This window comes from Zingiber officinale, chromosome 4B (assembly GCF_018446385.1).
Source record: "Zingiber officinale cultivar Zhangliang chromosome 4B, Zo_v1.1, whole genome shotgun sequence".
NCBI lineage: Eukaryota > Viridiplantae > Streptophyta > Magnoliopsida > Zingiberales > Zingiberaceae > Zingiber > Zingiber officinale.
Window position 1 is genome coordinate 84,085,898 of NC_055993.1, and position 72,089 is coordinate 84,157,986.

A 72,089-nucleotide genomic window follows, 5' to 3' on the forward strand; every position below is an offset into this window, starting at 1 on the left:
TCGCACCCAGGTTTAAGGTCGTCGCTCGACCGTTGGTGGAGATGATGTTTTAACGTCGCCACTCGACAATTCAATGAGGACTTGAATTTAAGGTGGCCACTCAACCGTTGAGGGAGATGCGCTTAAGAGGCTTTTGCCTTTTTATTCAAACTTTGCCCCGTGTTCGGCAAACATACAATAGTTATAAAATACAGAATTTACTCGCGCACCTCTCATCCATCCCTATAGGATTGAAAGTGGTTCACGCTCTAGGGCCTCTCGAGCTGCCTCCTTTCTTCGTCCTCCAAATAGTAAGCGCCTGAACGGAGCTTCCGCACGACCTTGAACGGTCCCGCCCATGGTGTCTCGAGCTTGGCGACATTGCCGACTGACTTCACTTTCTTACAAACGAGGTCACCGACCTGGAAGGACCTTGGGATCACTCGCCGATTGTAATTCTGCTTTATGCGCTGCCGGTAGGCTGTTATCCGAACGACAGCTTTTGTCCTTGCTTCATCTACCAAGTCAAGCTCTATCTGTCACGCCCCAGAGGAGTCTCTGTCCGAAGAAATTTCGGCAGCATCTCCCCTGTACGGCGGACAATATGAAACTTTCTACATATCACATATACATCAGCCACAGGCGGCTGGAATGATAAAAAAAACAAACACCACGCAGTTAATAAATATATTCAGCCTCTGGCTGTCACAACCACGCAGTTATAATAGTAATCAATAACAATAGGACTCTGACTCGAAATCCACCCTACTCCACTACACTCGTAAAGCTCAAATCCAACGAACTCACCTCTTCTGCCGTCCAGGCAGGCACGTAGTAGAATGAAATCCAATATCATATCAAAAATCCATCAAAAGGTATCACTCCATACAATATCCATAGTAAAAATCCAAAGACAATGCTAAAACAAAGTCTGATATAGAAAAAGGCCAAAATAAAACAAATAACGAACTAGTAGAGAACTGGCTCTACGTGCAGATGGGGGGCCAGCGACTGGAACTGCTCCGGACAGCCTCAACCTGAAAATATCAACAATGGAGGCGGGGTGAGTCCAACACTCAGCAGGTACAACTGATATACATAATAAAACAAATAACAGATAACACTAATCATGCGTACAGTCTCCTGAATACGAGAAGGAATAAATGCAACTGAAATGAAATCAGGAGATAACTGTACTAACCGGAATCAAGGTATAAAGGTAACAAGTCGTCAGACCGGAGAAAATCATAATCCTGTATGCATGTCAATCAAATGCATCCATACAAATGCAGCATATAAGTGCAACAATCACAAACAATAAAATGCAATAAATGCATATGGTGACCGTGCACTCGGACATCACTGCTCCTGACAGTGACTGAGTGGATGGACGGAATCTTGTCGGAGTACTCCTCCTCCGCCCCAAATCATAAATGGGGAGCTCAATGCTCTCATCTCCCGGTACACAATGACGGGAGGAAAATCTCTGCCGGCTACCAAGTCTCGACCAACGGAGCCAAACAGAGTCCACCATCTGCCGGCTGCTACCCTAAATGCCAACGGAGCCAAACAGAAGGAATCGGGCGGCTACCACCGAGTCACACGACCAAGCGGAGCAAGAACCGCCACACACCGGATATACAACTAATCCATGGGTGGTGTGTGCAATACATAGTGGCGATGGGCTCAACCATAGTGGAGCCGACAATCGCACAGCATGCAAACATGATGCATGATACTAAGCATGGCAATCTCATGAATAGCATAGCAAGATCCATACATAAATAAAAGGTGTACCACAAGTCAATGTATCAGATGGAAGGTACACAAACAGATAGGGTATCAAATAAACCCTAGGTCCTGAACATGATGTATCACATGGTTGGGTCACTACCGAAAGCATGTATGGTCAGATAAATAATAACATGCAGTGCATAATAAATAAACAAACAACATGTAACAGATCATGTAGTGACCAACCGAATCAAATGGAAACACAATTCTTGCTATATGTTAAACACTTTATCATGCATATCAAAAGACATAAGTCAAAGTACCCGCCTCCGAAAATAGAAAGGTCCGATCTGACTCCGAGATACTCGTCTCGCGTCAAAGTCCTGTGTTAAATCGCACAGTTTAGCTAATTTAATTATAAACAAATAGCTAAACTAATTTCTAATCCACTGACTAGTTAGGGTTAGTTTCATAAACCCCAATTACACCGTTATAGAACTTCTAGACTTACGTCAATAATTATTGCTAATACATCTAGCAATAATCTACCACAAAGATCAAAACCATAAACCTTACCTCTAACTCTCCTTCAGTCGTCTGTGATGGCAACGGACCCGATTCACAACGGAAAGACCGAAATCCAGCAACTTCAGACCGTTCACTGCCAATTGGAAAACAAATTCCAAATCCAACTTAATAGAAAACCTTATAATAGCATACCTCCATCCATAACACTATTGACGTTAACAAAAATCCTTACCTAACCCATAATTGTGTTTGTTGATCCACCACAAGGAAGGATTGATCAATAACAGAGAAGAATATCCAAGCTCTGCACTGCTCGGAAGGATAGAGGTGCCGGAAAGGATTTGCAGCAGTGCTGCTCGATCAACAGTCGGTGGTGGTCGGAGTGGCTCGGGAGCAAGTGTCGGCTAGGGCACAGTGGAACCAACAGTGGTACGCGGGTGCCGGAATCGGGGTGGCCGGCGCTTCTCGAGTGGCTGGCGTCGGGTTAGGGCACAAAAAGTAACAGCCGGCGCTAGGAACTCCACGGCAAGGACTAGGGCTCCGGGTGGTCGACGGTGGCTCTCAACTGGCATCGGCCGGCTAGGGCACGGCGACGGCGCTGTTTTCCATTGACCGACAGTGTCTCGTGAGCACAAGGAGGAGTCGGCCACTCGGCGCAAGAGGGAAAAGAGCACCGTCGGCTGTAGCTAAGGCAGTGACGAGAGGAGGAAGAGAAGAGGTCGGGAGAGGAGGGAACCGCTCGTGCGGTTAATGCACGAGAGGTTTCGGCGAGGATGAAGAGTCGGCACACAGTGTCAAAAAAAGAAGGGAAAACGCACGGCACAGTAACAGGATAAAACAAATAAGAAAAAGGAAATAGAAAATAAATAATTAAAACTTTTCCTCGTTAAAACGGGGTAGCCTAAACAGGCTTTTCCGGACCCCGTTTCTATCCCCGTCAACTCGTCCGTACGAGCTCCGAAAAATTCCCGAAAAATCTCCAAAAATTCCGGAAAAATCCCTTATTAATATTCGCCTATTTTCCGGTATTTTACACTATCAACCTCCGTTCAATGTTCCCTTTGTCATAGAGATGCACTCGATCGGATTCTACCCTGACCTCCATGGGGACAATTGCTTCGTCGCCATATACCAACTGAAATGAGGTTATGTCGGTCGCCTCTTTCAGAGTCGTGCGGAGAGCCCATAGCACACTAGGGAGCTTGTCGACCCAACTGCCTCCCCTGTGGTCGAGCCGAGCGTGCAAGACTCTAAGGATCTCTTAATTGGCGAATTATGCTTGTCCATTGCCTTGAGGGTAGGTCACTGAGGTGAAGGATTGTTGGATGTCATAGCCTTCACACCATTCTTTGAGCTCCTAATCGACAAGCTGCCTCCCATTGTCAGACACGAGTCAGTGCGGGATTCCGAACCGGCAAATAATGCTCTGACAAATAAATTTGGTAACCATCTGCTCGGTGATTCTTGCAAGCGGCTCGACCTCTACCCATTTTGAGAAGTAGTCCACTGCCACTAGTAGAAACTTTCGCTAACCGGTTGCCATGGGGAATGCCCCACGATGTCCATGCCCCATTGATCGAATGAGCACGATACCGTGGATGCTTTCATCTCCTCGGTCGGTCGGTGCAGCATGTTGTGGTACTTCTGGCAAGATAAGCAAGTCGCCACCGTCCGAGCGGCATCCTCCTGTAGGGTCAGCCCAAAGTACTCAGCCAGCAGTATTTTTTGGGCCAATGCGCGGCCGCCCGAATGACCTCCGCAGGAGCCTTGGTGCAACTCATTCAGGATGTAATCGATGTCTTCTGGTCCAACGCATATGAGTAGGGGTTGAGAGAAGGCTTTCTTATAGAGTTGGTCGCTGATCAACGTGAACCTACCTCTTCTTTATCAAGCGAGCATCCTCCGGATCGGCAGGTGCAGTTCCTGAATGCAAGATCTATGTTAGGGTCATCCTCTAGTCGTTCGGGAAGGTGATTCCCTCCATACGGTCGATGTGGGCTACCAGTAAGACTTGCTCGATCGGCTGACCTATGACGATCGACGTTAATGAACTGGCCAGTTTCACTAGCTCATCCATCGCTTGGTTCTCCGATCGGGGGATCTTCTGTATAACCACTTCTTGGAAGTTGACCTTCAACTTTTCAAAAGCCTCTGCATAAAGCATTAGCCGTGTGCTGCTTATTTCAAAGGCTCTGGATAGTTGATGGGCGGTAAGCTGGGAGTCTGAGTGAATGAGGACTTTATCCGCTCCCACGTGCCGAGATACTTGCAGTCCAGCTATCAATGCCTCATACTTTGCTTCGTTGTTAGTAGCTTGGTAGTCCAGTCAGACGGACAGCTACATCCGGTCTTCCCGATGTGAGATGAGGATTAAGCCGATCCCGCTGCCCTATCGAGTGGGCGAGTCGTCCACATATATCTTCCATGTCGACGCTGGCTCGTCACTTTGGACTTCTATGACAAAATCCGCTAGGGCTTGAGCCTTGATCACCACTCGGGGTTGATATTGGATGTCGAACTCGCTAAGTTCGGTTGTCCACTTAATTAGCCGTCCGGACGCCTCTGGATTGAGAAGGACTCTTCCAAGAGCGCTGTTAGTCATCACTATTTGAGAGCTCTAGGAAGTACGGGTGGAGCCTCCTTGCGGCGAGTACCAGTGCATAGGCTAACTTTTCGAGACCGGTGTAGTGAGATTCAACATCTTTCAATATATGGCTCAGAAAATATACAGGTTGCTGATCTTGACCATTCTGCCCGACTAAAGCCGATCCAACGGCATGTTCATTAGATAACAAATATATTCAGAGCGGCTCACCCACAACTGGCTTGGCTAACAAAGGTAGTGAGTTCAGATACTCCTTCAGCTCCTCCAGCGCTCAGTCACACTCGGTGTCCCATTGGAATTTTATGGCTCGGCGCAGTATCTTGAAAAATGGCAGGCTTCGATCGGATGACTTGGATATGAACCAGGCTAATGTCGTGATCCGACCGGTCAACCTCTGAGCTTTCTTCAAATTTCGAGGCGGAGGCATATTCTGCAAAGCGTGAAGCATTCTTTAGTCCGAACGACATGACGTTATAGTAGTATGTTCCATCGGCCGTGATGAAACTGACATTTTCTTGATCCTGTTGGGGTTGCAAGGTTGCAAATATAGTCCCATATTGAAAACACATGGAAAAGATCATGGGTTTATAAGATTAAAGATATCTCCATTGGCATGAGGCCTTTTGGGTAGAACGCAAGAGCAAAACCATGAGAGCTTAGACCCAAAGTGGACAATATCATGCAATTGTGGAGATATCTAAATTCTTTTCGATCCTATAATTGGTATCAGAGCCTGAACTGCCAGAAGGTTTAATCGCCGACTGTGCACAAGAGCTATGGTCTGATTAAGCCATGTGGGTACAATATTGACCTTAAATAAAGAAAGTGGGGGCTCCTATGTTCGGATCAAGAGAACTCAAGAGCAAAATCATGAGGGCTTAGGCCCAAAGTGGACAATATCATGTAATTATCACTACAAAAAAACAGGGCTTCAAAAACGGATTTTTAAAACGAAAATAAAATCTGTTTCAAATTTATATAAATCAGAGATAGATTTAATACAGAATTATTAATCCATTTCATTTTAGTAAATAATATATATTTTTAAAAAATTTAAGACAGAATTTAAAACAAATTTGAAATAAAATTACATATAAATTTTTATGAACAAAAATAAATATGAATTATAAACAGAATTTGAGACTGTATAATTTCTATGACAAATTTCGTTTATAAATTAATTAAAAGTTAAACGGAAATAAAATCTATTTCAGATTTATATAAATTAGAGACAGATTTAATACAGAATTATTAATTCGTTTCATTTTAGTAAATTATATTTTTTTTAAAAAAATAAGACAGAATCTAAAACAAATTTAAAACCAAATTACATATAAATTTTTATAAACAAAAATAAATATGAATTATAAAATTTGAGACGGTATAATTTCTGTGACAAATTTGGTTTATAAATTAATTAAAAGTTAAAACGAAAATAAAATATATTTCGAATTTATATAAATCAGATACCGATTTATTACATAATAATTAATTTGTTTAACTTTAATGAATTATAATATTTGAAAAGAAATTTAAAACAAATTTTGATACAAAGCTATGTATAAATTTTATTTAAAAAATAAATATGGATTATAAATGGAATTTGTGACCGTTTAAACATTTAATGAAAATTTTAAACGAAAATAAAATCTGTTTTATATTTATATAAATTAGAGACATGAAATTATAAATATGTTCACTTTGACAAAATATAATATATGAAAAAACTTTAAGAAAGAATTTAAACCAAATTTAATATGAAATTACATATAACTTTTTCTAAACAAAAATAGATATGAATTAGATTTTCTAACCCTTTCTCCTTGTCCTAATTTGGCTTTGGCTTTGTCTTTGGCTTTATCAGAGCATGTACGAATTCATTTTCCCCCTCCTTTGATTTTTTTTCTTGTGCTTGGTGGCCATCTCATACGGCTGCAAGGTCGTTCGCAGCTGCGAGGTCGGCCGTAGTTATGAGGTCGGTCGCAACCACTTGAGGTTGTCTGCAGTTGCTTCTCAAAGTCGCAAGATTCACGACCTTTTCAATTAGCCCCCTCATGCGATCGTGAGGTCGTCCATCCTACAGTCCCTGAATTCTTGTTATTTTTATTGATTTTTATTAATAATTGTGCACTTTTATTGTAAATTATGGTAATAAAATAATAATAATAATAATTAAATAATAAAATTTAATTGGGGAATAATCTTAATAGAATTTTTAGAAATTTTTAAGATTTTTTTTTCGGAACTTGTAAGGTGTAATTAGAGGGGATGTATTTGCGGGCTTGAGAAATGTATATTTGGAATATCCAATTTAGTAGGAGTTGATAAAAGAAATTACTTACGCTTTAATTAAAATAAACTTAATTTTCTAATTTAATTAATCAATTTTGGTTATAATTCCTCACCGTGCCCTACTCCTCCCTAATCGTCGAACCCTTCCTCACCTTATCTCGTCGCCGCCCCGATTATTCCTCCTCTCTCGCGCCGTTTACTCTCTGCTCTTCTTCTTCTCCTCATCTTCTCCAATCCACACCCCTTTCTCTTCTTCTGCGTCATCTTCCCTCCTCTGCCATCGTCTCCTCGTCGCGGAGGTCCTCATCGCGCCGATTGTCACGAGAGCACCACCGGCAGCAGTCCTTCTCTCTGCGAGCCTCACCAACACCAAGCTCTCTGGGCTATCAGGCGGCCCGATCCTCTTCTACATTTTCCCCTTGCATCTCTGCCCTAGATGCAGCCGGCGTCATCACATCCGACCATAATACCTGCAATTCGAGTGGCTAGCGTCGCCACCATCTCTTTCACCGACTGCCACTTCTTCCTCTTCCATCTGCCACCGTCGGAGAGCTGAGTACACAGGAGAGTAGGGTTGTTCTTCCGCGTATCAACAGTTGCAAGGGGTTACCACGCGTTGCCCCCTTCAATTGTGTCGTGGCCATCTGGTCAGCCACAAGGAGGTATGAGATGTTGTCATCTCTATTCCTATTCCCTGTTTGACAGCCATCACAGCTTATCAACAGATTGACATCTTCTGGATTGCAGATCCATTGCTGCGGTGACCCCATTTGTGCTTGGATTTGTGCCAATGTTGTGTATCAATGAATTCTGAGGCAGTGAGGGTTGTTGGACAGATTTACCATCGTCTGAAGAGCCACAAACTGCTGATAAGGGTAATAATCTGAACCTGATCAGATTTATTGGGTTGTTTCTTTTATCATGTTGGATGTGTGTTATGTTTCTTATTGAATGCTTATATCAAACTTGATCTCCCTTAATTAGATTGCACGCACTTGACTTTAATTGTTTCATGCACCCAACTTGTTTGATAAAATGTTCCGTAGTTAGGTTCTAATTCCTGCATGTCGTGTGTTCGGTAAAATGTCTCTTTCAATAGTTAGGTTCAATCTGATACATCTTAGTTTACTTAACTCTTGCTTTGTATTGCTCTTTCAATTGTTAAGTTTTATGTCTTCATTTAAATTCAATTAGGTTAAGTTAGATTAGGTTTCTTTAATGCTCTAGGTTTTATTCCATGCTTAGTTTCGTTAATTACTTCATGTTGACTTTTATTTTCTGCAATTGTAGTTAGGTTAGACTTAGCTCTCAATTCTTACATTGTATTTTATTCATTAGGTTTGATTTTATACTTGCTTTGCTATTTCAAATCTTAGTCTTAGAATCCAAAATCCAAACTCCCTTGTTAATTCTTTAGCATGGACAACTATGGACTAATTAGTGGGTGATCATTGATACTGATTATGACTTTTGTACAATTTTAATTTATTTTGTATTAAAAATTCTGATATTGTAAGACTTACTCGTTTCATATTTTGATTTGTTAGATTTTCTCAACAAAATTGGTTGGTTCATTAATCTGTATAAGAGAAGCAATTTATCTCATGAAATTCGAAGACAGGGAGAGCAAAAAGAAGAAATTGAAGGCATGGATGCTATTAGCTCGAGGATGGAGGAACAAAATATTGAAAAGGAAAAAAAACTTGTTATTACATAAAGTAGGCAGAGGGAAGAAAATCTCAAATTCAGAAATGATTCAAGAAATGGAATGTACAAATCATTTATATCTAGGAAAATTTAGTCTTTATAGCTTGATTATTGGTCAAATTTGTTTGGATAATGTAAATATTTATTTATTTTAATGTTAATTGTATAATACATTTGGAATTAGAAGTTATTTCTTTTTAATAATTTTTAATTTATTTGAAATGAAGAATTATTAAATATATTGATGAAAAATATAAAAATATAATATAATAATATTTAATGATAAATTTAAAAATAAAATTATATACGGATTTATAAATAGAATTGTAAACTGATTTATAAACAAGATTAATAGCAGATTTAAAACAAAATTAGAGACAGAATTTACATTTGAAATTAATTTTATTTTGTTAATTTGAAAACAGATTTATAAACAATTTTTTCATCTGTTTCTAAAATTAGAGACGAAATATTTTGATTTCAAAATTAGCTACGGGGCTTTCACTAACGGATTTTTGAGACGGAATATTCCGTCTCAAACTTTCTTTAGAGACGGAAAAATGATTTTCAGAGACAGATTTTTTCGTCTCTAAAGCCCTGTTTTCTTGTAGTGTATGGAGATATCTAAATTCTTTTCGATCCTACAAATCCTCGTGGGTGAGTGACACTTGATGGTATCCTTGATACGCGTCGTGTATACAGATCAGCTCACAGCCCACAATCAAGTCCACCAGTTGATCTATCCTCCTTCGGGCATGCCTTGTTTAAGTCACAGAAGTAAATGCAAACCCGTCATTTATTGCCCGGCTTGGAGACTAATACCACATTAGCTAGTCAGCTCGGGAATTGGACCTCTCTGATGTGGCCGGCCTCCAATATCTTTTCTATCTCTGCCCGGATGATCATGTTCTGCTCCACGCTGAAATCCCTTTTTCTTTGTTTGACCGGCCGAGCATCCGGTCGGACGTGAAGCTCGTGTTGGACCAAGCTTGGGGAGATGCTGGGCAGCTCATTTATCGACCAAGCGAACACATCGTGATTCTGTTTGAGGCAGGGGATTAGCTCTGCCTTCTTCTCTTCTTCTAGGTCGGCGACAACGAAGGTCGTGGCTTCTGACCAGCTCGGGTGGATCTGAACCTCCTCCTTTTCTTCATATACCACAATGGGAGGTTTTTTGATGATAGCGTTTACTTCCAGCCGTGGAGTCTTCCAAGCGACCTTGGCGTCGGTCTTGACCATTTCCACTTAGCAGCGTTGAGCGGCCAGTTGGTCGCCCGTGACCTCGCCCACCTGGTCATCCACTGGGAACTTTATTTTTTGGCAGTAAGTGGATACTGCCACTCGGAATTCATTGAGGGCCGGTCGACTCAAAATAACATTATAGGCCGATGGTGCATCCACAGCTATGAAGTTGGTGGTCCAGGTCATCCTCAATGGCTCTTCTCTCAGAGAGATGACCAATCTTGCCTGGCCGATCGACAATACTTCATTGCCTGTGAACCCGTAGAGCAGGGTCTCCATGAGCAGCAACTCACTGCGATCGATCTGCAGCTGATCGAACACCTTCTTAAAAATGATGTCCACCAAACTCCCTGTGTCGACGAAGGTCCGGTGAATGGTGTAGTTGGCGATCACCGTTCGGATGATTAAAGCATCATCATGAGGGATTTCGACCCCTTCTAGATTGTTGAGGCCGAAGCTGATCTGAGGCCCTTTGGCCTTCTTCTTGCTGCATCCAACGGCATGGATCTCCAACCACCGAGCGTATAATTTCTTGGCCCGGTTGGAGTCTCCGCCGGTCGGCCCTCTGGCGATCATGCCTATCTCTCCTCGGGAAACGTTGTTCCTTTTTTCCTTTTCCCGAGCGGATGACCTATTTCGTTCTACCGGGATCCTGGAGGGATCGATTTCCTCCCTTTGCTGATGGTGATGGTGTTTGGGCTCCCTTCTCTCTTCTTGTCGCTCGGTCGAGCGATGATGATCCCGCCGATCAGAAGATGGGGAGTGATGGCAATATCCCCTAGGGGTTGGTCGGCTGACGATTAGCATCAGTGCTCGGTAGTCCCGTGTGTTGTGCGTCGCTAACTGGTGGAATGAACAAAACATGGTCGTCCATACCTTTTCCTTTGACGCCTTGGGCCGACCGGATGCCACATGTTGTACGGCATGCGCCCTGGTCTCTTGGTGTAGCCATGCTCTTTCAGCCCTCGGCCCCTTGGGTGGCAAATGGCTGCTAGTCGGTCGACATTCGGTCGGCGCCGAATGCTCTATCGGTGCCTCCTTTCTTCTAGACGCCTGAGCCTCTTCCACGTTGATGTATTCGTTGGCCTTTTTAAGTATGTGGTCGAAGTCCCGGGGCGGCTTCCTGATGAGTGACCGAAAAAGTCCCCTTCGGCGAGCCCCTGGGTGAAGGCATTCATCATGGTCTCGGACGAGACCGAGGGGATATCCATGGCCACTTGGTTGAAGCGCTGGATGTACGCTTGGAGCGCTTCCTTGGGCCCTTGTTTCAGGGCGAAGAGGCTGACGCTAGTTTTTTGGTAGCGTCGACTGCTGGCGAAGTGGTGCTGGAAGGTGGGTCGGAAGTCTTTGAAACTTTATATCGAGTCGTCCGGTAGTCTTCTGAATTAGCACTGCACCGATCCGGAGAGATCGTGAGAAAGACTATGTACTTTACTCTGTTCGTGTACTGGTGTAGCGTAGCTTCATTATTGAACCGATCCAGATGATCGTCTGGGTCGGTCATCCCGTTGTACATCCCGATCACCAACGGGGTGTAGTGTCGAGGCAAAGGGTCTTGTAAGATCTCCTCTGAGAACTGCCTGTTGATCCATTCGGGGGACGTGGTGTTTCGGGGCGCTTTTCCTTTCCGGGCATCCCGAACGGGGGCCTCGTCGGAAGATGATCCCCGCTCCTAATACGCTTGAGCTATCTCCGAAGGGGTTTGGAACAGAGCCCGATGGAAGGGGATCGGGGTGGGCGGCGCTTCCCCTTGAGTGTCGGTCGGCTTTCGGTTCTGCCCCCATACGGAGAGTTGCTCCACCCTCAATGCGGTTGAGAGCGCCCTCAACGTTGTTTTTCCCAACGAACAGAGACGACTCTGTTCGTGTTCTTCACGACTCGAGCACGGAATATCCCACACCGAGGCACCCTCCAACACCAGATTTTCTCCCTTTCGACCCCAACATGCCTCCTAGGTATACCCTACTTTGTTTATCACATCGATATGTATTTCCTTTGTACTTTTTGTTATATGTTTGCTTGTGTAAAAATAGGAAGAGAAGGAATGTATACGCTGCTTCTAGTAGCACACCATCCAGGGATCCTAGGTTTCCCTTTGAGCGGCATAGGATAGAGTTCCTTAGGCATAATTTTACTATTTTAAAATGTCGTTATTTAAGCAGATCTTTTTTTACTAGATATTGTCCATCTATCATCCAAATGTTTGAGCACTACCAGCTAGATAAGCTGGCTTACTGCAACAATGCAGTTAATCATGACCTATGTGCACAATTTTATAATAATCTAGATAGAGTAGATGATTTGACTTACTCCACCAGAGTTGGTGGAAGGGATATTCAGTTTTCTCCCACCCTTTTATGCACTAGTCTAGGACTTAGGTCATCCACATGTTCCTTTTTGTGCTACCCTAGTAGGGACTTGTCATTTGATGAGCCCTACTCCCATATCACCCTAGATACTATTTATATGTATCTTTTTGGGGAGGAGAGACCACCTGTAGTGACTGATTTCAGGTCACTCTCTTTTAGGGTCCATGACTATATTATGTACCGAGTCCTGACTTCTTGCATTTTGTCGGTCGCATCTCGGAACATTCCGAAGATGCGCTCTTCTCATTCTTTCTTTTTATATGCCCTTTGTCAGTGATTGGACATAGATATAGCATTACATATGTTCCATAACATTATACGTGTCGCCAGTCTCGTCACTAGGCTCGAGATCCATATTTTCTATTGTCATGTCTAGACATATATGTTTTCGACTCTAGAGATAAACATGACCCAGGGGAGGGTTACTTCTCTTGGCCCTTACGATGAGCTCGGACAACGTCAGTTAGCCCTAGTGCATGTAGATATTATCGCTTAGGGGATCCTAGCCTGGAGAGGTGGGTCAGAGCCAGCTGCTCCAGCAGGAGATGAATTTTATGCCCCTGCCAAGGGAGAGGAGTGGTTATAGTTTACAGAGGCAGATCTCTTTGAGGATCCTCCTCCGGCACAACCCTTGACTTCGACCCGACCCTCGACCTCGACTCGACCCTAGACTTCGACCCGACCCTCGACTTCACTGTTCGTCGAGGATCATCTCACTCGTCTCGAGGAGTCTTCTGCACATTTACAACAGTCAATCTTGGATGGCTTCAGCACACTCCGGGGAGAGATGACTACTCTCCGGGATGACGTGACATCCAGACTTGACTAAATTCTTCAGACTCTCCTGGGCCCTGAGCGACCATTACCATCACCTACTGACGATGTTCCTTCTTGATCAGTTCTTATATTTCTCTATGCTGTGTATATATTTGACATCCTATTTATAGACAGTTTGTTCTAGTTTGTTTGATAAACATCCTTTGTAGACTTGGATTTGTTTTACTGCTACTTCAGTTTGTTACTTAGTTTTCAAATCCTAGGAAAAATATTTTCAAAATCTCAATTTTATTAGTTTTTCAAAATTTTGGACTTACCTTAGGAATTTACCCCCTAGAAAATATGTACCCCTAGTTCTTAGCCAGAGCATCTTACAAGCACACTATGATTACCTTGCTTGTGTATAAAAAACACTTAGAATGGTGTGAGATGCATAGGGTACTGCCTGGACTTCAAAATACTTATGTCTGTGCATCGATATAAGTCTGGGCAATAAATACCAAAATCATATTAATCAAGTTAAGTGATCCATGTTTAGTCAAAACTAACTGGAACATTTACTTAATTTGACTAACCAAATGAAAGCTACTACCTCTTGGTAAACAACTAGTAACTAAATGTTAGACAATTAGTTGTTAGTAAATAATTTAGTTACTCATGCTTGGACTCTAGGACTTTAAATTTTTGATAAATTGGCTAGCATGAATCAAGGAGGAGTGGAAAAAGTTCTTTTAACCAAGTTGTTTTATTTTTTTGACTTGGATTTAAAATAAAAATTATTTTTGACTTAGATGAAAATTTTATTTTTGATTTGAATTTAAAATAAATATTATTTTTTGACTTAAATGAAAAATTATTTTGGGTGTAAAATAAAATTATTTTTTTTAACTTGGCTTTGAAATGAAAAAAAAAATTGACTTAAGGTTGGATTAAATTGGAGTTTAAATTAAAATTAAAAGTTTGAGCCTAGTATTTTTCAAAGTTTTTAACTGTGTTCAATTCTCAAAACTTCAATTAAAATCAAAAGTTTGTAAGTACTCACTTCAATTAGCTTGATTTTAAAACCTGAATTTAATTTATTAATTTAACTTGTAAACCTATTATTTTGCCTAGATAATATTTGCTAAGTTGTTACTTTAAGTCTTAAATTTTCTATACTTTAAACTTAGCTTGGTTACAACTACTAGTTTCAAGTAACAAAGCTTCCTTTCAAGAGGAGCAAACTATCATTTCTTTCCATTTTATACTTTATATATTTTTGATATATGACAAAGGGGGAGAGGAAAGTGAAAATTAAAAAGAATGAAGTTAAAGTAAAAATGAATAAAAAAAATGAATAAAACTAGAACATTTTGCTCAATTTCATTTTGTTCAATTTGCTATAATCACTTAAAGTGTTCTAGTTTACTTGATTCTTAATATTTTTTTGCGTACTGTTGTTTTACTTAACTTTGAATTTTGTTGTCATAATCAAAAAGAGAGAGATTGTTGGTGCGGGAAGCATCCGACGATCGAACCTAAGTTTGATAATAGCAAAAGGTTCAAAGTTAAGGTTATTTGTGATCTAATGGGTTTGAATGAGCTTGTAGGAAAGTCCTAACTGTACTTAGACAAAAGTCCTAACTGCGGTTAGGCAGGTGGAAAACTCTAGGGGGAGATAACCCTAGGTCCTAGAGAGTGGTAACCCTAGACGGAAAGTCTTGGCAGGTCGAAGGCTTTGGGCAAAAGTCCTAGAGTCGAGGACTTTAGGTGGAAAGTCCTAGTGTCGCGAACTGGGTGAAAGACTGGGCGGGTCGTGGAGCGAACACCCAGTGGAAAGTCCTGGAGCCTCGGGCGCTGAGCAAAAGTCCAGTTGGTCTGGAGGATCAACTGGCAATAGGTAAACTCTCCTGAGTGGAGTAGGTGAGGACGCGTTCCCCGGTGCAGGAACAGTAGGCGTCGGTTTGACCTAGGGTTTCCAATCGAAAATCCGAAGTCAGAACCGGACAATCTAGTGACTGTCAAATTCTTATGTTTAATTTATTTTGTTATGCTAAACTCTGCCTTGCAGGATGTGTTTTGTATTTTGGACTAACCTATCTTGCAAGGGGTGCAAAAGAAGCAAAAGCCTCAGATGAACAATCATAAGGCACCCTCCATGGAGCTTGGAGGCACCTCAGGTCACTGATAGAAGACCTCCGCGTAGTAGGACAGAGGGCGCCCTCATGGGGCTAGAGGGCGCCCTGGACGCTGAGCAGAGGACACCATCATGGAGTGAGGGCGCCCTCCATGCAGTTGGAGGCGTCCTCAAGAGGATAAGCCGTGAAGAAGTCAAGGCTTATTGACGTTGTGTTTTTGGCAGGGTTGAGGGAGCCCTCCATGGTGTTGGAGGCGCCCTCCACAAACTATAAAAGGCAGTCTCAAGCAGCAACAAGGAACAACAAAAAAAATGCGATCCATCTTTCATGCACTGCTCAAAGAACCACCCGATAAAACTATAGCAAGACACTGACAACCTGAAGCCTCGAATTTCCTATTCTTAAAGTTGTTGGTATATTTTCTTACTGAACTTAATTGTTGTACTCTAAAATTGTACTCTTGCGAACTTATAGTGATTTCCCAAAGTAAACGCTCAACGAGAGTGGGCCTTGGAGTAGGAGTCGCCCCAGACTCCGAACCAAGTAGAAAATTCTTGGTGTTTACGTTTGTATTGTTTACTTTTCTCCTGCGTTTACTCGAAAGTCTTACGAAACATAAGTGAAAGCCACGAGCGCTATTCACCCCCTCCCCTCTAGCGCTTTCGATCCAACAGGGTTGACTAAACATAGTCAAGATGTTCGATTTCTGATTGGTTGAAGACCAGATGTGTGATTTCGGTAAGTTGGGATATTCGATTCCTGATAGGTTAAAGTCCATATGTGGGATTCTAGCAAGGATTGGGATGTACGATTCCTGATTCGAGAAGTTCAGATGTGGGATTCTGGCAAGGGTCAGGATGTGTGATTCTTGATTGGAGAAGACTGGATGTGCAATTCTGGTAGGTCAGGATGTTTGATTCTCGAAGTCTGGATGTTTGATTCTGGAAGGTATCTCTACACCTGGTAAGTAGAGGTACGTCATTGGAGAAGAGCGACCAAGTGAGAATGTGTCCCCGTTCGAAGGGACAGTAGGCGTCGGTCCAATTTAGGTTCATTTCGGAAATCTAATGTAAGACCTTAACTAGATCCTGATCTCGGGGAGACAACATCTAATTACTACTTATTATTATTACTGTGCTAACACTTGTCTTATATGTTATTGGACTAACATTTCTTACAGGATAAAAGAAGCACAAAAAGCTTTGGTTGAATAGTGCTTGAGGCGCCTTCAAGCATTGAAGGCACCTTCACACTGTTCATGGAAGGCACCTTCGGTGCTATGGAAAGCGCCTTCACAGGATAAATTTCAGACTTCATTGCAGATAAAAATTAGGTTGTTTGGGATCAGATTTCTCATATGGTAGGCGCCTTAGGGCTAGCAAGCAGATCGACTGAGCGGGCAGAGCAGCCAAGTGGCAAAGTTGGCAGATTGGCCGAGCGAGCCCAACATCTAGGCGGCTGAGAGGTCGAGGAGTGGAGACTACCGAACGCCGAGTCTTAGTGGACGAGTGGAGCAGAGTCGCCAATCGATTGTAGCTTCCGAGCGGATAGTACAATAGAGTGACTGATCAAACTGAGTGGCGCAGAGCAACTGAGTGAGCAGGATGACCGAGTCGCAGATCAAACCGAGTCACAGATCAGACCGAGTGACCGATATGGCAAATCGACTGGCTGGGTAGTGCGGTTGAGTGGGCAGAGCAACAGATCACACCGACCAGGCCGAGTGGTTGACCAGGCAAAGTAGCTTAACAATAGAAGGCAGAACGACCTACAGACAGAGCTGCTCGAGTGGCAGAGAGGCCCGAGCGGGTAGAGAGACCGAGCGAGCTAAGCTACTGAGTGGGTGACTAGATCAAGGCCTGCTATGGTTACAGTTTCCTTGAAACAGATTTGCCTGACCTCCAACTGTTCTTCAAGGTTTTCTCGGATCATATGTTTCTCAAGATATAACGATAAACTGTGATTTCCACCAAGCACTGGTGGTAACAGTGAACTAAGAAGTACCCAACTGCGTTGCGAGTACTCCACCGAGGAAGAGATGTATAACAGAGGAGGAGGGGAATGAAGGTGGAGAGCTTTTGCTTTCTTCTTATATGTATTTTGTCTATGATCATAGTCTCTTTATATATGAGTTCAAGCCAATGAGCAACGTTAATAATCAATTAATGATCATTACTCGCCGAGCTGTGAAATGCTAACATTTCACTCGGTCATTTAAATTCTGCATTAATTTTTTAATTTATGTTAGTTGTTCTACCTAGGTAAATTTTATCTAGACTAGTCCGGTATTCGATGTGTGTACGTCGTGCTCGCATATGAGTCAACTTAGTTTAGTATAATCCGGCCCTGAATTTGCATCCCCTATACACCCACGCGTGAGAAAGAGTCTCTCCCCATACATTTATTCACATCATCAATACATATGAATCAATATAAAACAACCAACATACCATAAAACATTCAATGTAAAACTAAAATCTTAATCACAATAAAACTTCTTTCCTCTTCCACTTCTCTATTCACACATATCCAACACATTATGCTTTTGGCCACGATTCGATTCACTTCAAAAACTACATTTCTAGAACATATAAAGTTACATGATATAAAAGGTCCAAATCTGTTGAACAAGTGATTTACCGGATAAACGAGTTAGCAGATAGTTGAAAATAGCATAGATGTAGTTAAATATGATGAAAACAAGTTCTGGAATTAAGATCATTACTACAGCTCTATAACTGAAGATCCCAAACTTACCAAGTTGTCGAGCTTCCTCTAATGAGAATTCTAAGACACGTTTTGCCCAAGGTGTAAAAGATAACTTCTCGGGCATAAAAGAATTCATATATTTTTACAGTAATGTGATATAATATTATTCACATTAGACATAACTTCTTATAATTTTATTTTTTTAATTCTATCTAAAAGTTTTATACAAATAAAGGCATCTTTGTTTGACAATTTGCAGAGGAGGGAGACAACATCGATGGTTCGCGGAGGAGGAGGCAACGCCAACGAATGGAGGAGAAGCATAGTAACTACAAATATATAAATTTATTTTAATTATATTTTGAAATATATATAATTTTTTAAATTTTAAAAATTATAAATCAATTATATTTATTTATTATATATATATATTATCAACTTATTAATTAATAATATTATTATTAATATAATTTAATTTATTTTTAAAAAATAATTAAATATTAAATTTAATGAAGGGTAATAGAGTAAATGTAAAATTAGATTATAGTATTACCTAGATTGAACCACACATAAGGTTTTATTTTATTTTCTGTAACTTGATTATGTGATTATCTGATTATATGATTATTATAATTAATTAATATTATACATTATAACTGGGACTAAACACATCCTCATAATTTTATTTTTAAGTTTTATTTAAAATGTCTCGTATCAATAAAAAAAATATTTTTATCTTTTAAATATATAATTTTTTTCATATCTTTCCCATATAAGATTTTAATTGCATTCCGAACGTATCTCTACAGCAACAACTCCACTTCCCCTTCCAATAATCTTTTCCACTTCCACCCTGGCATCTTTAAGATTAATTCCCACTGATTCTAAAACTTTTGCAGCAGTACCTGTCCCTTCACCAAGAAGGCCCAACAATATTTGTTCTGTCCCAACAAAGTTGTGGCCTAGGAGTTTTGCCTCTTCGTGAGTAAGCATTATTGCTTTCATTGCCTTCTCTGTAAAACGATCGAACATGGTCTTTCCCCCTGCGAATGAGATATATATCTTGAAACCACCAAACAAAAATCACATTTGTATCTTGGTGAGGTGCCTAGGATATCTATTCTTCTCAAGCCTTCAAAGACTTGTAATGGAAGAAGATCTCTTCTCTGATAACACATCATTTGGACACTCCTTTTAGCATTTCCAGAAACTTGAAGGTGAATTTGACACCTGTTCACTGTAACAGTAGGAAGAATCGCTGATTTAACCAAAGAACCAACCATCTCTTAACATTGTGAAACACATGTATTAGGACGCCAATGTCCAGAGATTGTTAATTCAGATAATTTTCGACTATGGTAATATAACCCTCAGGATTCAAGAAATCCATAGGTAAGAGAAAATTTGTACTATCAAATGAATCAATTGGAAGATTACAAGTTAGCAAGCATGGCACGGCATGGTGTAACTCCAAGAGGACACAGATAACTTGAACAAGAAAAAGATAGATTATCAGTTAATTGAGCTTTCGTGATACATGGAAGACAAAAAAAGGTAACATGATCATCTGAGTTATATTGTTGATGGTGTTATAATTATTAGGCATTTATGTGTAGTGGGTTTAGTGTCCTATTATTACTTCTAGGTTTAGGAATTTGTACTAAATTTATTATCTCAAGGCAATACAATATTTCTTATCCAAATTTTCCATGGTATCAAAGTTTCTTTCCTAGAGTTAAGATATTTTCTTCAATAATACTCCCCATTGGCGGAGGCCACCAATTTCCACAGCCCAAAGAGGTCTCCTCTGCAGGGCCGGGCCGACCCTAGAGGAGGACGACACTGGACGATGACCCTGGGCCCATATTTTGAGAGAACTCAATTTTTTTTTTAGTATTATGTATCATAGGCATGTAATTGAGCCCTTGAATAGTTTAGTCCAAATTCATATTTCAGAATCTTTTGATATTGTCTTTTACTTTTATCTTTTTAGGCATGTAATTAGGACCTTGAATAGTTGGGGCCCAAATTTATTTTGGATCTTTATTTTTTCCGCCTCGAGCCTCCTCTGTAAAAGGACCGGAGCTGCTCCTCTGGTCCATGTCTTCCTCTCTCCATATTTGCCTTGGGCATTGAGAAAGTGTCAACAATTTGGCATAATCTTAGAAATAAATAAGTTCAAGAGGTTATGCTTCTAAAATGAAAACAGTAATCAAGATAGAAAACATAGTTCACTGAATCATCTGATGTAACCTTCTACTTATTTGGTAGAGACAACAACAGCGGAAGAACTCTAGGTATACTCAAAATCCGCTGCATAAAAGAGCCGTCCCACTCTGAATCAGGTGTCTCAGTTTCTCATATTAGGTCAGAACACCCATCCAATAATTGAAGTTCAATGCGCATTTTTCATCCCATTTGATCTTCATCTCATGGTACATACTATACATAGAACAATAAATTCTTGCATTCAAATCGAAACCTGGAACTTTAATTCACAATTCATTCAAGGACGATAATTAAGGAAACAATCTACAAAAGATGAGGGAAGAACAACTACCCAAAACGGGCACAAACCCCCTCAAACTTTCCACGGTTTCGACAGAAAGAGAACTCAACACGATTAGGAAGAGCAACGAGATAGATCTACCTGCGATGAAGCGGCGGCGGCGGGGGCGGGGGCGGCGGCGGCGGCGGCGGTGACGGAGGAGGAGTTGGAGGGACAAATACAAACGAGAAAAGGGCAGACTTTGGAACTATAACAGCTACCTACGGAAGCCTGGCTAATTCTTTTCAATCTACCCGAGCTTTACCCTCCCGGTAATTGGTTTGTAAAAGAAGCCCACGCCTCGTCACGATCACCAAAGTCGTTTGGTAGTTTCAGTGGCGGACTAATGCAATGTTGGGCCGGATTGGGCTGGAATTGGCGTTGGGCTGGTCCTAGAATAAATATTTTACTGAAAAAGTGCTATAAGTTTAAAAAATTACTAAACGGTCCTCTCCTGACCTGGTTCTTTCTCCTGCCCTAGAGCAAGGTCTGAAGTACTTACTCCTCGTTCCTTGTTTCAGCATAACATTCAGTGACGGTTCTCCATGACTCCACTGATGCTGCCCAGATTTGCAGGGCATGAAGAGTGAAGGAACACCAATATTGATGAACCTTACGCCGAGTAGGTAGTCGTACTTACTGGCTGCTTTGGAAACTATAAAGAGGGATGTACAGAAGTTTCATTCATGCTTTCTGTGATTATATTGTCCCATTGGTAACTTCTTCTGGCTCCGTCTGCAGGTCTTAACCAGATTGATGCATGATGAATTTATGACTACTCGTACTCATTCATGCTGACGCTTTAAATGAATGATCGATGCATCGTCGATCGTCGATTAATTGGTTTTCTGGATGATGATGGAACATTAATTCTTTGCCAATGTGAAACAGAGTGATTAATTTTCAAACTTGTTGGGCTTGCAAATTAAACCTCCTCGGATACGCAATCTGATCTCACTGGTTATGAAAAGGAATATCCAGTTCAACGCTGTAACGTGTGCGGCAGTATAATTAAGCCAGCCGGGGGACAGCGACAAAACGAGTTATGATGAACAATAATTAAGCTGAGGGAGGAGGAGGAGGAGGAGGCGGCTGCGACGACTGTGCGTTGCATGAGGGCGAAGGCATCGGAATAGCGAGGGAGGTTGAATGGAAGAAGCAGTCACGAGAGTCTTGGGCTGCCTTTCTCTTCTCTGCTCTGTCTCCTCGTTTGTCTGATTCTGCCATTAATAAGGGAGTCTTCTCTTCTCTTCTTTTCAGCCGGTCGTTAAAGAACAGTCGTCGTCACTCTCACTTTCAGACTCCAGTGCCGTCGCTGTTGCCCCATTTACCAGGGAATTAAGAAGACGTACGGTAGTAGTAATTCATGAGAAATTGTAATTCAATCGGTTAAAGTGAAGTGACTCCATTAATCGGAATTGCAGAGAGTACAGTGCAGATCGAATACAAGGGAGTGACTGTGGGTTAGGCTTCCTCGAGTGTTGGCATATTGATAGGTTAGCGAGCTATGTATGTAGAGCACAGCCTAATGAAAGGGACTGGGCATGAATACGACTGGCCTCAATTTGTTGCCATATACGTGCCGCTGCATGGAAGCATTATTTGCCCTCTCAGGCACTAACGTATATACGTACTCGGTACTCCTAAATTTTTTTTTTCAAGATTCATTTATAACGTATTATTAACAAATTTTCTCCGTAGTTAACTTGAGAGTGATGATTATTAGGATGGACTTTTATATGTATTTTTCTAATTTATCCATGGTCAGTAAAAAAAATTAGTAAGATTGAACCAGTTATATGCTACCTAATTTTTTTTTTTTTTTACAATATAAGCACAAAGTAGAACGATATTAAGTTGTCAATTAGACATCTACGGTGGGATCGTACGACATATTTGTAGGAATTTTTTCTCCAAATGAAGTATTTAATCATAGGATATTGGACTTCTAGATAGTTCGTCATAAGCGTTTCCTGATTTATCCCGATTGATACGGATAGGCTTTGATAGCTGATGACAAAGTAGAGTAATTAAGAGAGGGAGGAGGGGAAATATTGTCATTCCACTATGTAAGGTTTTAAGGTAAGTGGAGGGAGCTTTTCTGCTTCGTGTGTGCACCGCGCCGTCACGACGTCTACCTCCTTCGCCGCCACCTTCGAACGTCGGCCAAAGCCCTCTCTCCCTCTCCTCTTCGCGACGCCGTCAGACAGACCTGACGCCGACGACTCCCTTTCCTCTCTCCTTCTCCTCTGTCGCTAGACGCACAATGAAGGCAGGAAGTCTTCTTCTCCCTCCTCGTTGCCACCTTCGGGCAACGCCTCGCCGGCGATGGCCACCGCTCCCTTCTTCCTCCTTCTCCTCCCGACGACGGCCACAGCCCCCATCCCTCACATAAAGTTCCTCCCGGCGACAGCCACAACCCATCCTTTCTTCCTCCTCCTCACAACACTGCCGCCGGAGAGACTCATCCTTCTTGTGACACCACCGCCGGAGAGACCGGCCCCTACTCTCCTCCTCCCCGCGACACCGCCACCGAACAACCTTGCGACACTGCCCTCCTCCTCCTCTGACGTCACTGTTTCCTCTCTCACTCGTGCATACCGCCGGTGACGCTAGCAGCCGGCACTCTTAGCCTCCGACCATCGCCCTTTGGACTGCCGAACCGCCAAACGCAGCCTCGCCAGCGGTCTCCTCTAGGACGCCGTAGCGCTGCCTCCCTTTTCGCCTCATCGTAGGCCACCTCCGGATCGTACGCCTGGTTGTAGGCCTTCGATGTGGGTTGGGCCTCTGGGCCCTCGCTGCCAATGGACTCCGATCGGATTATGTTCCATCTTTGTTGTGTTCCGGCCTTCGAGCTGAGGCTACATTCCGATCCTCGCATCGTGGTCCTATTTGGGTGTGCCTCGTTGTATCCCGGTCTGTGAACCGCGGTTGTGTTTTAGTATGTGATTTGTATCTAGCCTCTTTGGTGTTATTATTTCTCGGCCTGTACGTCGATATTTTATCCTGGGCTGCGTGCCAGTGCCCTCTCCCGACATGCGTGTTGATCTTGTGTCCGGTCGGCATGCGTGCCGATCTTGTGTCCCGGCTTGCATGCCAATCTCGTGTCCTGACCTACGTGTCGATCTCGTGTCCTGACCTGTGTGTCAATCTTATTTCCCGACCTGCGCGCCGATCTCATTTCCCGGCCTGCGTGCCGATCTTGGGTCCCGGCCTGCTTGCCGACCTCGTGTCCCGGCCTGCGTGCCGTTAGTACCTCTCAGCCTGCGTGCCAGTGTCTTATTCCAGGCTGCATGTTGTCTTCCAATGTCGTGCTACGTTCGGCTTCTCACCGTTAGATCCAGCCTGATCAGAGTCAGCTACTCTTCCGGGTCGCGACAACTCGAGCTGCGTCCCATCCGAGGGCGCCCCCTGGGACAGGGTACGTTTTTCGGACTCACCCTTCATTTATTTCATTATTATATTATTAGCATGTTACTCATATATTCGTGGGATCTACTTCGAACACCGAGGTACCGGGGACCGGGTGAAGCCGGTCGCTGGCTGCAGGTAGCATTGACCAGAGGACTTCTGAAGACTTAGTCAATACGAAAGCCATCTCAGCATTTCCCCCTCCAGGACACCGCGACTCGGTCAACATTCCATCCATCTCACCCGGCGGTCCATCCGACTCAGCTTCCGGACGGGATCAAATTTGGCGTCGTCTGTGGGAACATCCTTCACCTGTTCTCGAACGTGAAGATGGATGACGTTGGGAGGTTCTCTGCTATTATCACAATCCCGGAGGATCTCGACGCATATATTATATTCTATCCTCACTCCACCAGTATTCGGGAGTCGAGGGATCGAGTGGAGTTTTAGCTGGTTGACAGGTTAGTTTTTCCGTTGTATTTTTTCCTGACTCCACGGGTATTCGGGAGTTAAGAGACCGAGACAAAACCCTTAGCCGGTGGGCACGGCTCCCCGATCAAGTACGATTACCAGCTCTGCTCTCTTTTTACGGTTATAGAAGCTGTTATAACTCCCTGATAAGAGAGTAAGATCCTTGTTCCTTGATCAAAGACTAGGGCCTTCGATTTTTGATCGGACACTAGGGGCCCAGCTCCCCACTCATACACTAGAGACACAGCTCTCCGCTCATACACTAGGGACACAGCTCCCCGATCATTGACTTGCAGTATCACTTCCCGATCAGGATCTAGGGTTCTCGCTCTTTGATTACAGGCTAGGGGCCTTACTCTTCGATCAGGGGTCAGGAGTCCAGCTCCCCGATCAGGTGTGCTACAGGCTCTACACCCTTCACCATGAGGCTCTATATCCTCTTATTGCTACAAGCTCTGCACCCTTTACCATGAGACTCTGCACCCTCTTATTGCTACAAGCTCTGCACTCTTCTTCAGGAGACTCTACATTCTCTTGCTACTATAGGTGCTTCACTCTATTATTATTATATGCCCTGCATCCTTCACCTGTTTTGCAGTCTCTTACATCTACAGGTGCTGCTACCTGCATCCATAGTGCTCTGCTTCCTTCTATGGTTATGGACTATGTTCCCTTATATCGGCTTCACACCTTTTATCCTCCCCCCTCGCTCCATGGGTATTCGGGAGTTGAGGAACCGAGATAGATCCTTAGTCGGCTGACACCACTTCGCGATCATGTATGATACGCGATCAGGTATGACAAAGGCTTTATTCCCTCATGTTGCTACAGGCTTTGCTTCTAGGGGCTTCAAGGCTTATCCTCCCCCGTTCGAGGTCGAGATATCACCACTGGTCTCGAACCTGAGTATCACCACCGGTCTCTGATCGGAGTATCGCTAACGATCTTTCGGTCGGGCTTCCAGACCAATTCTCGGTCGATCTTTCAGACCAATTCCCGATCGGTCTTTCAGACCAATTCTCGATTGGGCTTCCAGACCAATTCTCGGTTGGGCTTCCAGACCAATTCCCGGTTGGGCTTCCAGACCAATTCCCGTCGGTCTTCCAGACCAATTCCCGGTCGGGCCTCCAGAGCAATTCCGGGTCATGCCTTCAGATTGCTTTTTTGTCAGGCCTTAAGATTGTTTCCCGATCAGGTCTCCAGATCGAGTCCTGGTCAGATCTCCAGATCAATTCTGGATCAGGCTTTCAAATTGCTTTTTTGTCAGGCCTTAAGATTGTTTCCCGATCAGGTCTCTAGATCAAGTCCTGGTCAGATTTCCAGATCAATTCCGGGTCAGGCCTTCAGATTGCTTTTTTGTCAGGCCTTAAAATTGTTTCCCGATCAGGTCTCCAGATCAAGTCCTGGTCAGATTTCCAGATCAATTCCGGGTCAGGCCTTCAGATTGCTTTTTTGTCAGGCCTTAAAATTGTTTCCCTATCAGGTCTCCAGATCAAGTCCTGGTCAGATTTTCAGATCAATTCCGGGTCAGGCCTTCATATTGCTTTTTTGTCAGGCCTTCAAATTGCTTCTTTGTCAGGCATTTAGAATGTTTTCCCTATCAGGTCTCCAGATCAGGTCCTGGTCAGACCTTCAGATCAATTCTTGGCCAGGTTTCCAGATCAAATACTAGTCAGGCCTCCTGATCACCTCCCGGTCGGGATTCCAGACTCTCGCCCCAATGCGAGTTATAAGTGAGCACTGCTCTCACGCTCAACCCCCCAACGACCTTCCTGGTCGGCTGTCCTAGACTCTCGTCTCAGTGCGAGTTATAAGTGAGCTATGCTCTCACGCATCTAGACTCTCGCCCTAGTGCGAGTTATAAGTGAGCAAGACTCTCATGCCCAACGACCTTCCCGGTCGGATGTCCCAAACTCTCACCCTAGTGCGAGTTATAAATGAGCAAGGCTCTCACGCCCAACGACCTTCCTGGTCGGCTGTCCCAGACTCTCGACTTAGTGCAAGTTATAAGTGAGCTCTGCTCTCATGCATCTAGACTCTCGCCCTAGTGCGAGTTATAAGTGAGCAATGCTCTCACGCCCAACAACCTTCCCGGTCGACTGTCCTTGACTCTCACCCCAGTGCGAGTTATAAGTGAGCAAGACTCTCACGCCCAACGACCTTCCTGGTCGGCTGTCCCAGACTCTCGCCTCAGTGCGAGTTATAAGTGAGCTCTGCTCTCACGCATCCAGACTCTCGCCCCAGTGCGAGTTATAAGTGAGCAAGACTCTCACGCCCAACGACCTTCCCGGTCGGCTGTCCCAGACTCTCGCCCCAGTGCGAGTTATAAGTGAGCATGACTCTCACGCCTAACGACCTTCCCGGTCGGTTGTCCCAGACTCTCGCCTCAGTGCGAGTTATAAGTGAGCATGCTCTCACGTCCAACGAACTCTCGGTCGACACTCATCACTCCACTCACCGCTCTGCTTGACACTCATCACACCCGCTTCACTGGCCGCTATGCCCGGCACTCATCATACTCACCGCCCACTCGCCGCTCTTGTCAGCACTCATCATCCGCGTTTCGCTCATCACTGTTGCCCGATCGGCGCTCATCGCTTCACTCACCGCTCTGCTCGGCACTTATCATTCGCGTTTCGCTCATCGCTATTGTCCGATCGGCGCTCATCGCTTCACTCGCCGCTCTGCTCGACACTTATCATTCGCGTTTCGCTCATCGCTGTTGCCCGATCGACGCTCACCGCTTCACTCGTTGCTCTGCTCGGCACTTATCATTCGCGTTTCGCTCATCGCTGTTGCCCGATCGGCGCTCACCGCTTCACTCGCCGTTCTGCCCGGCACTCATTATGCTTGACTCACTTGTTGCCCGGCCCGGCATTCTCAGTTCGCGTTTCGCTCACCGATGTCGCTCATTCGGCACTCGCTCGATCACGCTCTTTATTGTCAGGTCGCGATTTACTATCGCTCGGTCGATACTTTTTCGGTCGCGCTCATGATTTGGCTCACTCATTATTCTCTTTATTGCCAGGTCGCGATTTACTATTGCTCGGTCGATACCTCCCCGGTCGCGCTCACGACTTCGCTCATCGATCCGTCTCTCTATTTCCCGGTCGTGATTTTATGGTCGTTGGGTCGGTATTTTCTCGGCCGCGCTCAGAGTTTTACTTGTCAATCCGTCTCTCTATTACCCGGTCACGATTTTACTATCGCTGGGTCGGTATTTTCTCGATCGTGCGCTCGACATCGCTCGCCCGTTCTCATTCCGCTCGATCGACATTATCTTTATTTCCTGGTCGGTATTTTCTCGGTTGCACGCTCGACATTGCTCACCTGTTCTTATTCCGCCCGACCCGCATCCTCTCTAGTACTCGGACGACATTTTTTCGATTGCGCTTATGGATTTACACGTCCTAGTCGCGGTTTACTGTCGCTCGGTCGACATTTTTCTCAGTCGCGCTCACGGCTTCGCTCATTGATTCGTCTCTCTATTGCTCGGTCACAATTTATAGTCGCTCGGTCGGAATTTCTTTCTAGTTCGTGCTCGCAGCTCTGCTCGCCCATCATTCCCTCTATTGCTCGGGGGAGATTTACTATCGCTCGGTCGACAACTTTTCGGTTGCTCAGAATTGATTTATTATCGCTCGATCATTTTACTCAGCATCACTCGATCGTCTGCTCGATATCGCTCGGCATTCGCCAGATCGCTCTTTCGACACTCGCTTGGTATTGCTTCTGTCGCTCGGTCGACACTTATTCTTTTCGTCGCTCTGTCGGGCGCTCACCGTTTGCAGCTAATCGTTCGATGTTATAAAACAAGACTAGTGATATAAGTTTGCGTTGAATAGCAATTCTGTTTTACGTTGGCTTGGTCTAGTCAGTTGGACTTGCGCCTCCTTCGACTAGACTTGAGGGGGAGGCTTGTGATACGGATATGCTTTGATGCTGATGGAAAAGTAGTAATTAGGAGAGGGAGGAGGGACAATATTGTCATTCCACTGTGTAAGGTTTTAAGATGAGTGGAGGGAGCTTTTCTGCTTCGTGCGTGCACCGCACTGTCACGACGTCTACCTCCTTCGCCGCCACCTTCGAACGTCGGCCAAAGCCCTCTCTCCCTCTCCTCCTCGCGACGCCGTCAGACAGACCCAACGCCGGCGACTCCCTTTCCTCTCTCCTTCTCCTCTGTCGCTCAACGCACAGTGAAGGCAAGAAGTCTTCTTCTCCCTCTCTCGCTGCCACCTTCGGGCAACGCCTCGCCGCCGACGGCCACCGCTCCCTTCTTCCTCCTTCTCCTCTCGACGACAGCCACAACCCCCTTCCCTCACGTGAAGTTCCTCCCGGCGACAGCCACAGCTCATCCTTTTCCCTCCTCCGGCCGTCGCACTTTGGATTGCCGAACCGCCAAACGCAGCCTCGCCAGCGGTCTCCTCCAGGACGCCGCAGCGCTGCCTACCTTTTCGCCTCATCGTAGGCCACCTCCGGATTGTACGCCTGGTTGTAGGCCTTCGATGTGGGTTGGGCCTCCGGGCCCTCGTCGCCAATGGACTCCGATCGGATTATGCTCCATCTTTGTTGTGTTCCGGCCTTCGAGCTGAGGCTACATTCCGATCCTCGCATCGTGGTCCTATTTGGGTGTGTCTCGTTGTATCTCGGACTACGAGCCGCGATTGTGTTTTAGTCTGTGATTTGTATCTAGCCTCTTTGGTGTTATTATTTCTCGGCCTGTACGTCGGTATTTTATCCTGGCCTGCGTGCCAATGCCTCTCCCTGCATGTGTGCCGATCTTGTGTCCGACCGGCCTGCGTGCCGATCTCGTATCCCGGCCTGCGTGCCGATCTCGTGTCCTGACTTACGTGCCGATCTCGTGTCCTGACCTGCGTGTCGATCTTATTTCCCAACCTGCGCGCCGATCTTATTTCCCGACCTGCGCGTCGATCTCATTTCCCGGCCTGCGTGCCGATCTCGGGTCCCGGCCTGCGTGCCGATCTCGGGTCCCGACCTACTTGCCGACCTCGTGTCCCGGCCTGTGTGCCGTTAGTACCTCTCGGCCTGCGTGCCAGTGTCTTATTCCATGCTGCATGTTGTCTTCCAATGCCGTGCTATGTCGCGTCCCATCCGAGGGCGCCCCCTGGGCCAGGGTACGTTTTTCAGACTCACCCTTCATTTATTTCATTATTATATTATTAGTCTGTTACTCATATATTCATGGGATCTGCTTCGAACACCAAGGTACCGGGGATTGGGTCAATCCGGTCGCTGGCTACAGGTAGCGTTGACCAGAGGACTTCTGAAGACTTGATCAACACGGAAGCCATCTCAGCACACCCCCTCCGGGACACCGCGACTCGATCAATATTCCATCCACCTCACCCTGCGGTCCATGCAACTCAGCTTCCGGACGAGATCATCGATGATCTATGAAAAATTTCTATAGAGCAGGATCGATCATCCCAAATTGAGTGTTACCTATTTCAATATTTTTTACAATATGAGCACTTTACTATGAACATGCCATCTCATTAATGCTTATTAATATTATATTATAACAATTATAAATCATATCCGTTAAAATATAAATGTTTATTTATATGTAATATCAATTAATATTACGTTCTAATAGCTACAAAATTATAATGGTTATAATTGTATACCTATAGTATAGTAGTTATGAAAACGCAATGATGGTAAGATTATAGCTATTAAGCACTGTGATCACTGTGATATTGTACGAGGTGAGATGAAGTGAATTGGAAGCTCAAAACCAAACTTAAAGTGTATTCGGATTTTTGGATCTTTATTTATTTGTTTGTTTTTCAGTTTTATCTCTGCATTACATGTTTATCTGTAAGCAATGTTGTTATTTTGAGTTTATCTTTAGATTTTTTTTATTGCACTTATATTTATATTTTGTGTGTATATTTTTTTTATATCTTTGTCATGAAATATATTTTGATCATATTAAATGTGGAATTATTTTCCATTTAAAAATAGCAAAAAAAGGTTAAATTTATCCAAATAATATATTCTATGAATTGAAACCTTCAACTATTAGCAAAAGTCTTTAAATTCTAATTTACTTATCTTTAAATTTTAAAGATAAGTCGCTTTTATATTTTACCTCTAGCTAGATCTCTATTAAATTGTTTCATTTTACTCCAATATTAACATCATTATGTCGAGATAATCACGGTGATTGAAGATATATTTTTTCCCTTATAATATATATATCTATTTTAAAAATGTTTTTAGAGTTTTAGAGTCATTAAAATGTATAAAAATGGAATCTCCTAAAATTTAGAAGGTTATAATTCAGAGAATTTTGGTGAGTATAATAAAAAAGTTAGGAAAAGTATTTTTTTTTTTAAAAAAACGTGAAATGCCTTCCTTTTTTAAGAGGAGAATAAAAAGCAGAAAGCGCTTTTAATTTTTGCTCCTCTAAATTTTCTAAATTATAAAGCAACAAAGCCACACAATTTTTTTTAAAGCAAAAAATCAAAAGGTACCCAAATTAAACGAAATATTAAATGGTCCTAAGAAGTAAAAAAAAAATCTATCAAATATTTTATCCTTATAATATCTCTTATTCTGAAATAAAAAACTATTTTAAAAATACAATATATGACTGGACGTTTTTTTTGAGGAGGGTCTTTTGATGATTTATAGAAGTGGGATGCCTTTTTAATAAAACAATGAAAAATTGAAGAAATTGCGTAGTTTGTTGCATGATTAGACATCCATGGGCATTTTGGAACTTTAACAGCTCAGTAATTAATTATGGCAAGTTACAGAGGAAAACGGCACGCCACGCGTCGCTCTTTTTTGAAGAAAACGTAACGTTTCCGACCCATCCCTCTCTTACAAGTGGCAGAGGAAGGAGAGCCATCTGTAGGACTACTAAGAAGCAGAGCCTCCGACTCCAAGCCAGGCCGTGCTCTCGAGGATGAACGGCGTCGTGTGGGCGGATGAGGCCGGCGTCGAAGAGGACGCCGAGTCGTGGACGAGAGCAAGCGCCTCCGGCGGAGTAATGGGGGATGGCAAGGACGAGCTCGGCCTCCCGAGCTTCAAGACCATGCTCGACGATGAATGGTACTTTGGCGCCACCACCGCGGCATCCGCCTCCAACCTGGTGCCTGCCGCGGCCGCCGGTCACCACCACCCCTTCGACGCCTTCCAGCAGCATCCGGAGCTCAAAGACGTGAGCTTTCCCTCGAAACTTAAGCCGCATGAGACCTTGCTGCTCCCACCCGTCGATGACCTAGATCAAAACATGCCGCCTTTTTTCACTCCGAAATCTGGCTTTTCCTCTCTTTTTGGTGCGGTTTGTTCGAGCCCATTCGACACCGGGCTTGATCTTGGGTGCGACGCTCCGGGGTTTCATTCGGCTCCCCACGTCTCCGCTTCTTCTGTCATGATGAATAGAGCCGGTGTTGGCGGCGGCGGCGGCGGTGAAGGGGAAGCAATCATGGGTTTCGCTGGAGTCGGACCGGGCAACCAACTTGACTGTGCTGATCTGAGCTCAGCGGCCGAGTTCTCCGGTGGCCGTCTGCTTCCAACGTCCGAGCAATGTTCCGGTTCCATCTCCACTGCTGCCTTCAGTCCCATGGGCTTCGACTGTTTTGAAAATTCTCCATTTCTCAATGGGTCCAAAGTTTTGAGGCCATTGGAGATCTTCCCTTCGATGGGAGCGCCGCCGACTCTGTTTCAGAAGCGGGCCGCCACCGCCGCTGCTGTCCGGCAGAATTCGGGCGTGGGTGGCGAAAATGGTGCCTTTTGGGGGCCGTGGATCCCGGAAGGAGTGGGGCAGGGCGACCGGGGGAAATTCACTTTGGAAGAAGAGATCGAGAAGATTAGCAAAGGGGATGAGGAGTACGAGATGGACGATGGAAGCATGGATGCGTCGGGGTTGAACTATGACACGGATGACGGTGCAGCAGAGGACGCCAAAGGCGATGAGACAACAAAGGATGGCGGCATAGGGAGCAGCTCGATTGCCCACAGCACGGTGACTGGTGGTGGAGACCGGAAGGGGAAGAAGAAGGGCCTCCCTGCCAAGAACTTAATGGCGGAAAGGAGAAGGAGAAAGAAGCTCAACGACCGGCTTTACATGCTAAGATCTGTGGTTCCCAAGATCAGCAAGGTGACATGAACATTCTTCACTTGATGGTTTCAATCAATAAGTTCTATTTCCTTCAAATTATCTAATTTTGCATTCTTCTTAGGTGATTACATGTTTTATGATAGCTGCTCAAATTTTGTAGTTAGTCATTGTCAAGCAAAAGACTTCACTTCTGCACGCCAAACCCAAATCTTCCAGCTGCTCGATAATTTATATGCAATATGGCAGATTGTTCTTTGGGGATGATGTAGACTAGAAATACTGCGGCTATCTTATTATCAATCAATTTCAATTATTCCCATAATTATGTTTATAGTTTTAGTTTTAAGTTACCTTGTTCATATATCTGTGGAATTCTTTGTTATACTAATGATGGTTGCCAAATTAGATATCGAAAGGAGTAGGAAGTGAGGAGGGCATCAATCTTCACTTCTAGTCATATGTGATAAGTGAGGCTGAGCATGCTTACATAACAAGATGCCCCTCGCCTAAGTGACTTGATATTTTGGGATGGATAAATAGTTCGTTGTTACATACTCAACCAATATGTTTTGCTATATGGATCTTTTCTGATTTCGATTTATATAATTCCATCTCGTCCTTGTAGATGGACAGAGCTTCGATACTTGGTGATGCAATTGAGTACTTAAAAGAGCTTTTGCAAAGGATCAACGATCTTCATACTGAACTAGAGTCTACTCCTTCAAGTTCTTCAATTCCTGGTACTAGTGGTGCAAGCTTTCACCCTTTGACTCCAACACTGCCCGCTCTACCGCGTCGTGTGAAGGAGGAGCTTTGCCCAAGCTCTTTACCAAGCCCAACTAATCAACCAGCAAGGGTTTGTGTCTTCATCCAAATCTTTCCTTTCTTTCGTCAAAGCTTACAATAAAGATCCTGATTTTTATCAGCAATTCTCTTTAACAGTTGCAATTTGATGCAACTGAGCAACCATTTGAAGTTCTTTTGGGTGGCTTCCAGATAAACCGTATATGTTAAAATCATGTCTCTTTCCTATTCTTCTTTAACAATCATGATGTGGAACTTAGGATTGAAAAAGGAGTTCCTCTAGCAAAAGCATGATTACCGGTTAGAATTTTTCAGTGTATCTAATGTTGTTGCAATTTTTCAGGTAGAGGTTAGGCTACGAGAAGGCCGAGCAGTGAACATCCATATGTTCTGTGCCCGTCAACCTGGCCTATTGCTTTCGACCATGAGGGCGCTCGATGGTCTAGGGCTTGAAATCCAACAAGCTGTCATAAGCTGTTTCAATGGATTTGCCTTGGATGTTTTCCGAGCCGAGGCAAGCTTTCTTCTCATTGTATATAAAGGCAAAAATCTATTCCTTTCTCTTGGCCATGTCGCCTAATATTCATGTCGTTTTGCCTCTTCCAGCAATGCAAAGACCCTAGTATTCTGCCAGAAGATATCAAAGCAGTGCTCTTGCATTCTGCAGGGTTTGACAGCACAATGTTGTGAGCGGTAGCATAACAGCGATAACATGGAATCTTGAGTTTCCAAAGCTACACTCTCCTTATTACACTGCCGGTCTTTCTCGTCGTGCAATAATCATGTACAATTCAATGTTCGTTCTTATTGTTGTTTTAGCTTGCAAGTAATATATTATTTTGTAATCAGACTATGCTTCAGATTGAATGGCATTTGTGGCTAGATTTCATTTAAATACCTGAATCAGATTCAACAGTAGTAGATCATCAACTTAGTTCTTTCACAGTCCCATGCAAGATTTTACGTTGCTCCAGTTGCAAAACTCTTTTTTAATTTAATGCTGCAAAGGCCTGATTGGCTTCTTTTGCTTGGACACACTCAGACACAAAAGTGAGAATCAGGAACAAAAACAAATGAAGTTCAGAACTCTCCTTTTCCCCTCTGGGCGTTGCATCACGGAGGCTTCACGTAGAGACATCATGATTGCAAAACAACTGTTTAATTGGCTTCTTCTGCTGGGATTTGTTCACAACGATGGAGATTGATGGAATTGAATAAAGAAATAATGTGTTTCCAGGGATTGACATCATTGGGTGGTTCCTCCGCATCAAGAAAGTTGCTTTAATATTCTTTGATTGACAGGTACTATGATATCAGATTCATAATTATTTATGTGACTTTGGAACAATTGGTGTAAGAGACTGGTAGTGACAGTAGATAATCCCTGCTTTGTTAATTATAGTGCATATGACTCTAGGGAGGTTGATATATTTTTTTTTTTTGAAACTTTCTTATACTATTATAGTTACTATATAATTATAATAACTATGACTTTCCCCTTACTTGTAATAATTATGATATATTAAGGGTAGTTTGGTGTACGAAGTTCCTTTGTACGTAGTTTTACCCTCCCTACTTTTTGCAAAAAGTTATTTTCGGGATTTGAATCCGTGACCTTTTGATCACATAGTAACAATTTTATCATTGCACCAAAGCTCCCCTTCAATAATTATGATATATTAACTAATATTAATAAAAATAAACTATTTATCATAGCAGTTATAAACCTTTCTCATTAAAAATGTCTCTATGTCAGAGCAAATGCCCCATAATTTACTCCATTACATATAATATGAGGTTATTTTGGAGGGACATCTAAAGTGACAACTACACTTGTTTACTCTAATAGTTCTAATATGATGTTGATCAATGTTGATTAATATTAATTATGATATTGATAATGTTTGATTAATATTGATTAGTATTGATTAGAGATGAGAGTCCATATTACAAAATTTTATAACCATATGAACGGTAGTTATTATGAAACACTATCATAATATAATATTAATCCTTGCTGATTATAAATGAAATTCATTTATATTCATATTGAGATATCAATTATATAACGTGGAAAGTCCATATTATTTTTTTTGTAAAAAAATTTTAAATGCTACTTTTTCTCTTTTTTGCTCTATTCTCGCCCAAACTGCTCACCGTGCCGTGCGCCTCATCGCCCGCCACTACCCGATTGCTGCACGCCCGCCTGCCCACCGAGTTCAGATATCCTCTGTCCCAAAATTTCTATATTCCCATATTCCTTTGTTGATCGGACGAATTAGATCACATCTCAAGGATGCAGTACATCTCGGGACAGAGGATCTGAACTCCTGCCCACCGCCTAGCTAGTTATACTGGCATCACTAGACAAAAGTAGAATATTTTTTCGAATTTTAATCTTATTATTGCTCTGAGTGTTTTGTCCCACTAAATAGAGTATCACAAAAGTAGATGTTCATACATACCATGGTCCTGTTCCAGGAATTATCCATGCTGAACTGAGCTAGGACCATACCACCCTTTGCCGGATTAAATGAACCGATGACCGGAGCTTCCTTTATGTTTAGTGCAGCAAGTTGCTGCTGCATAGCAGCCACCTTCTGGTTGTCCCAGTCCTATCGACAGTTTCAATCTCAATCTATCCAGCATCATGTTGAAATTCATTAATTGTGATGAAAAATGTTTATTCAACTACAATAAATCAACCAGTATTACCTTGCTAACTTGTTTTAGCCTCCATAATAAGAACGATGTTTACCATACAACTATATAACCATACATACATTCTGTACAAGCTCCAGATCTAGCAAGGTCTTTGGCAGTGCCACCATCTGGATAATAAACTGACCCAATTAGATTGCTGAATTTATCTACACCTTCAAGAACAATTCCCACCTGCACTAGCTTTGAAGATTAAGATTGACGGCATAAACCAAATGGAGAATTTCATAAACTGAATTACAAAAGAACATTCGTCTCCGTTCAAGACACGAATTTCAGTAAAAAGTTTGGCTTCCCTCCTAAATGGATCTGGTGCAAATTCAGCAAATGATGAAGAAGAGGCTGCAAGCTAAGTCTCTGTGCAGATGTTAGCGGGTTCTGAATTCCATTGATATTTTCTTCATTAGTATCATCGGCTGTGACTTCATTCTCAGGAATAGCATCATTAACAGACCTTCCCATGGAAGGAGCCTGTTGTTTGGCTTGCTCTACCAAACATTGTAGTTCCACAATGTATGGGCTTGCTTCGTCTTTTTGTTGACGGTGTTCCCTTACCTGACAATTAACAAAGCTTAGGTCAACAAACATTAGATTTTTTATCAACATTGAAGTTATTGGATATATGTAAATGGAAAATAGACGAAAAAGAAAAAGATTTCATTATGAATAAGGCTTTAATCCTAAATTAAAAGTTTTAAGGTATTTTTATTGGTTGAAATTAATTCACAAGTATTAATGTTGTGAACAAATGCATAGAGAGAGATTCTTTTTGATGCATGAGCCTGAAGGAGTGCAAATTTAGGACTCAGAATGTATTGAATCAAGCTGCACAAAATGAATGTTGAACTCATGCTTGTTGCTCAAATAATGAATGCATTAATCGATGATTAATGAAATTGGAAAGGTTTGCAAAGGTAGGTATGGTTCTGAGTGAAAGTCGAACGAGAAACAGGAGACCAACCTGAACAAGGGATCCAGTGAAGATGAGTTAAGCTAAGATCTTGACTAGATCCTGGTCTTGGAAAAACATGATCTAATTAATAATGATTTTTAATTGTGCTAACTCTATTTTGTAGGGTTTTTTTTTAATATTTGGACTAACGCATTTTGTAGGAGTGAAGTGTAAAAATTAAGTCTCGAATGAACAATGCTAAAGGCGCCTTGGAACTGACTGGAGGCTCCTCGGAGTAGCTCTTGGAGGTGCCCTGGAACCAGTGAAGGCGCCCGCATGTAGATAAACATCGGAGATAGAGTTTGTTGTATGAAAGCACCCTAGAGTGCACTAGAGGCATCTTGGAGGAGGATTGGAGCCCATAGAGGCACCCTCGTGCAGATAGAAATTGTAGCCGTTGGAGCTAATAAGGGGCCAAAAGACTACGCGATCAGATTTGCCATTAGAGGCACCTCGGATGAGGTTGGAGGCACCTTCAACACCCTTTAAATGATCTGTTCGACCATCATTTCAAACATGACTTCCATACAAGCTCCAACAATGAATCCGCCGCTTCATTCACCAACTGGTGCAACTCTACTACGCCCGATCGCTACTTGCAGACCAACACCAACACACGAGCTTGATCAAATTCAATCTTTCTAAGTGTTGGTAACGAATTTTTTTATTGTGCATTTTCTTTTATATACTTGCAAAAGAGAAGTATAGGATTGTTATACTTTTTTTCTTCATTTGTATTCCGATTACTCTTACAACATTTCTGGAAGAGAATTTAGTGAATTGTCTATTGGAGACACCTCTGATGAGGTTGGAGGCGCCTTCAACACCCTTTAAATGATATGTTCGACCATCACTTCAAACATAACTTCCATACAAGCTCTAAGAATCAATCTGCTGTTTCGTTCACCAACTGTTGCTACTCTACTATGCCAGATCGCTGCCTGCAGACCAACACCAACACACAAGCTCGATCAAATTCAATCTTTCTAAGTGTTGTTAATGAATTTTTTTATTGTGCATTTTCTTTTATATACTTGTAAAAAATAAGTGTAGGATTGTTACACTTTTCTTCTTCATTTGTGTATTCGGATTACTCTTCCAACATTTCTAGAAGAGAATTTAGTGGATTGTCCATTAATAGGTCTGAGGGACATGAGTCTTGGAGTAGGAGTTTTTGAAGGCTCCGAACCAAGTAAATTGATCGTGTTTTCGTTTCTTCTCTCGTGTTTTATTTTCTTCCAATACGCACTTTGTTTTAAAAACCTAAAAAAAGATAAATTTTTAAAATACACGTGATTCACCCCCCTCTCATATGCATCAATCCTATAAGTTGTATCAAAGTCAGGTTCGCTCTAAATTGATGCAACCACCAATTGAGCAGGGGTTTGTTTTCTTTTACTTCGCTATTCGATTTTAAGTTTTTCAAATCTATCTGAATTGGTACAATTACCTTTTTCAGATAAGTTTTTCATTGTGAATTCTTCAGATTACTCAAAATTGGTATAGCAATTCATGAAATACATAATAAAATTTCTTATGAAATTTATTATAATAAAAAACCTAACATCAATTATTTTAAGGTATTTGGATGTAATATCTATATTTTAAATACAAGAGAACACTTAGAAAAATTTATATAAAAAATTAAATCTTTGTAGGGTACTCACTAAAAATAGAGACTATAGAGTATACAATAAAAGTATCCTAAGAATTGAGGAAACAACAAATGTAAAATTCAATGAAAACTATAATCTTAAAGAACCTGATTAAAGTCAAACCTAATTTGAACCAATAGACTTTGTCAGCTCTAGCTCTAATTAAGAGGGAGACAGTGAAACCCTAAATCAAATAGAAGAATAAGAAAATAAACTAACTCACCCAGAAGAAAATCAATAAACACAAACTGAGTCTAGAATAATAAGAGCTAGTTTAGACCACACAGTTTAACAAATTGTTAGGATCGATGGACGCGGCTAGAGAGGGGGGGGTGTGAATAGCCGACCTCAAATTCTTTCGTTTCTTCTTACGATTAGGGTTAGTGCAGCGGAAATAACAAATAGAAACGAAAAAGGAGAAGCAAACCTCAACACGATGATGTAACGAGGTTCGGAGATGATACTCCTACTCCTCGGCGTGTCCGTAAGGTGGACGAAGCCTATCAATCCGTCGGTGGATGAGTCCCCGGAAAACCGGCTAATATAAACTCCTTATGGGTGGAGAAACCTCGCCACAAAAACTTACAACAGCAAGGAGTACAAGTACAGAAAGAAGCAAAATACAATACAACTGTAAAACCTTCGCTTACTTGCCTTCTCTTCGACTGGATGAAGCAGCATCTTCTCGGATCCAACCACAACAGCAACAGCAACTGATCAGTTGGTCCCAGCCGAGTGGAAGCTCACAAAAAGCTTCAGGAACGAAGAGCTCAGCAAAGCTCGCAGAAGAACTTGCAGCAGCAAGAAGAAGAAGCAGGAACAAGAAGAAGCAGAAGCTTCGGAGAAGCAGAAGTAGAAGAGAGAAGCTCTACTGTAGAAGCCCTCAACCCTTTTATAGCCTGCATCCACCTGCGAGAAGAACAGAGGCCAAAGACAGCAGAAGAATCTAGCCGTTGTCTCTCAACGGCTAGGGCCAGACCGATCTGACGGCTGGTCTGATCGATCGTGGGGACCGATCAGGCTCTATGCTGATCGGTCCCCGGACCGATCATTATGCTCTCAGTGTGCCACTGAGTGTAGACTGATCGGTCCGGGGACCGATCAGCTTCTGATCGGTCCCCAGGCCGTCGAAGCTCCTGAGAGGCACATCGATAGCTTTCGATCGGTCTCAGACGATCCAGGTCTTGGTTTTTGCCCAAACCAAGTCCATACCAATATCCGGTCAACCTTGACCTCTTGGTACATCATGCTTAGCATCCGGTCACTCCCTTGACCTGCTAAGACTCCCCACCAAGTGTCCGGTCAATCCCTTTGACCCACTTGGACTTTTCTCTTCGTGTCAAGTATCCGGTCACTCCCTTGACCTACTTGACCTTCTCAACACCAGATGTCCGATCACCCTTGATCTATCTGGATTTTCCCTTGGCCGGCTTCACTCACCAGGACTTTCCAACTGTCTGGCTTCACTCACCAGGACTTTCCCACTGCTTGGCTTCACTCACCAGGACTTTCACCTAGCTTCACTCACTAGGGTTTTCACAACTGCCTGGCTTCACTCACCAGGACTTTCCCACTGCCTGGTTTCACTCACCAGGACTTTCCTACTGCCTGGCTTCACTCACCAGGACTTATTCGTCTGCCTGGCTTCACTCACCAGGACTTTCCACATCCGGTCCAGAGAACGAGCTACCGAGCCCTCTCTGACCACAGTTCGGAGAACGAGCTACCGAGCCCTCTTCGACTTCCATCCGGTCCAGAGAACGAGCTCCCGAGCCCTCTCTGACCACAGTCCGGAGAACGAGCTACCGAGCCCTCTCCGACTTCCCATGTGCCAAGCTTCCATACTTGGACTTCTCCGTGCCAAGTCTCCATACTTGGACTTTTCCCGTGCCAAGCTCCCTGCTTGGACTTTTCACCATGCCAAACTCCCTGCTTGGACTTTTCCCGTGCCAAGCTCCCTGCTTGGACTTTTCCGAGTCAGGTCAACTCACCTCGGGTCAACCAGGTCAACCTTGACCACGGGTTGCACCCACAATCTCCCAAGCTTGTATCCTTGTCAAACATCAAGATACAACTTTTCTGTTCACGTCAAACATTGTCAAACATAACTCGTCAAACATCAAAACACAACTCGAGTCAAGTCAACTCGAGTCTGGTCAACCAGGTCAACCTTGACCTAAGGTTGCACCAACAATCTCCCCCTTTTTAATGTTTGACAAAACTCATAATCAAGTTAGGTTAACCCGATAACCAAACTTAGGTTTTCCAATGTTCTTCCCTGAACATTCTCTAGACATTCTCCATTCTCCTTTCTACTCTCCCCCTTTTTGACACACATCAAAAAGAGTGAATCAAGGTCAAGAGTTTCTTCCTAATGAAAGTACCATACCTTTCATTGAAACTCTTAATTTCCCCCTTGATACTAAGGTCCAACAATTAACTTAGTGATAATCCCATATCACTCAAGTCTTTAGGAGTAAAAACTCCCCCTAAAAGTCAACTCCCCTTGACTAATAGGTAAAATTCCCCTTAAAGGTCAACTCCCCCTTGACCATTGCACCAACAATGTCTTGGAGAGTTTCAAACCTTCAAAATACCAACTCCCGAGCTGAAATTTCAGACAACCAGTCGAATTTCAGCAATTTGGCACGCCCTGATCGGTCACCAGACCGATCAGGCTCCCTCTGGATCGGTCCAGTGACCGATCCACACAGACCTGGACCGATCAGGGAACCTCCTGATCGGTCCACGACCTCTGATTTCTGATTTCTGAATTTTTCTTCTCCCGAAATTCAGAAACCTCTAGAAAATCACAGAAAATTTCAAAAATTATAAAATTTTGAGGATACATTCCTCATAACATATACTATCATGGAAAAATAGTTTTCTATGAAAATAACTTCCATTTTTCAATCTTGATACAAAGTTCACAAGTCTTTGAAATAGCTCAAAGTTAACTCATCTTTGTATCACCTTGTTCAATGATGAATGCTATCACTAGAAAAGCTTCATCAAGGTTTTTCAAATCAATTTTGAAATGATTTTAAACCCTTCAATTTAGGATCATAATCTTAGGGCTAAATGTACATGACTTGTACAAAGACTTTCCCTATGATCCCCAATTAGAATTAGGCTCATCTAGGTACAAGAACTATGCACCTTGATCCTAACTCACAATCCTAATATCTCACACACATCTAAGGTGTATCAAACACATCCAAGTCAATTTTGATGTGAGATATGAGTTTAGGTTATCTTAGGCTAAGGTCTCATGCATTTTCTAAACATCAATTTGATCTCCATATCAAATTGTGTTTTTAACCTTAAATCAATTTCATTAATTATAAATGCAAGAAATGATGACATGGCATAAAATGATATCATACATAATAACATGTGCCAATGTCATGATGTCATGGCATAAAGTATGAAACTTAAATAAAGCATGACATATAAATAACCTAAGCATTATCATGGCATTTCAAATGATCATAGATTAAATATGATGTCATGACATGACATATGGCAAACAATATATGGCAAATAACATGTCAAGGTATAGAAAATACCTAATTCTAGCCTTAGTTGCCATTTTTGATAATTTTGATCATTTTGCCATAAATTCTATATTCCTAAGTGTAATAGACCTAAAATCATATCCTCAAGACTTTTAGATCACTATGTGCCAACTAGATTGACTCTAGAAAATTCCTCAAATGTGGTTGGCACATCCTAATTATCTTAGGAATAATTTTCACTTTCATTTTCAAGGCTTGATTAGACCTTGAAAATTCCTAAAGTGCCACCTTTTGCCATGATTAGGTTAACTACCTATTCAAGTAAGGTTGGCACACCCTAAACCATCTAGCGTGATGGAATCACGCTCCTAGGAACCCAATACCTATTTGAGCTCATTGGGTTCACTAAATATTCACTAGGGATGACTTCCCTAGCAACCCTCCTAATGACCCTCCTAGGCTTTAAAGCCTTGGTCATTTGGGACTCATCAAGATCAACTCTAGGGGTGACTCCCCTTGTGACCTTGGTGATGGTCTTCCTAACCCTAGATTTTGTTCCATAATCGAATGGAACATTGTGATAAGTGGGCTTGACCACTTGGGACTTAGGTTTGTGACCCAAACCTTTCATGTCCTTGGACTTGGATTTTTGACCCTTAGACCCTAGAGTTGACTTCTCTAAATTTTTAAGGGCCTTTTCTAAATTGTCAAGTCTTGACCTCAAGACTTGATTTTCCTTTTCTAATACCTCAAGTTTTAATTTTTCATTTATCTTTGAGGTATTCCTAGGCATATGTCTAGTTGTTTTGGGATTTCTACCTAGGTTCTCCTTAGCCTTAGATGAGTTAATTCTAGGGTTAGCATTTCTAGAATTGTCCTTACCTAGGCTAACATGTTTGGCATCTAAGCACATGTATTGATTTCTATTGTTATCATGCTTATTATTATTGACAATAGCAATAAGGCTACTAGCATGCATCCTACTAGAATTGCAAGAATGTGCCTTAGAGATTACCTTAGGGTTTGCCTTAGCTCCCCCTATCGATGTGCTCATCTTCTTGTCCTTGTGAGGTTGCCTCCCCCTCGGACATTGGCTCCGATAATGTCCCCTTCGCTTGCATTGGAAGCACACCACGTGCTCCTTGCTCTTGCGTATCGGGACTCCGGCTTCCTTGATCTTTGGCGCCGGTGGAGTCTTCCTAACCCTCTTTGGACATTTACTCTTGTAATGTCCAAATTCCCTACACTCAAAGCATAATATATGCAATTTACTAGAACTTAAATTGCTTGAGTTACCTAGGGTTGAGGTGGGATGTAAGCTCTCTCTTTCATCCCTTCCGGAGGTAGAAGCTTCTTCTCCTTGCTCCGAACTTGAAGAGGAACTCTCCTCCTCTTCTTCTTTAGATGTTGAGTAGCCCTCAACTTCTAAATCCATGCCTCCATGATGTGAGCTACTCGGCTCACTTGACTCCTCTTCATGGCTTGAATTGGAGCTCTCCTCATGGAACTTAGCCAAGTTGTTCCATAACTCCTTGGCATTGTTGTATCTATCTATCCTATACAAAATATCATTAGGTAAAGAAAATTCCAAAACTTTCGTTACCTCATCGTTGATTGTGAATTGGTGGATTTGTTCCTTCGTCCACTTCTTCTTCTTTAGAGGTTTTCCTTCTTCATCCTCCGGAGGAGTGAAACCTACTTGCACACACCTCCAATTCTCAAGATTAGTCATAAGAAAATATTTCATTCTTACCTTCCAATACGCGAAGTCGTCGCGATCGTAGAATGGTGGAATCGTGATGTCCTCTCCAAATCGTTCCATTCTCTAGCTCGTGCTCCCCCGGGTGTCAATCCAACGAAGAGCGACCTGGCTCTGATACCACTTGTTAGGATCGATGGACGCGGCTAGAGAGGGGGGGGGTGTGAATAGCCGACCTCAAATTCTTTCGTTTCTTCTTACGATTAGGGTTAGTGCAGCGGAAATAACAAATAGAAACGAAAAAGGAGAAGCAAACCTCAACACGAAGATGTAACGAGGTTCGGAGATGATACTCCTACTCCTCGGCGTGTCCGTAAGGTGGACGAAGCCTATCAATCCGTCGGTGGATGAGTCCCCGGAAAACCGACTAATATAAACTCCTTATGGGTGGAGAAACCTCGCCACAAAAACTTACAACAGCAAGAAGGAGTACAAGTACAGCAAGAAGCAAAATACAATACAACTGTAAAACCTTCGCTTACTTGCCTTCTCTTCGACTGGATGAAGCAGCATCTTCTCGGATCCAACCACAACAGCAACAGCAACTGATCAGTTGGTCCCAGCCGAGTGGAAGCTCACAAAAAGCTTCAGGAACGAAGAGCTCAGCAAAGCTCGCAGAAGAACTTGCAGCAGCAAGAAGAAGAGGCAGGAACAAGAAGAAGCAGAAGCTTCGGAGAAGCAGAAGAAGATAACTGTAGCAGCCCTCGATCTCCTTTTATAACCTCTGATATCCTGAGCCAACCTGCGAACCTGCAAGCAAAAAGGCCAGAACACAGAAGCCCGAAATAACCTAGCCGTTGAGTCACAACGGCTAGTCCTGGACCGATCAGGCTCCACCCTGATCGGTCCAGGGTTCTTCTGATCGGTCATGGAGACCGATCAGGCTCTATGCTGATCGGTCCCCAGACCGATCAGTAAGCTCACAGAGGCACACTGATCGCTTTCTGATCGGTCTCCAGACCGATCCAGGTCTTGGTTTTTGCCCAAACCAAGTCCAAACCAATATCCGGTCAACCTTGACCTCTTGGTACATCATGCTTAGCATCCGGTCACTCCCTTGACCTGCTAAGACTCCCCACCAAGTGTCCGGTCAATCCCTTTGACCCACTTGGACTTTTCTCTTCGTGTCAAGTATCCGGTCACTCCCTTGACCTACTTGACCTTCTCAACACCAGATGTCCGATCACCCTTGATCCATCTGGATTTTCCCTTGCCCGGCTTCACTCACCAGGACTTTCACCTAGCTTCACTCACTAGGGTTTTCACCTGGCTTCACTTACCAGGATTTCCAATATGCCCGGCTTCACTCACCAGGACTTTCCAACTTCCTGGCTTCACTCACTAGGACTTTCCCACTGCCTGGCTTCACTCACCAGGACTTTCCCACTGCTTGGCTTCACTCACCAGGACTTTCACCTAGCTTCACTCACTAGGGTTTTCACAACTGCCTGGCTTCACTCACCAGGACTTTCCACATCCGGTCCAGAGAACGAGCTACCGAGCCCTCTCTGACCACAGTTCGGAGAACGAGCTACCGAGCCCTCTCCGACTTCCATCCGGTCCAGAGAACGAGCTCCCGGGCCCTCTCTGACCACAGTCCGGAGAACGAGCTACCGAGCCCTCTCCGACTTCCCATGTGCCAAGCTTCCATACTTGGACTTCTCCGTGTCAAGTCTCCATACTTGGACTTTTCCCGTCCCAAGCTCCCTGTTTGGACTTTTCACCATGCCAAACTCCCTGCTTGGACTTTTCCCATGCCAAGCTCCCTGCTTGGACTTTTCCAGTGCCAAGCTCCCTGCTTGGACTTTTCCGAGTCAGGTCAACTCACCTCGGGTCAACCAGGTCAACCTTGACCACGGGTTGCACCCACAATCTCCCAAGCTTGTATCCTTGTCAAACATCAAGATACAACTTTTCTGTTCACGTCAAACATTGTCAAACATAACTCGTCAAACATCAAAACACAACTCGAGTCAAGTCAACTCGAGTCTGGTCAACCAGGTCAACCTTGACCTAAGGTTGCACCAACACAAATAATAGGTGCCCTAGATCTGAGGGTTCAAACTAGATCATCATTTAGAAACTAAGTTAAATAGCCTTAATTTCTAAGATCGAACCCAAAATAGTAAAAGAATCCTTACTTAACTCAAACTAGGTTATAGCCATGCAAGAAGAACTAGACAAAATCGAAAGAAATTAAGTCTAGAATTTAGTACCATTGTCCAAACATAAAAAAATTCATAGAAATAAAATAGATTTTTAGAAACAAACTTAATGAAAAAGGAAAAATTGTTAGAAACAAAGTTAGCTTAGTAGATAAAGGGTTTAGTTATGTAGACTTGAGTCTATCAGGATGCTACTAAACTATACAACCCATAAATGATTTAAACTTCACTAAATAGTTGTAAAATCAACTTTTCTAAATGGGTTAATTAAGGAAGAAATTTATATAGGTCAACCACATAGGTTTGAAGACTTAACCATCCTAACTATGTATTTAATTTTTTTTTAAAAAAAATCCTTATATGGTCTAAAACAGGCACCTAGAGCATGGTATAAAAGATTATCCACTTACCTAATATCTAAAGGATTTAATCAAGGACAAGTTGACTCGACCCTTTTTGTAAAGACCCTTGAGTTTGATATTTTTGTAGCTAAAGTCTACGTAGATGATATAATCTTTGGTTTAACTAACTCAAAAGTTTTTCAAGAATTTACAACCTTAATGGAACACAAATTTGAAATGAGTCTTGTAGATAAACTAATATTTTTCTTAGGTCTACAAATTAAACAAACCAATGAAAGAAATTATGTATATCAACAAAAATATATAAAAGAATTATTTGAAAAATTTATAATAGAAAATGCTAAAGAAATAAAAGCTCCAATGACAACTAACATAACATTGGATAGTGATCCAAATGGAAAATCAGTAAAGTTAAAATATTATAGAAGTATCATAGGTAGTTTGTTATACTTAACTACAAGTCGATCTGATATTTTATTTGCAGTTAGTATGTGTGCTAGATACCAAACCTGTGATAAGGAATCTCAACTAATGTAAAAAGGATCTTTATATATCTAAAAGGTACACATAATGTAGGAATGTGGTACCATAGAATAACTAATTTTGAACTTATAAGTTACTCTAACTCAAATTATACCAATTGTAAATTAGATCGAAAAAGTACAAGTGGTGGATGTCAACTCCTTCGACCATCACTTGTTAGCTGGTTTACTAGAAAACATTATATTCCTTTATTTACTACTGAAGCAGAATATATAGCATTGAGTGAGTGTGTAAAACAATTATTATAGATGATGCACATTTTAAAAGACTTTAACTTAAAATTTAAACATGTAAAAATATTTATTGATAATATTAGCTCAATTAACTTAACTAAAAATATAATGCATCATTTATGAAAAAACATATTGAAATCAAATATCATTTTGTAAGAGACCATGTAGCCAGAGGAGACATTGAACTCAACTATATTAAGTCCAAGTCAAATCTGGCTGACATCTTTACTAAACCATTCTAGAATCCGAATTTAGTAATATAAGGCGACAATTAGGAATGTGCATAATAGACTAGGACATAAAAGTCAAATAGCTTTCAAATAAATTTCAAATTATAGGATACTTCTTTAATTATATTTTCTAAAAATCCAATCTTTTTTCTAGTGTTTAAAAAACTCATTATAGATTTAGTCTAGGTATTCCCCTTAGTCAGCATGTACCTATAGCTTTTAGATAGCCAATATCTCACAAGCACATTAGGTTTACCTTACTTGTGCATTAAAAAATATAGAATGATGTGAGATGCATAGGATCTTGCTTGGACTTCAGATGCTTATATCTATACATCAATATAAGTCTAGGCAAAAAATACCACAACACATTGATCAAGTTAAGCAATCCTTCTTAATAAATAATTAACTGGATCATTTTTACTTAACTTGACTAACCTGGTAAACGCTACTATATTTTGATAGTTAGCTAGTAACTAAAAGTTAGACATTTAAGGACAAATTTTTTAGATAATTATCTTTAAAAGTAATATCAAGCTAAGGGGAAGGAAATGTTTTGAAAAATTGAAAACCTTTTTGAAAGATATTTTGAAAAATCTTTTAAAAGATACTTTTAAATTAAAAAAAATACTTGCAATTTTATTTTTTGAAAACTACTTGTAAATTTTTTTATTTTTGAAAAATATTTGTAAATTTTTTATGTTTGAAAAATGTGTTGAAAAATACTAAATTTTTTTATCCTTTAAAAATATTTTGAGAATTACTCTAAAAATTATTTTGAAAATTCTTGTAAAAATATTTTAAAAATTACTATAAAAATAATTTGAAAAATTCTTTTAACATTATTCTAAAAATTACTTTTAAAATGTTTTGAAAAACACTTTTGACCATTACTTTGAAAAATTGAAACATGTTTGACAAATGTCTTGAAAAATATGTTATAAAATTCCTTTCAATACTTAGAAAAACTTCTTGACAAATTCTTTGAAAAATCCTTTAAAATCTTTTTTGAAAACTATTTGCTTAAGAATTTTTCTTTGAAAATTTTCTTAAAACTTTGAAAAAACATTTGCAACTCTCCTTGAAAACCATTGTGTATTTGTTAGCTTATTTGATTTTGTTTTTTTTACTTGCTTACTTTTTGGATATTATGTTTATCTGATACTTTTACCGAGTGTGCAGAAATTGACAGGTCAAGAGGACCAGACACCAGGCTGAAGTCCGAATGCGTGATTCTAGCAAGAAATCCAACTGGGTTTGTAAGGACCAGACAATAGGCTGAAGTCCAGTCGGGATGTTCGATTCTAGAAGATTGGTTGAACTCTAGATGTACGATTTGCAAGAAAACCTGGTAGGTCAAGAGATAAGTCAAGTGATTGCAAATGGTAAGTAAAGGTGAGTCACTAGAGGAGAGTGATTTAGTGAAGACGAGTCTCGGTGGGACTATAGGCGCGATCCATCTTAGAGCCATTTTGAATGTCTAAGATGAGATCTTGACAAGATTCTGGTTTTAGGAATACATGATCTAATTAATAATAATTTTTTAATTGTGCTAACTTTTTTTTTACAGGTTGTTTTTTGTTATTTGGACTAACAGATTTTGTAGGAATGAAGTGCAAAAGTTAAGTCTCAAATGAACAATGCTCGAGGCACCTCGGAGCTGACTCGAGGTACCTCGAAGCAGAGCTTAGAGGTGCCCTAGACCCAACTAAGGTGCCCGCCCATAGATAAACTTCGAGGATAGAGTTTGTTGAGTAAAGGTGACCTGGAGTGCATTGGAGTGCCTCGGAGGAGCATTGGAGGCGCCTTCAGGGATAGAAACCACATGCATCGGAGCTGATAAGGGGCCGAAGACTATGTGATTAGATTCCCATTAGAGGCACTTTAAATGACCTTGGAGGTGCCTTTAGCATCCTTTAAATGATTTTTTCAACCAGCACTTCAAACATAACTTTCATACAAGCTCCAACAATCAATCTGTTGCTTCATTCACCAACTGTTGTGACTTTACTATATCTGATCACTACTAGCAGACTAGCACCAACACATGAGCTCGATTAAATTCAATCCTTTTAAGTGTTGGCAACGAATTCTTTTATTGTGCATTTTCTTTTATATCCTGCAAAAGAGGAGTGTAGGATTGTTACACTTTTCTTCTTCATTTGTACTCAGATTAATCTTCTAATGTTTCAGAAAGAGAATTTAGTGTCTCTTAGCATATAACCGATCAGCCCTAACACCAGTCGGACCTTTGGGGCTTAGCTCCCCACTTCTCATATGCAAGTCTCCAAACATACAGCTGGTCAACCCCAACATCAGTCAGACCTTTGGGGCTTATCTCCCCACTTCATGAGCTCAACTCCTGTTGGTTAATCCTAGGAAAACGTATCGGTTCCACTGTACAAAAAATTTTTGTACAAGTGTCGAACCTTTCCTTAAATAACCTATTGTGTTCTTTAGAAGTTAAATTAGGAATCGCAGATGGAACTTAACATCATTGATTCCAAATTTAACTTATCTGTTCTTAATGGTTTAGATTTGAATCGAAAGCGGAACTTAACACTATTGATTCAAATCCACCTATGTTATTAATTTCATTAAATATTAATTTCTAAAATTGGCTTCCAGGACTGCATGGCGAGGCACATGACCTTCTTGGATATGGGAGCAACCACCACCGCCTAGTCAAAGCCTTTTAAGGAAAGCTAATATTTAATTTCCTTAAATAACTCTAGGTTAACCAAAAGGAACAATCGAATCACAAATTCGAAAAAGAAGAAAACACAAACTCGAAAACTAAATTCGATAAACTAGATCTAATTGCCTCTTGTATTTAGAATTCTTACAAAGAAAATAACTAGTATGATGCGGAAGAAAACTACTAGTTATACCTTTTCTTTGTAAGCTAATGACCTCGAGATCTTCTGCCGTATTCCTCGCCTCGCCTTGGACGTCGTGTTGGCGACAATCCTTCAAGATGAACACCACCCAAAAGAGCTTCTCCTCCTTGTAATATTCGGCCACCACCACCACAATAGAAAAGAGAGCAAAGGGAGAAGAGAGGGAGAGAGGGGTCGGCCACCAAGAGAGTCTCCAAGCCAAAGAATAAGAGTTGTATCTCATAAAGCACCCTCACCCCTTCTTTTATATTACTTGCCCAAAGCAAATAAGGAAAAACTTTTTACAAAAATAAAATCATCCAAGAGTTTTTCCTTTTCCCTTTTAATTTTTCCTTTTCTTTCCTCTTGATTGAATCAATCATCAAATCAATGGCTGTGATCAATCCTATTTGGTTTAGGATTGAGTTTGGCCGGCCCCTTGCTTGGGCACCAAGCAAGGTGGCCGACCACCATATTTAGGAAAGAAAAAATAATTTTTAATAAAATTTTACAAGAAGAAAAAACTCTTATAAAATTTTACAAGCTCTCTTTCCTAGAGTTAAAAAAGGAAAGTTTTAAAAAATTAAAATCATGTTTTAAAATTTAAAACTTCTCTTATAAAATTTCCTTTTTTAACATGATGATAGAAAATTTTAATTTTAAAACTTATCTTCCTCCTTTTTTTCTTAAACCATGAGGATGGTTAATGATCCTGTCCAAATGCTGAATCAACGGACGCTGGGCACGTGGCGCTCTCCGGGTCGCTGATGTAGATCTCCGGCTAGTCTCACGAAGCTCCGGCGAACCTGCACAGAAGTCGGGCCGGGAGGGGGTTCCCGGCGGCGACCCTCCGACGCTCAAGTCAGGCAAGCAAACAGTGAAGAAAGTGGCTCCCAAAGTGTTGAACGCGTACCTCCGGCGAAGGATGAGGGCCTTTATATAGGGTAAAGGAAAAGCGAGTGTACACATACCGAGGTGTACACGTGTCCATGGCCCATACCCCAGTAAGGGCTTATCAGTGAGCTTACCTGACCCATACTGCTACAGTCCAAGCATGTCTCCGATGGGACAGCGGAACCCCCTGTCATAAGATTTGGAGTATGGCCTACACGTGAAACATACCCGTTGTCAGAAAAAGATGTCCCTTGTCCTTTTCCTCATTACTCCAGATCTGGCGTCCGGCCGACCAGATCCCTCGACATCCGGCCGGACGTATACGTTGGTTTACTTAGGGAGATTCTCAATCACGTGCTTTGTGGAGACTAGTAACAGTATGCTACCTTATGGCGTTGGCCGAGCATGCAGTCCGCTTAGCCCTGCGATCTTGTCCACTGAGCGCCGGAACCCTGACTTTCAACAGGGCGCCCTTAGCCATCAACCAGACACCGGCCGGCCGGCAGGCCGGTCGGACCCACACCCCTCCGGCCGGATATCTACCACTTTGACTTCCACGTGGCGTTGACTCCACCGGACAGGGGGGTCCCCTGTTCTTACAACCGGATCACTTGCCTCCCCTTCAAGTCTAGTCGAAGGAGGCGATTTGTCCGACTGACTGGACTACGAATCTAGCTGGGCGGCTCCTCCGTGCTAGTATCCTCCGATCGACCTAACACAGAGATGGCCTTGAAAGTGAAACAATGGCACACCTAGCCGAGCGGCGCCTTCATCACACCTGATCCGCTCGGCTTCCCACAGGGATGGCCTTAGATTAGTCAACAGCCATCTTCCTCGGATCTCCTCGTAACCCGTGCCAATCTCCGACATTAAGGCTGAGCATGCACTCATTAAATGCCTCGAATGACCGAACGCCACGTGGCGTACTGTCGTCATCGTACGACGACGGCGATGTGGTGCTCTGATGGGATCGAGGCGGTTCGAAATGGATGGTGCGATGCGCGCTTTGATCTCCGTGACCTGGATCTAACGGTGGAGGCCGCTCGGCCTCTGCCATATAAAATCTTCATTTTCTACTATCCCTCTCATTTGCTTTTGCGACTTCCACCTTCGTCTTTGGTGCTCCGGCGATTCCCCTCCTGCTTTCCGACGCTCTCCGGCGCTTCTTCCTTGATCCTTCTTCCTCGCAGTAAGGTTCTATATCTTTTCTTCCTTGTTTCTGGTATTTCTCCGCATCTCTCTCCCCAGTTTCAATCGTTGAAACCTCTTTTCGCTTCCTGTTGTTTTTCTCCTACCTTTTTGCTTTTTTGATTCCTTCCGATCGGCCCATGGCTAGCTCTTCTCACCCTGAAGACCAGTCCCTCGGCCCATGGTACACCACCATGCAGTCTCGATTCGACCAGCGCGATTTTGATATTCTGACAGACAATTTCGAAATCCCCGAAGATTTTGAACTTCTTTTAGCCGGTCCCTCCGCTCGGCCGCACAGGTCGCCGCGCGGAGCTTTCTGTGTCTTCCGTGACCAGTTTACCGCCGGTCTGCGTTTCCCTGTACATCCTTTCATCATAGATGTTTGTAATTTTTTCGGTGTGCCGCTCGGCAGTCTAGTACCCAACACCTTTCGTCTCCTCTGCGGTGTTGTTGTTTTGTTCAAGATTCACAACATCCCCCTCCGACCGGAGGTCTTTTTTTTATTTCTATTATCCAAAGCAAGCCGAGCCGGGCACCTTCATGTTCCAAGCTCGGCCCGGATTAGTCTTCTTCAACAAACTTCCTACTGCCAATAAACATTGGAAGGATTATTTTTTCTACATCCGTATGCCCGATCAGGCCAACTTCCCAACCAAGTGGCAGGTCAACTTGCCCCTCACTCCCGAGCTGAAGAAATTCAAGACCCAACCGGACTACCTCCATGCCGCAAATATGCTAGCCGGTCTGCAGCTTGACATCAATAAGCTTCTTCACGAAGGAGTGATGTACATCTTCGGTCTGAGTCCCATACGGACTCCTCTTCCGACCGGCTTCGGTAATAATTTTACTTGGGCATTTGCTTTGATTGCTAACTGATTTCTTTTCTTTCCTTTGCAGCGGACCTCGTCATGGATTCGGTGATGGCCGGTATTTTGAAGAGAAAGGTGGCAGCGCTAGAAGCCACGGCGGCTAAAGAAATGGAGACGCTGGGTATCCAGCCGGTCGGATCCCATGAGGGAGAGAGCGGGACTCAGGCTGAGTCGGCCGCTCAAGCTTCTCAGCAAAACGTGGCCAGCGGAGCCACCCCCCCCCAAGAACCAACTGCCCCCGAGGAAGGTTCCGCTCGGGAAGAGGAGCAGCCTCTACAAAAGAGGCGCCGAGTGGAGACTCCACTACAGTCGGCTACTTCAGCGATCCAACCATCCGAGCGGGCCACTGCAACCGTTCGAGGCAAGGCGCCAGAGGTCGAGGCCATTTCGTCCGACCGGACTCCTTCCGAATGGGACGAGCCGGCTGCGCCAATTGAGGCTACTCCGGTCAGCACCCTTCCGCCCGCTCGCCACTCAGTCCAGCGCTCAACCATCCATTCCCAGTTTTCTGCGCCGGCTTCGGATCCCCTTCCGACCGCCGGTCGGACGACCCCCAGTCACGACCGCACCGTACGAGTTACTCTTCATCTACCGACTGAAGAGCTACTACCGGAGGCCGACCGACCCACCGCGCCCGAGCACACTATTACTTTGAAAGGGCCTCTAGCCGAGATGTGGGCGGACGCTCGGGCGCGCATCGCGATGATTCCCCTCCGCAATTTGGCTAATAGCCACATGCAGGAGGCTACAGGGGTAAGTTCATTTTTTCCGAAGTTTTTCATGCATTTGTCCGATCGGTCCTTACCAATTTCTCCCTTTGCCTCAGAGATGGGTGGAGGAGATTGCGGTCTCCAACCGCCTAGCCATGGTGGACGAGGAGTTGAGGCAACTGAAGGTGGCATGCGGTCCGTCCGGCTCTCAAGGCCCTTCGTACTCCGAGCTACAGAAGGACCTTAAGAAGGCTCAAGATATGCTGGCAGCCGAGCAGAAGAAAACAGTCGACCAGGCTCACCATCTGGCCGAGCTCGAGCGGCAAGTCAAGTCGCTCGACACAAAAATCACCTTGGCCACCACTCGAAAAAACATGGCCGTTTCCGACTTGGAGAAGAAGAACGTGGAGGCTCGGGGCCTGGAGCTGAAGGTCAAGGAGTTGATGGAGCAGCTTGACCAAGAGAAAGTGAGCCGCTCAGCCGACGCAGCCAAGCATAAGGACGAGCTGACCACTCTGCAGGAATCCCTCGCTGCAGCTCAATTGGCCTTCAAAGAGTACCAAGAGGCCGAGCCGAGTCGAGTCGCTGTGCTAAGACAAGGCTACATCCGCTCGCCCGAATTCTCGGAGAAAATCTGCGAGCGGATGTACACAGCCTTCGACTTGGCTATGACTGCCACCGTGACCTATCTGAAGTCGAAGGGCCTTCTTCCGGAGTCCACTAATATCCCGGCCGGCGATCAGGTGGCGCTTCTGGATAATATCCCAAAGACCCTCTATGATTATATTGAGTAGTTTCTGTAATTCGGCCACTTGACTGGATATCATCCTTTTTTGTTATTAGGCCGCTCGGCCTAAAGTTTTAACTTTAATGCAATGTTTTCCTTGTATCTGCTATCTTTTTGTTAGTGAATATGTGTTGCCAGCTCGCCTATTATCACTCCTCTGGTATTCGAAAGGGATTTTTACTAATTATTTGACATTGCCCTTCCGCTCGACTATGTTGGGGTTGCAAGGTTGCAAACATAGTCCCATATTGGAAACACATGGGAAAGATCATGGGTTTATAAGAGAAAAGATATCTCCATTGGTTTGAGGCCTTTTGGGGAGAGCCCAAGAGCAAAACCATGAGGGCTTAGGCCCAAAGTGGACAATATCATGTCATTGTGGAGATATCTAAATTCTTTTCGATCCTACAAGTGGTATCAGAGCCCGGACTGCCAGAAGGTTTAACCATCGACTGTGCACAAGAGCTATGGTCTGATTGAACCATGTGAGTACAATATTGACCTCGAACAAAGAAAGTGGGGGCTCCTATGTTCGGATCAAGATGACCAGACACCAGGCAGGAAGTCCTAGTTGCGGCTAGGCAAGGAAAGTCCTAGTAGGTCGGGTGGACCGAGGGGCAGGAAGTCCTAGTTGCGGCTAGGCAAGGAAGTCCTAGTAGGTCGGGTAGACCGAGGGGCAGGAAGTCCTAGTAGGTCGGGTAGACTGAGGGGCAGGAAGACCTGGTGGGTCGAGGATCGGACGTGGGAAGCCTATGGTCCTTTGTTTGAGGGGGGGATTGTTGGGGTTGCAAGGTTGCAAACATAGTCCCATATTGGAAACACATGGGAAAGATCATGGGTTTATAAGAGAAAAGATATCTCCATTGGTTTGAGGCCTTTTGGGGAGAGCCCAAGAGCAAAACCATGAGGGCTTAGGCCCAAAGTGGACAATATCATGTCATTGTGGAGATATCTAAATTCTTTTCGATCCTACAGACTAAACATGTAATATTTCGACTACTTAATATTCCGCTTTGATAGCAGAGATTGCTCGTTAGATACCGAGCAAGTACCTTTGGGCTCTGGGCCGAGCGGAACGTAGAGACGATTTAACGATATTGAGGGCGAGTTTCTGGGGGCAATTGCATCCTTTTTATTGGCATCTTCCGCTCGGATGATTTATAGACGCTGACTCGTCTCTCGATATTTAACGTCGGAGCTCGACGGTCTTCCGCTCGGATGATTTATAGACGCCGGCTCGTCTCTCGATATTTAACGTTGGAGCTCGACGGTCTTCCGCTCGGACGTTTATAGACGTCGGCTCGTCTCTCGATATTTAACGTCGGAGCTCGACGGTCTTCCGCTCGAAAGATTTATAGACGCCGGCTCATCTCTCGATATTTAACGTCGGAGCTCGACGGTCTTCCGCTCGGACGTTTATAGACGCCGGCTCGTCTCTCGATATTTAACGTCGGAGCTCGACGGTCTTCCGCTCGGACGTTTATAGACGCCGGCTCGTCCCCCGATATTTAACGCCGGAGCTCGCCGGCCTTCCGCCGGACGCTTTATGACGGCTCGCCTCTCGATATTTAACGCCGGAGCTCGACGGTCTTCCGCCGACGCTTAGGACGCTTGCCGCCTCGATATTTAACGTCGGAGCTCGACGGTCTTCCGCTCGGAAGTTTATAGACGCCGGCTCGTCTCTCGATTTTTAACGTCGGAGCTCGACGGTCTTCCGCTCGGACGTTTATAGACGCCGGCTTGTCTCTCGATTTTTAACGTCAGAGCTCGACGGCCTTGGGCGATCCTTAACACCGCCGCTCGGCAAACACATTAGCCATCCTTTAATCTCATTTCTGCTTCATTTCTGCTTCCTGCATTATAAGGACATGGGCGACTAGAATATACACAAAAATGAGTTACACCAGTGCACCTTTCATCTGGCACGATAAGGCTGGAGATGATTTGCACTCCATGGCCGATCCAGCTGTCGTCCATCTTCATCCTCCAAATAGTAAGCGCCCGAGCGGAGCTTTTCGATAACCTTGAAGGGGCCCACCCAAGGAGCTTCAAGCTTGTCAACATCGCCGACCGGCTTGACTTTCTTCCAGACAAGGTCACCGACCTGGAATGATCTGGGGATTACGCGCCTGTTGTAGTTTTGCTTCATTCTTTGACGATACGCCATCAGCCGGACGGATGCCTTGGCTCTTTCTTCCTCGACCAAATCCAGCTCCAGATTCCTCCGCTCGACATTGTCCTCATCATAATTTTGGATCCGAGCGGACTCAACCCCAACTTCGACGGGAATAACCGCTTCGCCACCATACACCAAATGGAAGGGCGTTACGCCAGTTCCTTCCTTCGGGGTCCTTCGGATGACCCATAAGACGCCTGGCACCTCATCCACCCAGCTTCCTCCCATATGATCGAGCCGAGAGCGCAAAATACGGAGAATCTCCCGATTGGCTACTTCGACTTGACCATTGCTTTGGGGATATGCCACGGATGTGAAGTGTTGCTCGATGTCATAGCTTTTGCACCAATCTTCAAGCAATTTCCCTGTGAATTGCCGCCCGTTGTCGGAACCAGTCGGCGAGGGATGCCGAACCGACAGATGATGTGCTGCCAGAGGAACTTTTTGACCATCTGTTCGGTGATCTTGGCTAGCGGCTCGGCCTCTACCCACTTGGAAAAATAATCGACTGCCACTAGCAGAAATTTCCTCTGCCCGGTCGCCATAGGAAATGGACCAACAATATCCATTCCCCACTGATCGAACGGACATGAGACTGTTGATGCCTTCATTTCCTCCGCCGGTCGATGGGAGACATTGTGATACTTTTGGCAGGATAGACAAGTTGACACGGTCCGAGCGGCGTCTGCTTGTAAGGTTGGCCAGAAGTATCCAGCCAACAGGATCTGCTTAGCTAGTGATCGTCCGCCCGGATGCCCTCTGCATGATCCTTGATGTACTTCTTGGAGGATGTAAGCCGAGTCCTCCGAGCTCACGCACTTCAACAGCGGGCGTGAGAAAGCCTTCTTGTAAAGTTGATCACCGATGAGTGTGAACCGACCGACTCTCCTCCTTATCAGCTGGGCTTCATTCTGATCGGACGGTGTGGCGCCCGAGCGCAGAAACTCCATGACGGGTGTCCTCCAGTCGCTCGGGAATGCGAGGCCCTCCATCCGATCGACGTGTGCCACCAAAGATACTTGTTCAATTGGCTGCGGGATGGCGACCGGCGTTATTGAACTCGCAAGTTTGGCTAACTCATCAGCTGCTTGATTCTCTGCTCGGGGTATCTTTTGGATAATAACCTTTCTAAAATTGGCTTTAAGCTTCTCAAAGGCTTCGGCGTAGAGCTTGAGCCAAGCGTTGTTAATTTCAAAAGTACCAGAGAGCTGCTGAGCGGCCAACTGTAAATCTGAATGAATTGTTACCCGACCAGCTCCGATATGCCGAGCTGCCTGCAAGCCGGCTATGAGGGCTTCATACTCCGCTTCATTGTTTGTAGCTCTATAATCCAGCCGGACGGATAAGTGCATCTTTTCTTCTTGAGGAGAGAGCAGCAGTATTCCAACCCCGCTTCCGAGCCGGGTGGACGATCCGTCCACATATATTCTCCACATAGCTTCTGGCTCCGGATTCTGCACCTCAGTCACAAAATCCGCTAAGGCTTGCGCTTTAATCGCCGAACGAGGCTGGTATTGAATGTCGAATTCGCTCAATTCTGTAGTCCATTTGATGAGCCATCGGGACGCTTCTGGATTTAGCAGAACTCTTCCCAGAGGACTATTCGTCCGGACGATGATGGTATGTGCCAAGAAATATGGTCGAAGGCGCCGAGCGGCGAGGACCAGAGCAAAAGCCAGCTTCTCGAGTCCAGTGTAGCGAGATTCAACATCTTTTAAAATATGACTAAGAAAATACACAGGCTCCTCCCCGCTCGCCCTTACTACTGCCGAGCCGACTGCTTGCTCGGTCGACGATAGGTAAATACAAAGTGGCTCACCTGCTGCTGGTTTGGCTAGTATCGGGAGAGAATTTAAATATGTCTTCAAATCTTCGAACGCCTGATCGCATTCTTCGTCCCAATGAAACTTGGTGGCCTTGCGCAAGATTTTGAAGAAAGGAAGGCTCCGGTCGGCCGTCTTGGATATGAATCTGGACAAAGCAGTTATCTGACCGGTCAAACGCTGCACTTCCCTCAGATTTCTTGGGGGCGACATGTCTTGTAGGGCTTTTACTTTGCTGGGATTTGCTTCAATTCCCCGCTCGGTCACTATGTACCCCAAGAAACGCCCTCCTTTTGCTCCGAACAGGCACTTCTGAGGATTTAGCTTGACTCCATATTTGCGTAGCGTTCGGAAGGTTTCTTCCATGTCTTTGAAGAGATCGGCCGCTTGGACGGACTTGATGAGAATGTCGTCCACGTACACTTCCAGATTTTGCCCGATCTGCTCTCTGAAAACTTTGTTCATCAAGCGCTGATAGGTGGCCCCCGCATTCTTCAATCCGAACGGCATCACATTGTAGCAATAGGTGCCGTCGGCCGTCATGAAGCCGACTTTTTCTTGATCTTCACGGGCGAGCGGCACTTGATGGTAGCCTTGGTAAGCGTCAAGCATACATATTAATTCGCAGCCGGCCGTAGAGTCCACCAGTTAATCTATCCGGGGCAGAGGATAAAAGTCTTTCGGGCAAGCTTTGTTGACATCCCGAAAATCTATGCATACTCTCCACTTGTTGCCCGGCTTGGAGACTAATACTACGTTAGCCAGCCAGCTCGGGAACTGCACCTCGCGTATATGGCCGGCCTCTAGAAGCTTCTCAACTTCCGCCCGGATGATGACATTCTGCTCGGCACTGAAATCTCTTTTTCTCTGCTTCACTGGCCGAGCGTCCGGTCGGACATGCAGCTCGTGCTGCGCTATGCTCGGCGAAATTCCGGGCAGTTCGTGTGTCGACCAGACGAAGACATCATGGTTTCTTCGGAGGCATTGGATCACCTCCTCTTTCTGATTCGCCTCCAGATCGGACGCGATGAATGTCGTGGATTCCGATCGGGTCGGGTGTATCTGCACTTCCTCTTTTTCATAAACTAAAGAGGGAGGCTTTTCAGTTATAGTATTCACCTCAATCCGCGGCGACTTCCGAGCGGAATTTGCTTCTGCTCGGACCATTTCGACGTAGCATCGCCGAGCTGCCAGTTGATCTCCCCGTACTTCTCCCACTTTGTCTTCCACGGGGAACTTGATCTTCTGATGAAAAGTGGAGACATCCGCGCGGAACTCGCTGAGCGCCGGTCGTCCCAGAATGATGTTGTATGAAGAGGGAGAGTCGACCACCACGAAGTTTGCTGTCCGTGTCCTCCTGAGCGGCTCTTCTCCTAGCGAGATAGCCATCCGGATTTGTCCGACCGGCAAGACTTCATTACCCGTAAACCCGTATAGGGGGGTTGTCATGGGTAGCAGCTCGGTTCGGTCAATTTGTAGTTGATCGAACGCCTTCTTAAATATGATGTTGACCGAGCTTCCTGTGTCAATAAATACGCGGTGAATAGTGTAGTTAGCTATTACCGCTTTGATGAGCAGAGCGTCGTCGTGGGGCACTTCAACTCCTTCCAAGTCCCCGGGCTCGAAACTGATTTCGGGTCCGCTCGCCCGCTCTTGGCTACAGTCGACCGCATGGATTTGGAGCTGCCGGACGCTCGCCTTCCTTGATCGGTTAGAGTCACCTCCGGTCGGCCCGCCTGCTATAATGCTGATCTCGCCCCTGGAAACGTTGCTTCTATTCTCTTCCTCCCGGATGGACGGTCTAGGCCGCTCTCTAGACATACGGGGATTGTCTTTACGCATCGGTGTATGCTGCCGCTCGGGAGTTTGCCTTTGTCGCCTATCGGGTATTGTCCGCTCGGCAACACAGGGCCTTTGTCGCATGTCGGATGATGGTGATCTATGGCCACCACTTTGGGGAACGGGATGGGCAATCAGGGGAAGACTCCAGCAATCTCTGGTATTGTGCGTGTCCGTCCGGTGGAATGAGCAGAACATGGGAGTCCATTTCTTCTTTGACTTGGGCCGCTCGGCTGCTACTTCTTGCACGTGGGACCTCACATGGGAGGAGCGGATTCCTTCGGCCCTCGGTCCCTTTGGCGGTTGATGAGCGGTATGAGGCTTCCGCTCGGCATGAGGAGCCCGATCAGTCGTCGTTTCCTTTCTTCGAGCCGCTTGGGCTTCCTCCACGTTGATGTACTCGTTGGCTTGGTGTAGCATATGGTCATAGTCTCGAGGCGGCTTCCGAACGAGCGAGCGGAAGAAGTCCCCATCCACGAGGCCTTGCGTAAATGCGTTCATCATTGTCTCTGAGGTGGCCGTTGGAATGTCCATGGCCACCTGATTGAACCGCTGGATATAAGCTCTGAGCGGCTCTCTCGGCTCCTGTTTGATGGCGAACAGGCTCACGCTAGTTTTCTGGTAGCGCCGACTGCTGGCGAAGTGGTGGAGGAAAGTCGTTCGGAAGTCTTTGAAGCTGGTGATGGATCCGTCCGGCAGCCTCCGAAACCACCGTTGAGCCGATCCCGAGAGGGTGGTAAGAAAAACTCGACACTTTACCCCATCGGTATATTGGTGATGTGTAGCAGTGTTATCGAATTTACCCAAATGATCGTCTGGATCTACAGTCCCATTGTATTCGCCGATCCTCGGAGGCACGTAGTGCTTAGGCAGAGGGTCTCGTAGAATAGCCACTGAAAATTGGCGATTAATCCGCTCGGGCAATGAGTCCGCTCGAGGGGCCTTTCCTTTTCTGTCTCGTCTAGGCATTTCATCCGAAGAAGATCCCCGATCTCTATTGGTTGCTGCAGCTTCGGGGGTGCGGAATAGGGCCCGATGAAATCCAACGGTGGTCTGCAGTGCTTCCGCTCGGCCACCAGACGTGGACGTTGCTTGCTGCTCCGGCCGCTCGGCTGCTGCTTTCTGTTTTTGCTCCACACTCTTGGTGGCCCTTAACTCGATCAGAGCGTCGAGTTCCTCCGTGGAAAGCGTCACCGTGTGCTATCGTCCAGCCTCGTCCATTGTTTCCGTTCGGATGCAGGAGCGTTCCCATAGACGGCGCCAAATTGGTCCTGTCCGAATACTGAATCAACGGACGCTGGGCACGTGGCGCTCTCCGGGTTGCTGATGTAGATCTCCGGCTGGTCTCACGAAGCTCCGGCGAACCTGCACAGAAGTCGGGCCGGGAGGGGGTTCCCAGCGGCGACCCTCCGACGCTCAAGTCAGGCAAGCAAACAGTGAAAAAAGTGGCTCCCAAAGTGTTGAACGCGTACATCCGGCGAAGGATGAGGGCCTTTATATAGGGTAAAGGAGAAGCGAGTGTACACATACCGAGGTGTACACGTGTCCATGGTTCATACCCCAGTAAGGGCTTATCAGTGAGCTTACCTGACCCATACTGCTACAGTCCAAGCATGTCCCCGATGGGACAGCGGAACCCCCTGTCATAAGATTTGGAGTATGGCCTACACGTGAAACATACCCGTTGTCAGAAAAAGATGTCCCTTGTCCTTTTCCTCATTACTCCAGATCTGGCGTCCGGCCGACCAGATCCCTCGACATCCGGCCGGACGTATACGTTGGTTTACTTAGGGAGATTCTCAATCACGTGCTTTGTGGAAACTAGTAACAGTATGCTACTTTATGGCGTTGGCCGAGCATGCAGTCCGCTTGGCCCTGCGATCTTGTCCACTGAGCGCCGGAACCCTGACTTTCAACAGGGCGCCCTTAGCCATCAACCAGACACCGACCGGCCGGCAGGCCGGTCGGACCCACACCCCTCCGGCCGGATATCTACCACTTTGACTTCCACGTGGCGTTGACTCCACCGGACAGGGGGGTCCCCTGTTCTTACAACCGGATCAGTTAAAAATGAAAGTTTTAAAACTTTTAAAACTCTCTATTAAACATGTGGCCAAATTCAAATAAGGAAAGTTTTTAAAATTAAAATCTCTCTTTTAAAACTTATAGTTTTCTACAAAGAGAAAATTTTAAAAAATTCAAAAACAACCCTCCTTGTTTGAATATTGTGGCCGACCCCAACTAGCTTGGTCACCAAACAATAGGGCCGGCCCTTTAAGAGGAGATGTGGCCGGCCATTGCTTGGTCACCAAGCAATGGATCGGCCCCCTTCTTGGACACCAAGATGGGTCTTTCTTTGGATGGACTTAAGGCTATAATGAGACTATGACAGGGACCTAGAGGAGAAATTGGTTTTGGCCTTCTGATGAGCTTGAGTATCCCGTGTTCGCCCCGAACATACAACTCAAGTTCATCGATAATAACTCATTCCACTAGAGAGTTATTATCACACTACTGCACCAATCCCCAATTACATTATGGGCTCCTTCTTATCATGAGTGTGTTAGTCTCCCTGTGTTTAAGATTACGAATGTCCACTAATTAAGTAAGTTACTGACAACTCACTTAATTAATATCTAGCTCCAAGAGTAATACCACTCAACTTCATTGTCATGTCGGACTAAGTCTACCTGCAGGGTTTAACATGGCAATCCTTATGAGCTTCTCTTGGGGACATTCTCAACCTAGATAACTAGGACACAGATTCCTTCTATAATCAACAACACACACTATAAGTAATATCATTTCCCAACTTATCGGCCATATTGATTTACCGAGCTAAACCTCACCCTTTGATAAGTCAAAGAAATAAATATTAAATATATGTGCTTGTTATTATATTAGGATTAAGAGCACACACTTCCATAATAACTAAGGTCTAGTTCTTTTACTAAGTCAGTACAAAAAGAACTTACCTAAATGGTCCTACTCAATACACTTAAAGTGTATCAGTGTAATTTATTAGTCAAGATAAACTAATACTTAATTACACTACGACTATTTTGATGGTTTGTTCCTTTCCATCTTAGTCGTGAGCAACTGTTTATAATTTATAGAGAACCGACAACATGATCTTCTGAGTGTGACACCACACTCCATGTTATCTACTATATAAATTAATTGAACAATTACATTTAACAAATAAATGTAGATATTGACAAATGTGATTCTTTTATTTCAAAAATAAATGTTTACAAAAGCTAGGCTTTTAGTATACACTCCAACAATCTCCCACTTATACTAAAACTCTAAGTTGTCATATCTGTTGCCATACATCTGATTTCCATCCCCTCCACATGCCGATCAAAAGCTTTCGCTGGAAGGGCCTTTGTGAAAGGATCTGTCAGGTTATCTGCTGATGCAATCTTGGCGACGACAACTTCTCCTCGCTTGACGATGTCTCGTATCAAGTGGTACTTGCACTCTATATGTTTACTTGCCTTATGAGCTCGTGGTTCCTTCGAGTTTGCAACTGCACCACTATTATCACAATAAATTGTGATGATCTTGGGCAAACCAGGAATCACATCTAAGTCCATTAGAAAGTTCCTGAGCCATACAGCTTCTTTGGCTGCCTCAGAGGCTGCCACATTCTCAGCTTCCATGGTTGAGTCCGAGACGTATTTCTGCTTAACACTCCTCCATGCAATGGCTCCACCTTCTAGAGTAAACACATAGCTTGATGTAGATTTACTGTTGTCCCTATCTGATTGGAAGTCCGAATCCGTGTAACCCACAGGGAGCAAATCGTCTGCTTGGTAAACTAGCATATAATCTCTAGTCTTTCTCAGGTACTTCAATATATGCTTTACAGCAGTCCAATATCCTTGTACAGGGTTACTCTGATATCTGCTGACCATGCCCACGGTAAAACAGATATCAAGTCTCGTACACATCATTGCATGCATAAAGCTTCCTACAGCCGAAGCATAAGAGACTGCCTTCATTTCCTCCATCTCCTTTGATGTCTTCGGAGACATCTCTTTAGATAAGGCTACTCCATGCCTAAAAGGTAAGAAACCTTTATTGGAGTTCTGCATGCTAAAACGAGCAAGGACCATATCTATATATGAAGCTTGAGATAGACACAATATTCTTTTCTTGCGATCCCTTATAACTTTGATCCCAAGAATGTATGTACATTCTCCTAAGTCCTTTATATCAAATTATTTGGACAACCATACCCTTACGTCCAATAATACCTTGACATTGTTGTCAATTAACAAAATATCATCTACGTATAGTACAAGAAATACCACCACGTTTTCGTTACACTTCTTGTATACACAAGACTTATCCGGACACTGAATAATTCCATATGATTGGATTACTTCATTAAATCGGATGTTTCAATATCTTGAAGTTTGCTTCAGTCCATAAATGGACTGATTGAGCTTACACACTAGATGCTCTTTGCTTTTTTCAATAAATCCCTCTGGTTGCTTCATATGGATGTTTTCTTCAAGACTTCCGTTAAGGAAAGCTGTCTTGACATACATTTTCCAAATTTCATAATCCATATGAGTGGCAATGGACAAGAGTATCCGGATAGATTTAAGCATGGCTACCGGCGAAAAAGTCTCCTCATAGTCGATTCCCTCTTTCTGAGTATACCCTTTCGCAACAAGCCTTGCTTTGAAGGTTTCTACCTTCCCATCTATCCCTCTTTTCCTTTTGTAGATCCACTTGCATCCAACGGCTTTTACACCATCAGGTGGTTCTACAAGCTCCCAGACTTTATTAGAGTACATAGACTTTATTTCAGAATTCATTGCCTTTTGCCAAGATATTGCATCTATATCTTGGAGTGCTTCATCATATGTCCGGGGATCAGGTTCATGTTTGCCCGGGATCAAGTCCGAAGACTCTCCCAAAAATATGAATATCTCAGGCTGCCTTACAACCCTCCCACTACGACGAGGCACCGTCTGTGGTTGTGTATCATGTGTGACACGTGTTGCAGTCTCTTGTGGTACTTCATCTTGTACTGTTGGTACTGAAATAGATGTGTCCTCTCTAAGTTCTTCTAGAACAATTTTGCTACTGGGCTTGTGATCCATTATATAGTCTTCTTCTAAAAACTGGGCATTGGTGCTAACAATGACCTTCTGGTCTTTAGGACTATAAAATAAACCACCTTTCGTTCCTCTGGGATAACCCACAAACACACGAACTTCTGTACGAGATTCTAACTTATCAGCATCTGGTTTCAGCACATGTGCTGGATGTTGGAGTGTATACTGAAAGCCTAAGCTTTTGTAAATATTTGTTTTGAATAAAGAATCACATTTGGTCAAATTATCTACATTTGTTTGTAGTTGTTCAATTAATTTATATTGTAGATAACATAGCATGTGGTGTCACATGCAGAAGATGATGTTATCAGTACCTTATAAATTATAAACAGTAGCTCACGACCAAAATGGAAAGGAACAAATCATTAGAAGGTCGTAGTGTAATTAGGTATCAGTTTATCTTGACTGTATAATTACACTAGTATACTTAGAGTGTATTGAGTAGGACCATTTGAGGTCGTTTCTTTTATACTGACTTTATAAAGGAACAAAGACCTCAGTTATTATGGAAGTGTGTGCTCTTAATCCTAATATAATAACAAACACATATATTTGATATTTATTTCTTTAATTTATCAATGGGTGAGATTTAGTTCGATGAATCAATAAGCCCGATAAATTGGGAAATGGTATCACTTATAGTGTGTGTTGTTGATTATAGAAGGAAACTGTGTCCTAGAGATACTAGGTTGATAATGTCCTCAAGAGGAGCTCATAAGGATTGTCATGTTAAACCCTGCAGGTGGACTTAGTCCGACATGATGATAAGGTTGAGTGGTACTACTCTTGAACTAAGATATTAATTAAATGAGTTGTCAGTAACTCACTTAATTAGTGGACATTTGATATCTTAAACACAGGGAGACTAACACACTCATAATAAGAAGGAGCCCAAAAAATGTAATTTGGGATTGGTGCGATAGTTCAATAATAATTCTCTAGTGGAATGAATTATTATTGATAAAATTAAGTTGTGTGTTCGGGGCAAACACGGGATGCTTAATTTTATCAGGAGACCAAAACCAATTCTTCCTCTCAGTCCCTATCATAGCCTCTTATTTATAGAGTACTATACCCACCTATACCCACTTTCTATACCCACCTAAAGGGGGTCGGCCAAGCTAGCTTGGGAACCAAGCTAGGGCCGACCTAAGCATGAATTGGGGTGGCCGACCCTAGCTTGAACTCAAGCTAGAGGGGCCGGCCATATTAAATTAAAAAAGAATTTTAATTTTAATTTTTATTATGTGGAAGATATAATTTATTACAGAGAATTAAAATTAAAATATCTCTCTTTAAAAGATCTACAAAAGATTAAAAGAAAGAGATTAGATCTCTTTCCTTATTTGTAGATTGGAAAGATATTTTATTTTTTCTCTTTGAAAATTATTCACATGTAGAAAATTAAAATTATAGAAATTTCTTTTTATCAACCATGAAGGGATTTTAAAAGGAAATTTTATTTTTTTAAAATTTCCAAAGACAAATAAGGAAGTTTTAATTGTTGATTGAAACTCTCCTAATTTTTCTATTTGAGGTGGCCGGCCATGATTAGTTGATTAAGAAATTTTATTAAAATTTTATTAATTAATTATTGTCAAAGAAAGTTAAGGAAATTTTATTATAAATAAATTTCCTTATTTGCTAAAGCCAAGGAATATAAAAGAAGGGGTAGGGGTGCCTTCATGGGACACAACCTCTATTATTCTCCCTCTCCTATTCCTTGGTGTAGCCGGCCAACATCCTCTCCCTCTCTTCCTCTTTGTGGTGGCCGAAACATCCCTCTTGCTTGGAGTTCTTGTGGTGGCCGGATACTACTTGGAGAAGAAGAAGGAGGAGGAGAGAAAGCTTGCATCCCTTGGAACTTGGTTGGTGTTTTTCTTCTTCCTTGGTGAAGCTCTTTTGTTTTGGCCGAACCTAGCTAGGAGAAGAAGAAGGTGTTTGGTGGTTTCTCATCTTGGAAGATCGTTGCCCACACAACGTCCGAGGTTAGAAGAGGAATACGGTAGAAGATCAAGAGGTCTTTCTAGAAGGTAAAACTAGTAATTTTTCCTTTCCGCATCATACTAGTTATTTATGGAAATAATACCAAATACAAGAGGCTTACGATTCTAGTATTTCGAATATGTTTTTCGATGTTGTGTTCTTTTGTTTTATTTTTCCTTGTGATTTGATTGTTCTTTTCGGTTAACCTAAAGTTATTTTAGGAAATTAAATATTAGCTTTCCATAAGAGGTTTTGTCTAGTCGGTGGTGGTTGCTCCCATATCCAAGAAGGCCATGTGCCTCGCCACGTCAGTACTGGGAACCAATTATGGAAATTAATATTTAATGGAATTAATAACTTAAAGTGACTTGGGTCGAACGTGTTAAGTTCCGCAGGAGATCCAAGTCAAAACCTAAAAGAACAAATAGATTAAGTTTTGGATCAAACGTGTTAAGTTCCGCAGGCGATCCAAAATTTAATTTAAAAGAACACATGGTAGCTAGGAAAAGGTTCAGACCTTTGTACAAAATTTTTGTATAGTGGAACCTCTAGGTTTTCCGAGTAGCAACCAACACTGGACTACCCCAAATCCGAATATGTCTTAGACTGGGTTTGCACCCATTCCACAATTCTATGGGAGTAGAAGATACTGATTTAGAAGGTACTAAGTTCAGAATGTGCACTGCCGTTTCCAGAGCGTATCCCCAAAACGAATTTGGTAATTCTGAATAACTCATCATCGATCTAACCATCTCCAAAAGAGTCCTATTCCTTCGTTCTGCTACACCATTCTGTTGGGGTGTTCCAGGTGCATACAATTGGGATTGAATACCGGTCTCTGATAAGTAATTCCTAAACTCTCCTAAGAGGTATTTGCCATCATGATCAGACCGTAGTGTCTTGATACTTTTACCTAGATGTTTCTCCACATCAGCCTTGTACTCTTTGAACTTATCAAAGCACTCAGACTTGCGGCGCATCAGGTAAATGTATCCATATCTTGAATAATCGTCTATAAAAGAGACAAAATATTCAAAACCACCTCTAGCCTGGATAGACATAGGACCACACAAATCAGAATGAACCAATTCTAACGCTTCTTTGGCTCTATACCCCTTGGCCTTAAAAGACCTCTTGGTCATTTTACCTTCCAAGTAAGATTCACATGTTGGAAAGTTTTCCAACTCTAATGGACCTAAGAGTCCATCGGCTGCAAGCCTTTGAATCCTACTTAAATGAATATGACCAAGCCTTAGATGCCAAAGATGTGTTTGGTTCATTTTCGAAGGTTCTTTTCTCTTATTAGAGTTAGAAGATGTGCTATTAATTTCCATATTTTGCTTTGTGGGAGAAATTGGATTTAAAGTATATAAATTGCCAACCAATGCACCAGAACAGATAATCACCTTATTTCTCTTTATAACCACATTGTTACTAAAGGAAACTGAATATCCATCCAAATACAGTTTAAAAACTGAAATTAAATTCTTTCTAAAACTGGGTACATAAAGACAATTTCTTAAAACCAATTTCCTATTCCTATCAAATGATAAGTAGACGTCTCCCACTGCAACAGCCGCCACCTTAGTAGCATTGCTCATGTAGACGGTAATCTCTTCTTCAGATAGTCGTCGGGTTTCCTGGAACCCCTGCAAGGAATTGCAGACATGATCAGTGGCTCCCGTATCTACACACCAGGTGTTGGTAGATAACACCGCTAAACATGTTTCAACAACTAGAGCATGAGATATACCTTTATTGTTCTGATTCCTATGAGGACAGCCCGCCTTCCAATGCCCTGTCTGCATACAAATGAAGCACTTGCCTTTCAGCTTCTTCATTCCAGCTTTTTGTCCCTGAGGTTTATTCACTCTCTTAGCTTAAAAGACCTGTTTCTTCTTCTTCTTACCTTTCGGCTTAGAAGTAGAACCATTTTCAGCATAGTGAATCTGAGAACTTTGACGAAATATACCTTTTGCTGCCTGTAGTTCTGTCAGAAGTTCTGCCAACGTATACTCTCTTTTGTTCATGTTATAGTTCAGGCGGAACTGCTCAAAACTTCTGGGTAGCGTTTGGAGAATTATATCGACCTAGGTTTCCCCATCGATTTCTCCTCCAAGAACTTATATTTCGTTTAGATAAGTCATCATTTTGAGGATATGATCCCTTACGGGTGTTCCCTCAGACATGGTGGCCGTCATTAACTTTCTCATTGCCTCTTGCCTAGTAGTCCGACTTTGGTGCCCAAAGAGTTCTTTGAGATTGTTCATTATATCATAAGTTGTTAGTAAATCTTGATGCTGATGTTGCAATACATTTGACATTGATGCCAAAATATAACACCGCGCTATCTCATCAGCTTTTACCAATTTCTTATGATACTCAATCTCCTCTGGGGTAGAGTCACCGTCAGGTGCATCAGGACAAGCCTCAGTCGGTACAAACTTATAGCTTTCAGCAGTAAGGACAATGTTCAGGTTTCTTTTCCAATATATGTAGTTGGGTCCAGCAAGTTTATTTTCTTTCAGTATAATGGCCAGTGGATTGAAAGTCATCCTAAGAATCACAAAAATAAATTTGGTCAGGACTCTAAATTTAGAATAATATTGATTCCTCAAACAATACTATTTTAAATTAACCAACACCTTAAAACACCGTGAATTTTGTATACCACGATAGTGTGGACGTATATAAATTCAACATTTGTAAAAGGAGGGTGTAACCCATTAATTTTATTATCTTGTCAACCTAACTTTTTGACAAATAAAATTAATAGTTGGTTTCCTTCGGTCACACAAATAATAGCAGTGACTCCGATGGGGAGGATACTATTAGACGTGTCTAAGTGTATACCATTACTTGACACTAAGTCCATTAATAAGATTGTGCCCCTTCCGATGGGGAAGATCACACGCTCTTAATTAATTTCCTATATTCATCCGAAATGGAAGTTTGATCTAGTGATCCACAAACAAACTCATCCGATATGGAGGAAGGCACTCAGAGCCAACGCGCAAGTTTGTTTGCATCACTTACAAACCAGTAATGGAGACCGTGAAATTTATTAAAATAAATCCCTCTCCCATTTAGTTATTTAAAGTGAGGAATTTTAAACTATCCTAGCATACATCACATGCATACAAACACATCACAGTAAATAAAAGCAATAAATATGGAAATTATTTTCCAACTATTTTGGCCTTTTCTGTTACTGTCCTCCATGTGCTCCAACCCTAGCTGTTGCCATCTTTAGCCACCGCCATCCGAAATGGAAGTTTGATCTAGTGATCCGCAAACAAACTCATCCGATATGGAGGAAGGCACTCAGAGCCAACGCGCAAGTTTGTTTGCATCACTTACAAACCAGTAATGAAAACCGTGGAATTTATTAAAATAAATCTCTCTCCCACTTAGTTATTTAAAGTGAGAAATTTTAAACTATCCTAGCATACATCACATGCATACAAACACATCACAGTAAATAAAAGCAATAAATATGGAAATTATTTTCCAACTATTATGGTCTTTTTTGTTACCGTCCTCCATGTGCTTCAACCCTAGCTGCTGCCATCTTTAGCCACCGCTATCAGGTCGACTCGTCACATCCATCTTGCCTCTTATTCCGTTGTGCCTCTGGTCCTCCAAAAGTACCACGCCTCGCAAGAATCCGATCCGCAACAAATATAGAATTTTACATATATCGATTCTATATTCCACGAGAGAATGTACATGTATTCTAGATCGAACAAAAATAAAATTCTAAAAATAATACAGCTCCTGCTGTATTTAATACATACAATTATGCACACAAAATAATGCCCTTGACATGTCCAAGGGTCCAATCGCACACAATATCTAAATAAGCCATAATAGTTGGAGCTTGCAACCAAAGAGTTAGCACATCCCACTATTATCCTGCCTAAATTATGTATAACATGTGCATAACCTATTTGAATTCTAAACACACAAAGGCAAACCCTGGTTCTGATACCAATTGTTGGTTAATCCTAGGAAAACGTACCGGTTCCACTGTACAAAAAACGAACCTTTTCTTAAATAACCTATTATGTTCTTTAGAAGTTAAATTAGGAATCGCAGACCGAACTTAACATTATTGATTCCAAATTTAACTTATCTGTTCTTAATGGTTTAGATTTGAATCGCAAGCGGAACTTAACACTATTGATTCAAATCCACCTATGTTATTAATTCCATTAAATATTAATTTCCAAAATTAGCTTCCAGGACTGCATGGCGAGGCACATGGCCTTCTT

The 72,089-nt window shown here is 43.2% G+C and overlaps 1 protein-coding gene and 1 long non-coding RNA gene across 2 annotated transcripts; one reads left to right on the top strand and one right to left on the bottom strand.

The window, feature by feature from the left end:
- Window positions 1-19,309: 19,309 nt before the first annotated feature.
- LOC121975347 lies at window positions 19,310-21,355 on the bottom strand. The gene is made up of 3 exons (XR_006110306.1): window positions 21,067-21,355; window positions 20,710-20,993; window positions 19,310-20,501 (listed from the first exon to the last, which is right to left on the bottom strand). It is a non-coding gene; the product is annotated as an uncharacterized LOC121975347 (long non-coding RNA).
- A 9,984-nt stretch (window positions 21,356-31,339) lies between these two features.
- LOC121975348 (transcription factor SCREAM2-like) lies at window positions 31,340-34,283 on the top strand. The gene is made up of 4 exons (XM_042526946.1): window positions 31,340-32,623; window positions 33,210-33,440; window positions 33,732-33,902; window positions 33,995-34,283. The coding sequence occupies exons 1-4, from the start codon at window positions 31,427-31,429 to the stop codon at window positions 34,076-34,078; spliced, it is 1,683 nt and encodes a 560-aa protein (XP_042382880.1). The 5' UTR covers window positions 31,340-31,426; the 3' UTR covers window positions 34,079-34,283.
- The last annotated feature ends 37,806 nt before the right edge of the window (window positions 34,284-72,089 follow it).

Excerpts from the sequence above, each read along its gene's own strand:
- LOC121975348 (XM_042526946.1), top strand. The coding sequence starts at position 31,427 with ATGAACGGCGTCGTGTGGGCGGATGAGGCCGGCGTCGAAGAGGACGCC. Across the intron at positions 33,441-33,731 it reads CAACTAATCAACCAGCAAGG|GTAGAGGTTAGGCTACGAGA; the intron begins GTTTGTGTCTTC and ends GCAATTTTTCAG. Across the intron at positions 33,903-33,994 it reads TGGATGTTTTCCGAGCCGAG|CAATGCAAAGACCCTAGTAT; the intron begins GCAAGCTTTCTT and ends TGCCTCTTCCAG.